General features: G+C 37.9%; 2 long non-coding RNA genes and 1 other non-coding gene across 3 annotated transcripts; all 3 read right to left on the minus strand.

The window, feature by feature from the left end:
• Window positions 1–5,389: 5,389 nt before the first annotated feature.
• LOC112750423 (uncharacterized) lies at window positions 5,390–8,842 on the minus strand. The gene is made up of 3 exons (XR_003175776.3): window positions 8,699–8,842; window positions 8,449–8,611; window positions 5,390–5,590 (listed from the first exon to the last, which is right to left on the minus strand). It is a non-coding gene; the product is annotated as an uncharacterized lncRNA (long non-coding RNA).
• A 7,253-nt stretch (window positions 8,843–16,095) lies between these two features.
• Window positions 16,096–30,417, minus strand: LOC112747083 (uncharacterized). Its single transcript, XR_003174762.3, has 3 exons — window positions 30,289–30,417; window positions 30,039–30,201; window positions 16,096–16,300 (listed from the first exon to the last, which is right to left on the minus strand). It is a non-coding gene; the product is annotated as an uncharacterized lncRNA (long non-coding RNA).
• A 31,051-nt stretch (window positions 30,418–61,468) lies between these two features.
• On the minus strand, window positions 61,469–61,575 carry LOC112752713 (small nucleolar RNA R71). The gene has a single exon (XR_003177136.1). It is a non-coding gene; the product is annotated as a small nucleolar RNA R71 (small nucleolar RNA).
• Window positions 61,576–72,089: the final 10,514 nt, after the last annotated feature.

A 72,089-nucleotide genomic window follows, 5' to 3' on the forward strand; every position in this document is an offset into this window, starting at 1 on the left:
AAGGAATTTCACCAAACGACGCGCACGCGTGACATGCGCTACCTGCAGAAATCGCAAAAAATGCTCGGGGCGAATTTGGGCTGAGCTTGGACCCAGTTTTCGGCCCAGAAATGCAGACTAAAGGCAGGGGACAAGCAGAGACTCAAAACACAACATTCATTCACATAATTTAGGTTTTAGACGTAGTTTTCTAGAGAGAGAGGCTCTCTTCTCTCTCTAGGTTTTAGGATTCCTCTTAATTTTAGGTTTATTTCTTCTCAATTCCAGGTTCAATGTTTCTTTAATTTAGTTTCTCTTCTACTTTATTTATTCTAGCATTCTAGTTTATTTATTTTCCCAGTTTGGTTTATGAACTCCATGTTAGATTTGATTTCTTTATTTAATGCAATTTGAGGTATTTCATATTTATGATTTTAAATTAACTTTTTATGATTCTTGGCTTTGGTTGAGTAATTAGAGACTCTTGAGTCATCAAACTCCTTTGTTGATTGATAATTGAAAGTTGCTGATTGATTCAAACTCTAAAGCTAGTCTTTCCTCAGGAATTGACTAGAATTTGAGGAATCAAATTGATTAGTCCACTTGACTTTCTTTTATTCGGTAAGGGTTAACCAAGTGGGAGCAACGAATAATTCTCATCACAATTGATAAGGATAACTAGGATAGGATGTCTAATTTTCATACCTTGCCAAGAGTTTTCTTAGTTATTAATTTAATTTCTTGCCATTTTATTTTCTTGTTCCTCATTCAAAAACCCCAAAAAGATAAAATCTCCTAACCAATAATAAAAACACACCTCCCTGTAATTCCTTGAGAGACGACCTGAGGTTTGAATACTTCGGTTATTAATTTTAGTGGGTTTGCTTAAGTGACAAACAAGTTTTTGTACGAAAGGATTATTTGTTGGTTTAGAAACTATACTAGAAACGAGAATTTATTTGTAAAATTCTTTACCGATGAAAATCCGTTCGTCAGAAACTTAAATTGCATGAAGATTAAATGGATTTGGGTATTGGGAATCAAAACAGAACTGGAAAATGTAAATTGTAGTGAATTAGAGAACTCTTAGATAAAGAAATGCAGAAAATAGATCAATCAGGTTTTTAGTACCAAAACAGAAATGAAGACTTTGTAGAAGAAGATAAAACAGAAAGAAAACTTAGATTAATTCTAAAATCCTAAAAGCACTACAAGAAAAAAAGGCCTATGGCCATGCTTTTAACTTGCCACGCTTTAAAAGCGTGGCAAAAAGTGGTCAATGGCCACGCTTCTACGAGGGTGGCGATTGATTAGAGATTTGGCTACTTTTTTTTGCCACGCTTCAAAAGCGTGGCGAAAGGGGTCTATGGCCACGCTTTTGTAAGGGTGGCAATTGAGCTGAGATATGGCCACATTTTTTTCTGCCATGCTTAAAAAACATGGCCATAGATAGAAACAGGGACATTTTAAAAGCGTGGCGACAGAGTTTCATTATAGTGACATTTTAAAAGCATGGCCGTTTCTTACAACTCTTTTGGCACGCTTTAAAAGCGTGGCCAAAAGGTCCTCGTACAAAATAAAACGCTCCATTTTACTTCCTCATTCAAAACGCTGCTTATCTCCTTCATCATTCCAAACCCCCTTTCTCTTCAAAGAACACAGAAGGCCAGAACCCTAAAAGCTTCGAAGAAACCCAGTCCTCACCCCAGCACTCCGCGAAGAATCCCAGCCCTCCAAAGAACATCGCCGGGGCTCGCAATGCCTCCGTCGTCACTCTCTCTTCCGGCACTCCCACCATCGCTGCTCCTTTGGTGGTGATTCTCTCTGGTGGTGACTCCCTCATCGCACCCCGTCCATCGCAAGCCCTCCGTCGCAAGTCTCTCTGGTGGTGTCTTCCTCCGAGTTCACTCGGTCGACTCGGAGCAGCCTCTTGACCCTGAATCCATCTTCTCTGAGAACGATGAAGATTCGAGCCTTAAATTCAGGGAGCAAAGCGGGGTTCTCCATTTGTTCCGGAGCTCATCTCAATCCTCGATCCCAAGCCCTAGCTTTCGCTCTTCTCTTGTCTTCATTCTCACCATTCCCAATCACCTCTCCTTTGATGACCTCATTCCCTGGTGCGGGCCCCACCTCCACCATCTCCACCGCCTCGTCTTCATCAGGTATCGTTTCTTCTCCGCAAACGTTTGTTGCTTTCTTTGCATATTTCTTTCATTGAAATCCCATAATCATGATTTAACATGTGTAATAATGATGGAATGGAATATCGCTACAGTGTGCTGATTTAACTTAGTTTTATCCAGCGTGCAGCTATTGAAATTTTACTTTGACATAGAGTGCATACTATGCTATAATATTAGAAGCAATGAAACTATTTTAGAAGCTAACAATATAAATGTTGTGAACTAAGTTGAAAAAATATGCTGTAATGAGATAGATAGATTTCCCAAAAGTTTCAATATTTCATTGTCTTTTCCTTTTCAGATTTTTCCCTAACACAAACACCATCCGAAAGCTGATTAAGACCAGAATTTTTCTTCATATTATTGAGAAGATTTTGTGGTGTGATTTTATTTGAATTTGTTCTCCAAATTTGGTTCTGATTTGTTCTTAATTTAATTAAAACATGTTCTGATTATTGTTGCTTTGTTCTCCTTGTTTGTTTTTTATTTATTCTAATTTTAATTGAAACATGTTCTGATTATTGCTGATTTGTTATCCTTATTTGGTTCTGATTTTAATTGTGCAAATTTTGATCTATCTTAGAGATTTATTTGTTCTTTATCAAATTATGGATTTGGACGGTTTTGATTTGGTGTAACATGATCAGCTTTACCGCTTCCTTTGAGGAGGACCGACAGCAATTTCAATGTCGTGATACTGAAGGGCAAGGTTTGTTTTTTCCTCTCTTATCTTTCTCAGTGGTAAGATAGGAATTCTTTCGAGTTTTGAGTACTTATACTCTCCACTGGCTCTCTTTGGTAAGAAGAAGGCAGCACCACCTCCTCCTTCAAAGAAAGCTGCTACTGTTGTCACTCCTGCCAATGATGAACTCGCCAAGTGGTATGGTAAGTGGTTGCCCCTATCTTCACATCCTTTCTTTTTTTGTTCTTTACCATATCCCAATAAGCACCCACTTCTCCATGCTTCTAAATTCCAATTACTTGAACTAAATGCATCATTGTTTGATTACTTAGATTTAATTTTCATGTTTTGCGTCCTTCTAAATCTGAATCTGATCTTGAATGGGAAACAAAAATAAAGGGCATGTATGCAGGGACAAGTAGAGGAATCAAGAATTCACAATGCAGTTTCTTAGGTGCAACTAAGGTAAATTTTCTGGGGCACTCCATGCTACCTGCCAGGGTGACAAGATCCTGGTAGCTAACAGAGGCGAAATCCCGGTTCGTGCTATTTGCACTGCTCATGAATTGGGAATACCCTGTGTGGCTGTGTACTCAACCATAGACAAGGATGCACTTCATTTCAAATTGGCTGATGAATCCATCTGCATTGGCCTCTGAGTATCTGGTAAATTCAAAGATGAAATTATACTAGTTTCTACCAAGGTAAGTTCTAACTTCCAATGTAAGTTTCATTGCAGATTTTGAAATGTTATAGTACTATTGTACTAAACTATTAATGGTTTTTTCTGTAGATTGTGGATCCAAAATCTGGAGAGGAGAAGCAAATTATAGTTTCGGCTGATGATGGTATCCGGCCTAACTCAACTTTGATGGATCTAGCAAAGCTAAAGCCTGCATTCCAGAAAGATGGTTCAACAATAGCATGTGCTGAAGAAATCTGTTAATGTTAAGTTTGTTATAGTTTAAATTTCTTTTCATATTTTTGTTCTCAGTTCTTATTTTTAATTTCAGGCAATGCTAGCCAAGTTAGTGATGGTGCCGCAGCAGTTCTCCTGATGAAGAGAAGAATAGCCGTGCAAAAGGGGCTTCCAATTATTGGAACCTTCAGGTACACAATAATCACGCAGAACAAGTAATTTTGTTATTAGTGGTATTACAAGTCAAATATGAGGATCTTGAATGGTGCATGAGCAAAGTCATTTACTTACAAGAGCAACTTTGGGTAGATAAATATGCACCAAAGTCATTTACTGAGCTTCTTAGTGATGAACAAACAAATCGTGAGGTACATCTCTAGTATGAAATTTAGCTCTGGAAAAAATTACTTACAAGAGTTATAGTTGGAAGATATAAACATTTTTTTCTACTTTTTTCTTTAATTTTTTTAACAATTCGCTTTTGTACCCATTAATTGATTTGTTTATTGTCTGAGACAGGTACTCTTATGGTTGAAACAATGGGACTCTACTGTTTTTGGCTCTGATATGGTGTTGTAATAAGTGAAGACATTTCTTAATACATCTTTCGTTTGTTTCTTGTTAGACTTCCATGATACATGGGCCATCCTGGATGTTCGAGTGAAAGATGCTTTTGATCTAAAGAAAACCATTTAAGAGGTAATTCTGATTCTGTCCATCGAGTTTTGAAACCTTCTCGTATTAACATGACGAGTATACCTAATTTCTGCTTAAATTGTTTCCTGAAATTTGATCTCTACCTACTTGCATTGCATCCTACATTGCCAATTGGTTAGATTCCTTTCTCCCTTTTGCATGGTAATTTAATGGTTCCTTTTGCCTTTTTTTGTTTCTTTTTTGCAAAAGGAAAAAAAGCACTGAGCTTGCTTGCCAATGGGGTTATTCCTTGTTTCTTTATTGTTATGTCTTTGGTCGGTGATTGTCAGCATTTTCATTATTATGTTCTGTGAAAAGGAAATGAAATCATTTTGTTGATGTTGGTGTTATTTTTTTCAGCTCCACCAAACATTGCTGGGAATCATTCTGAGAGGGGGATATTGAGCTCGGTTATGTACTTGTTGGGCACAAGGTTGTAAGAAAAATATAAAATACAGAAAATGAGGGACCCTGAGGTGATCTTGAGACCCCAGACCTGCTATTAATTTTCCATTGCTTTTGTAATTATACATGCGTTTTGCTTAGTTAGTGAATTTCGACTAGATAGGAGGTTGAAGGGTTTTTTGTTACTGAAAAAACCTGGAAAGTTTTGTATAAGGATTAATGTATAAAACAATTATACCAAAAATTGTCACTAATTACTGTTTAATTTATCTTGTAATAAAAATTGCATACTATATTTATGGGTTTGGTAATAAAAAAGGATTGAAAACGTAACATCCCTTCCAGCAAAATACCTTGCTTAAGTCAGGGTATTTCTACTAGAAAGAACGTTACATGACCTTTTCTAATATTAACTACTTAGTTACTGAGCCTTTGTATCGATTTCGCGTTTCAGTTTTAAGAAAATACCGGAAAAATTTTTGTTTTTATTTATTAAAGACATGTATCAAGGATAAACATGGCAAGTAATAATAACAATCACATAAGTATTGTTAATAGTAATTCTTATACATAAGAAGTCATATAAACCCAAATACAACACCTACCCCTCTGTTAAAATAGAACCTCAAAGGACAAGAGCGAGGGGACTCTATGAAAGCAATTAAAACCGTAAAGAAAACCTACTAATCGCTCGCAGCTTCAAATTGCATCTTCAAACCTATGTCACTGAAAGGGTGGAACATTTGGGGGTGAGAACCAAACCACATGTTCTCAGTAGAGGTCGAGAATGCCATAAAAGTATAGAATAAAGCGCAAATAGTTAATTTCATTCAGAGACATCTAAAAGAAAATTAACCTTCTTTAAAAGCATTAGTTAATTATTCAAAATCCTAGAACCATATTTTCTTTATAAAACTCTTAAAAATTTACTAGACCATAACATAAAAGAAGTTACCTACGCGGTATAAATGATCATCCTACTCCAAACATAGGTTCATTAAGTCTATGCTGAACCAGTCAGATACTTTATACAGAACTAGACCTCAAACGTACCAGTCACGGCCTCAGGTCCAAACAACTCAATCAACATCCAATCACCACAATCCAAACAATCAGTTACAAACACAGGTAATGAGGTTCAAACACAACCAAGAGCAATTACATCAGGTATAGCAATTAGCAATTAAACAGAATTATTCACTTAGGCAAACCAATTACAATATACACACCCAAACAATGTCACATAGATGCATATGATGAATGTCTAGTCCTAGTGCAAGCCATGAACTCATGTGTCGGTTAGCACCTGTCTTCCTGACATTTATCCGGTCACGAGTTCACGATTTCCCAGATACGATTTTCCGTTCAAATAAATGCGCATATAATTATTAGCAGCTCTATTGAGACAGCCTCTGCTTTCTACTCGCAGGAAACATATACTCTTGGGAACGGAAAATTACTCTTGAGTTGCCTCAGGGCAACAAACAAATAAACAAACATCTCTTGGGTTGCATTAAGCAACAAACAAATAAATAATATCTCTTGGGTCGCATTAAGCAACAAATATATATATATAATATCTCTTGGGTTGCATTAAGCAACAAATATATATATAATATCTCATGGGTTGCCGCAAGCAACAAACAAACATCTCTTGGGTTGCTTCAAGCAACAAACAAATAAACAAATATCTCTTGGGTTGCCTCAAGCTACAGATAATCATACAATAAGTACTTTACTCTTTCCTTTTTTTTTCTTAATTGCAAGTACGCAAGCGGGACAAGACCCATGCCCTTGCCAACAATCTCGTATACCAAATAATATTTTCTTAAAAGAATTATTGAAGTTATTATCATTAAATAAGCCTTAAATATTGATTTTGATTAAGTCCTTGTACTTTTATAAAAATTTGGACATAATCTCCTTTAAAAATAGGACTTAGCCACCCTTACGGGTTCCTTCTTTCTCAACATTTCATCAGCCTCTTTCAGCAGTTGCCACAGCAATATATATTCTCAAAAACATTTGATAATAGTATAGAAAAGCTATTTCTTAAATTCCATATCCAAAATAATTGCCAACACAACTTGGCAGCCTGATTTCCATTTTGTTTTTTAAAATATTAAATGAATTCAGAATCACGTAAACTTTATATCCATGCAACCGTCTTGGATTAAGCTTTCTATTAAATCAAAAATCATAATTTTTTGCAAACTCTAGCTTCGGGAATATAAGGAAAATCGTGACTGCTCTGCAGTGTTTTAAAACCAGAAGACAGCAGCAGCATATAACATTCGAAATTTCATATAAAATCCAAATTAAATCCAAATACCTTCAAAATTAATATGGTTAAACATAACTTATCCAAATTTCTTTCTCAATTGATTCCAGGGTCATACCATTTTTAATGAAGGAGTTACGTAGCTAGGAAGTTAGATAATTCTCTGCAGAATTCTGTTTTACAAATCATTGAACACAACCTCTTCCTAGTCCCATAACTCACTTATTAAAACATGGAAAACCCTGAAATTTAAATCACATATGCTAAACATACTTAATTTTCACCTCCAATTGGTTGCATCTCAATATCTATCAAGGATCAAAAGTTATAAACTCCTAAGGTTACTAATTTAAGCAGAATCTGGCTTTTTCTGCATAATGCATCATCCTTCAAAAATTCATATCTTTAAAACTACAAGTCTAATTGTTCTGAAATTTTATGGCATTAAAATAATAGGAATAAAATTTTATTTAAAATTGGTTCCATTTCAAAATTCAAGCTGCAGAATTTCCAATAGAGGAATCAAGTTGCTGCTGTGTTAAACATTATGCAGAAAACCAGATTTGACATCCCCAATTCAAAAATTCACCATAAATCATAAACTTAATGAAAAAGTCTCAAACTTACCAGTTTAGTTTCTTATATCCCCAGGTTTAACCCAGGCTTGGTCTCATGCAATTCCGATCATCACTTAAGTAGTTATAGCTTTTCAAAGTTTCTAACTTCGTTTAAAATTATTCAGAAAATCAGATTTCAGAGTTCAACTTTGAAAAATCATAACTAATTCTCTAGTTGATACGAAACCTTAAAAATTAAATTTTCACAATTACACTTAATATAATTTACTTAACATTTAAATTCTTATAATTTCAGTCACTATAGAGTTACTAAATCACTTTCAAAGTTGCCGTTTTATTTCAAGAGAACCTGATTTTCAGCAAACCATTTACTATTCAAAATCCAACCCTTCAATACCCTTCAAAACCAATTCCAAATCAACCACCAACCAAGTTCATTAACATTACAATATAACAAATAACAGCTCAACGGCAACAAATCCAACATAACCCATTAAAATTCAGAAATTCTCAACAATTAGTCATCAAACAATTCCCAATCCACATAATCAATCAATATCACTAATCAACAATTCCAAATCACAATCTCAACCATTCCAATCACAATTTCAGCCACAATTCAATATTCACATAATCAATCAATTACTCACACCTATTAAATCTATTTGCAGTTATTCAATAAACCTTGTAGGCATTCTTAAATTGAAATCGTTTAAACCCCCTACCTCGATTAGCTAAACCGGAAGGAATTAACCACGATAAACCTGCTCTTTTTGAATTCATAGCAGCAGCAACAATTCCAACATAATTGGGATGCGGCAGCAGCATCAACCGTGATCACACACTTAACAACAACAATTTTGACAACTCCAGCAGAACACAGCAACACTAAAACAAAGGTATCGGCTACCGTAATTAAAATAAGAATATAGCAGAGAAACAAAATGTTAAATAGAACAAGAGTGGAGACATTACAGGGTTATGAATGGAGGTTCAGAGTCAAAATGAAGAAGATGGCGCAACAGTTTGTCTTCTCTAGCGATGAGCTCCAATTGTGGCGATTCCAACGAATATAGTATAATTAGGAATATTAGAGGCCGAGACAGGATCATTTCAAAGTGAGAAGGGTTCAGAAATGGTAATTCTAATAGCTAGGATAGAATTGACTCACCCGCAATGATAGCGGCGACCAAGAATTCCAAAGACAAACCCTAGTAGCAATGGCAGCGGCGCTGCCTCCTCCTAGTCGTCGTGTTCTCCTTCTTCCTGTACGCGTTCTACTTCACTCATCACCTCGCTTCACGCAGTGGCGTTCTCCTCCTATAGTGAATTGAACGGCGGCGGCAATCCCAAACAGAGACAGCGACGTCATCTCCCCTTCTCTCCACGCGCAGCAACTCTGATCGATGATGGTAGCAGCGACGGATGCACGAGGATGACGAAGTCAAAGCCTTCTTGATCATCCCAGCGTCTTCCTCCTATTCCCTTACTCCCTGACTCCCGACTTCTCCATCTCCCCCTCTCGATCTCTCTTCTTCCCCCTTCGAGCTCCCCTTTCTCTCTTCACTATTTCTTTCCTTTTCTCTGAACGTATGTAGTGTGCGTTTTGTGAAATTAGGGTATCAATTAGGAAATTTGTGATCTTAAATTAAATTAGATTTTGATTTGATAAATTAGGGAAAAATATATACAAGTAATATAACAATTTTACAAAATATTTATGATAAGATAACAATTTAAAATTCAAATATAATGCTATAAAGATTACTTTTAAAACGCATAAGATTTTACCTATCAATCTATTAACGAGCTCAAATAATTATTTCTAATTTAAATCATAAAGTAAATATAATAATCACATTTTTATAAAATATGGTTTAAAATCCGAAAATATCAATTATTTAGATTATACGATATAATTTTTCATTACTTTCCTATTACCAAAACTTTAATTCCAAACTAATTATAGTAAAGATTGTACATAAACCTTAATTAACTTAAACCCAAAGTATTTATAAAAATCAATTTAATCATTTTCTAGTAAATTAATCTCTAAGAGCTCAAAGTAATAAAATAAATCATAATTTATTCATGATAGAAATTTCTTAAATTTAATTATATAACGCTTCCAGTACTGAATTCTAATTTGAAATTAGATAAAATAACCAATTATAAAAATTTACACAAAAATATTAATTAACTTAACTCTGAATATTAATAAAACTAATTTAACTACTCTCAATTGATTAATTTATAAAATAAGACATCAAATCAATAAAATAAATCGTAACCTTTCAAAATAAAAGTTACTTAAATTAAATTATATAATTCTTTCTTATTTTTCAATTACTAAAATTATACAAAATATTCTGTTATAATAAGGTTACTTAAAAATATTAATTGATTCAAAATAAAACTATCTCCGAATCTATTTAATTATTCCTAACAAAATAATTTCTAAAATTACAAAATTTAAAATTAACAAGATAAAATCACAATTTATTTATATTTAGATTTTTAAAAATGCGGGATGTTACATTCTATCCAACTTACAAAAATTTTTGCCCTCGAAAATTGATATAAGATGAAGAAAAGATTTATATGCACATCCCCTTTTGAATATTTTAAAGATACCAAGAAAACCATATCACAAACATAGAAGAAAATATATTAGGTGATGCAAAAGTTGATAAAAATAATTTAATACAAACCAAATTTCAAAATCCAAAATCAAATAGGCACAATATTCGTTCAGAACACTTAACAAAGCATGATCACTTCCTCTCGTCACCTCAAAACTTCATGACTCCTTATAACTTCGTACACTTACCAGACTCACTTTTTCCGCACAAAAATCGCGTCCCTAAGAACTAGCGTATCTATAACAATATATAATGACAATACATGGGTTTAGTGTCCAAAATTTTTTTTCCAGTATTACCCTTTCTAATCAACTTCTCCATTTAATGTTAGTTATCTCTGAAAAACTCCCATCACTCCACTTGGCCACTTGACGTAATTTTCACCTGTCACTTCTTACTCATTTTTCTCTTCTCATCTCATCTCTTATTAATATTATTGAATACATCGATAGATTTTAAAAATACATTAGACTCATGCTAATAATAGATTTGCTTTTAAATATTCAGATATTCATAATAATAATAAAATTGGTCCAAGTTTAAGTAATAGATAGAACGGTAATAATATTAGTGGGTATAAATTATTATTTTTTAAAAGTTTTAATTCATACTTAGTAAACTTTTAATTATTTCTAATATACTATGTTACATATATTTATAATACAGTATATTATGATTGTTAATTGTTCACTTCAAAAATTTACACTATTAATTTAATATTTGAATTTTTTTTTATTATGGTACTATTTTAATGTATTCTAAATTTTTATTATGTATTTATAATTTTGATAAAAATAATTCTTAAGAGAAATATTAATCTTTTTTTTAATTTTTTTTGTCCAGATAATATTAAATCATTTATATTAAAATATTTACGAAATTCAAAAAATATTATTTATATGTTAAAAATCTATTTTTAGATATTCAAGTATTAGAATTGGTCCAAATAATATTCTGAATGATGATAACATTGATTAGTTGTGTATATATATTCCATTAGTTTGTTAATTTTATCTTTTGAATTATTTTTATTATGGTACTATTTTAATGTACTCTAATTTTTTATTGTGTATTTATAATTTTAAAAATAATCATTAGAAGAAATATTAATTTTATCTCTTACATTTTTTAGCTTTGACAATATTAAATAATTTATATTAAAATATTTAGATAATTCCAAAACTATTATTTATACTATAACAAAATAACAATATACAAAAAAAATATGGGAGTTTGATGTTTAATTTTTTTTATTCAGTGAGTTATGCTTGACAGTTGTTATATAAAATATTTATTTAAAAATATGGGTAATTTTTTGTTTAATTTATACTGTAAATAATAATATTTTATGTAATTTTATTTTATTTAATATAAAATAAATTTAATTTAAATTTTCTTTTATTCTTTTCGAATTGAAATAGTCCCATTGCATGATTGACAACTTTGATTTTTATTATAATAATTATTTTTTCTATTATTTTTTATTTATTATTTTTTTTATTTTTGTCATAATAACTATTTTTTTATCTATACCAATATATAATGGGATAGAAAAGTTTGGTATCCAATTTCTTCTCCCTATTTTACCCCTATTTCTTTTTTATTTTTGTTACACACTAAATTCAATATAACAAACTGTTACCACGTCCTCAATTTTTTATTTTTTTATAAAAAAAGAATTTATCTCACGACAGAGTATTAAACTGATTCATTTTCAACCCACGACATATTTTAAAACTGATTTACTTCCAATAAAAAACTGCTCCCACTACGCACTCAATTTAAAAACTGAAACCCCAACCGAATTAAATACTTTTTCACTTTCAAGTTTGGTCTCGCAAACCTTTTTCTTCTCTGCATCTTGCTATCTTTCTGACAAATAGAAATGAAAACTTCACATCAATGTCGATCCACTTGAACAGAATATGCTAGGCGAATAAGACAACATGATCGAAGAACAAAGATAGAAACTTATCGGGAGATGATTCGACAAGGAAAATAAGTTTCTATATCAACTGACTCCAATTCCAACTCCAATGCCAAACGCAGGTAGAGGTACTCAATTAACTACAAACATAGGAGTAGCCCGATTGACTACAATTAGACAAATGAGCAGAGCTACCACCCATCATCAATTTGATACCGGTAATACGATAACTAATTTTCTTTGTTATGAATTCAATTAGTTTTTAATAATTATATTTTACTTTTGAAACATATAGGAATGGAAGCGCATGACAATGGAACAGGAACAAGTAACAGAAATCTATAACAATATATAATGTGGATACGGAGTTTTCGTATCCAAATTTACTTTCTAATGTTGTCCTTAATGATAGAGATTCTTCGTACATGCGTCACTTACTTTAGATAAAAGAACTTTCACCGTTAACAGCAACACGTGTTCTTCTATCTTATTTTCATTCTATATTTCACTAATAGTTCCATTTAATTAATTTTATCCGTTTTCAATTTTTCTTACTTCTCTTTCCAAGTCTGAATGTGCTTCTCTATATGTAACAATTATTTGGATGAATTTTTGTAATTTTCTGAACTAGATAATGACTATGCCAAATGTTGATTTTCGACGCCATGTATGAAAGGAGGAAAAAAATAATTAGGAGTGATAAATAATTTTTTATGGATCTTATCGTTTTATTTTTGGTATATTCTTTATGTGAGTACTTTATACCAAGTTTGATCTCATTATTCAATTTTTATTGCTTCTCCTCTCACCATTAGGTGCATTCTTCTATATTATTACTGTTGTCATCATTCTCCTTCCTTGAATATCGTGATTGTATCGTCTCCATCTTTTCCTCGCTTTCATTTACTACAATTGCAAATTTTATACCATTTTACTGCGTATATTAATTTCACGCATAACTTTCACCTTCATTTTCCTTTCTCTTCAGTTTACTTACCAAACTGTATTCATTCTTATATATTTTTAATCTGTCTTTCACATTCAAAGTTTTCTCTCATCAATTTAATTTAAAAAAATGATTATTTTTTTATCTGATATTTATTTTTTAATTTTTTTTGACATGTATATACCTATCAATAATAAACTGAAGAACTCTCATAAATTATTTTGTTAACTTATTCTTATATATTTTTAATTTGTCTTTCACATACAAAGTGATGAACAAAATGAGAGCTGCCATAATGGTATTATGGTAATTGATTGTGGTTGTGGTTAATAGAAGAAGAAAACAAGAAAAAAATAAAACAAGACAACATAATAGTGACAGTGAGACGATAATACTAATAGTTATCCATGTAAAAAGAATGATAAGAAAAAATGATAATGTATAATATGATGAGATGATATAATCAAAATAAAAATTAATAATTTTAAAATAATAATAAAATTAAAAATAATTAAAGATGTTTAATATAAGATTAAAAAAATATTTTTTATCTATTCGAATAATACATAAAAATAAAGAGTATTTTGAATATAAATTTTTAAATTTGCTTCAAATTAAATAAGATTGAGAAAATAAATAAATTTAATATATAAAATAACTAATTTGTAAACCATGTTAGTAAATCTTTATCTTAATTTTAGTATACATAATAATAATATAACTTTTTACCTTTTTAATTTAAATTTAATTATTTTATATTTTTTACATATCTTAAATAATTTAAAATATTTTATTTTTTTTAATTCAAAAAATAATGATAATAACATTATTCTGATTCAAAAAGAGTATATATAAACCAAAATACATGTTAGTTATTTACAAAAGATAATTTTTACTTAAATGTCAGATAAAAGTACTATTAGTTTAATATTAAATTAAAAAATATATTTTTTATCTATTAGAATTATAGATGGAGATAAAAAATATTTTGGATATAAATTTTTAAATTTGTTTCTAGTTAAATAGGATTAAAAAAATAAATAAATTTAATAATATTTATAAATAACTAATCTTTAAATAATATCAATAAATTTTTATATTAATTTTATTACACATAATAACAAATTAATATTTTTTAATCTTACTTTTTAATTTAAATTTATTTTTTTAATATTTTACATGTTAAATAATTTAAGATATTTTATTTTTTTATAATTTCTTTTTTAATTATTATTAAATTTATAATTTTAAAATAAAAATATAAAATTAATTTCTTAAACTCAATAGAAAAGCGGCTCAACAGGCACAATAGTGCTTGGTGAGCCGCTAGTATAAGGAATACGAAATATGAGAAGAGAAAGACAAACGGCACGAAAGGTTTATGCGAGAAATTGGAAGAATACTCAAGTTTGCAATTGCACAAGATGGTATTTCGCAAGGTTTTGAAGGAATACATGAGATCGTCAACAAACAAGGATATATATAAGCAATGAAATGGAGCATAAAGGGAATTAATTCAAGGCTTAGGAAGAATTATGAACCGAACAGTTTCAATATGAATGTTATTAGGGAAAATAGTACAACAATTTTGAACAACTTCAATTTGAAATAGAGGAAATTAGTTTATCTTTTTCAAAAGAATATATATAAATCTAACATTTTTCAAAGTACTAAACTTAGTATAAATAATATGTTATATCGATTTAATTTTTAAATCAAAACAAATCATGCATGGTTTGTAAATTAAAGCTTGTTTGATGTTAAGGGCAAAATATTTTCTTTAAAAATCATGGAGGATACTTAAGTACATAATTAGGTAAGAATAGCTATAAAATTATAATAAAGTTGGAAGAAAATCCGCTTCTATTCAAAGAATAAATTCTAAAATGAAATTTTCTATAAATCAATAAAAGATAAGTGGTATATCACAATTAAACAAAATTAAACTATATAAAGAAGTTTCAGAGTTTATGTAAGAAAGTCTAGGCTGAATTAAAAACAATCCCATCAAAATTTAAGCAAGGGTTGTGGGTACAATCAAGTAAAAAAAGATTTAAATTGAAATTTTTCTCGAAGAGAATCTGAAACAAGTACTCAAGAAGGAAATTTCAAGAAATGGTATGTTACACTGAAATGAATCCAAGTTCAGGGCAAGGAGCATAGAGTTTGTAAGGTGAGGATAAATGTTTCAAAAGATTCAAGCAACAACCAGATACAGAGTCAAGCAAGGACATGCACGAATGATAATACAAGATTAGCAAGAAAGAGATCAGAAACTAGAAATTCCAATACAATTAGTAGAGAAAGAGATAACGCTAAGCATGAATAAAGAGCATACGTCGAAACGGAAATAATCTCTACAATTTAGTTTCTGACGTCCCCAAAATCTCGTGATTAGCATTAACCTATCACTTCTATTTCGTCTATGATAACCCATTAGTATTTCCATATACATAAATCATTAGTATTAAGTTGGCCAAACTTGATACCATGAGGTATGCAATGGTAAACTAATAGCGTTAATCATCAGACAGTCATGCATGTAAAACACAAACTCTTGTCATCAGAACAAGTCACAAAGCATGATAGACACACAGAGTATGCAATGAAGCATAGTCAGTCCACTCCCAAGGCTCCACAGGAAGGACTGCTCTGATACCATATTGTAACATCCCTTCCAGCAAAATACCTTGCTTAAGTCAGGGTATTTCTACTAGAAAGAACGTTACGTGACATTTTCTAATATTAACTACTTAGTTACTGAGCCTTTGTATCGATTTCGTGTTTCAGTTTTAAGAAAATACCGGAAAAATTTTTGTTTTTATTTATTAAAGACATGTATCAAGGATAAACATGGCAAGTAATAATAACAATCACATAAGTATTGTTAATAGTAATTCTTATACATAAGAAGTCATATAAACCCAAATACAACACCTACCCCTCTGTTAAAATAGAACCTCAAAGGACAAGAGCGAGGGGACTATATGAAAGCAATTAAAACCGTAAAGAAAACCTACTAATCGCTCGTAGCTTCAAATTGCGTCTTCAAACCTGTGTCACTGAAAGGGTGAAAAATTTGGGGGTGAGAACCAAACCACATGTTCTCAGTAGAGGTCGAGAATGCCGTAAAAGTATAGAATAAAGCATAAATAGTTAATTTCATTCAGAGACATCTAAAAGAAAATTAACCTTCTTTAAAAGCATTAGTTAATTATTCAAAATCCTAGAACCATATTTTCTTTATAAAACTCTTAAAAATTTACTAGACCATATCATAAAAGAAGTTACCTATGCGGTATAAATGATCATCCTGCTCCAAACATAGGTTCATTAAGTCTATGCTGAACCAGTCAGATACTTTATATAGAACTAGACCTCAAACGTACCAGTCACGGCCTCAGGCCCAAACAACTCAATCAACATCCAATCACCACAATCCAAACAATCAGTTACAAACACAGGTAATGAGGTTCAAACACAACCAAGAGCGATTACATCAAGTATAACAATTAGCAATTAAACAGAATTATTCACTTAGGCAAACCAATTACAATATACACACCCAAACAATGTCACATAGATGCATATGATGAATGTCTAGTCCTAGTGCAGGCCATGAGCTCATGTGTCGGTTAGCACTTGCCTTCCCGACATTTATCCGGTCACGAGTTCACGATTTCGCGGATACGATTTTCCGTTCAAATAAATGCGCATATAATTATAAGCAGCTCTATTGAGACAGCCTCTGCTTTCTACTCGCAGGAAACATATACTCTTGGGAACGGAAAATTACTCTTGGGTTGCCTCAGGGCAACAAACAAATAAACAAACATCTCTTGGGTTGCATTAAGCAACAAACAAATAATTAATATCTCTTTGTATTCCGAGGGTTACCTGAAACTGTAGGTCGATCTCGGACGAGACCTTCTGTGCTGGTCGAAACCGATGTGTCCAGCTGGTGAATGGTAACCGGAACTGGTATGTCCGACTTGTTTGGACTTGAACGTGCTGCTGATCCTCTGTCACCGAAGGGTGGGGGGTACCTGCAAGGGACTCCGATGCTTAAGTTAGCATGGGTATTAAACAGATGTTATGTAGAATCAGAGTATGAGTTATATACCTGGGTGCTCCAGTGTATTTATAGTAATGTGGGCTGACCTTTCGGGTAAGATAAGTTAGTTACTTTATCTTATCTTATCTTATTTTGAGTGAAGTCAGCTTATCTTCAAGGGAACTGCCTTTATCTCCATAGGCTTGAAGTGCCTTTGGATTTGGGTCATGTTCCTCCATTTGGGCCATTTACTGGGCTCTTTTGTTGACACGGCCAAGTTCTTTAAGAAGAAGTCAGTCCGCTCGACCTGAAGAGGTCGGTCGCTTTATCATTGATCATTCCAGGTCGAATAGCTCGACCCATGATATGAACAGTGCCCCTGCTTGAGCTCGGTCTTCTTTGTCGAGGTCGAGTCCTTGACTTCAGTCCTTCTTGAAGCCGAACTCAAGCATTTTTGTCGATTCCTTCGTAGTAGCTTTTGAATGTAGAACGTTTTTCCTCAAAAAGCGTGCGCTTTTGTATTAGCGCTTTGTTCTGGGGAACGTGCAAGGGTTTAATACCCTAATTAATTGGCATTTAATTGCCCCGTTTCCCTTAAACTTCTTTATTTTTGAATTTCATACTCAGGAAATGGTTTCCCTTCTTCGCTCTTTTCGTAACTTCTTTGCAATTTCTTCCTTTGTTCTCTTACTCTCCGCTTTTTGCCCATATTTTTGTTTTCCTTGCGTTGGGGCGTTGCTTGGTGTTTTTCTGGGTAGCTTTCATTTCTGCGTCTCTTCCTTCCCTTGAAGCTTCTTTCTTCTCCAGGTTAGTTTCACTCGCATTTTTCTTCTTCTTTTGTCGCTTTGGTTTTATGATGGAGTTTTGATTTTGCTTTTAAGGAAAGTTTGTATCTTTCTGTTTTTTGTCGCTCCTATTTGAAATGTGTGTTCCGGGAGTTTCTTTCCTCTTCTGCATGATCCTTTTTGCTTTTCCTGTTGCTTGATGCTTTTTGGGGCTTTTCATGTTTGTGAGTTGCGTCTTTGATGATTCGTGTTTGGTATGTTCGATGTTGATGGTTGTTCTCTGCTGATTTTTTGCTTTATTTCGAGAAAGTTTGCGCCTTTTGCTATTTTTCTGCCTTGGCCTTTTTTTGGAATTTCTGATAAACTGTAGGAGGGTGGACCTTTTGCGTTTTTGCTTCTTTTGTTTATCTTTCTGGATTTTCTTTTGCGTTTTTGCTTCCTTTGTTTATCTTTCTATATTTTATTTTGATGAGTGCCGGGATGTAGGCTATAGAAGTAACTTGAAAGTCCTTGTTTGTTTACTGCCTCCAAGGGATGCCCCAAGGGCTTTGGTTTGAGTCTTGGGATTTTCCTTTCCTGTTTGTTTGTCTGTCGAGTTGCTTTGCCCCTCATCCGAGATGTTTTGTTAGTAATCCACTCTTCTTTTCTTTTGTAGGATTTAGTTGACCTCATGTCTTCCCGAAATAACGTTGTAGAGATGCCTTCCCAGGTTCCCACGGGTATGGCCGACTGGGTGGACTCTATGGTTCTCATGTGTGTCTCGTTGGTTGATTCTGATTTTTGTGCTCAGCTTAGGCAGTTTCATAGTGTCTGTAGTAATTCTGGAGATGAGAAGAACTATGAACTTGTCCCCCCCTCTTCTGACGAGAGAGTCTGCTTTTCAACTCGGGTTGTTGATGGTCGCCCTTTCTATTATGCTTATGATTTTTTCTTTGGTCAGCTGGGTATCACCCTTCCTTTTACCAAATTTGAAGCCGACCTGTTATGGTCTTGTAATGTTGCCCCTTCTCAACTTCACCCCAATTCCTGGGGTTTTATTAAAATTTTCCAATTACTGTGCGATGGTTTTGGTATTCCTGCTTCCCAATCTCTCTTTTTCTATCTGTTTGTCGTGACTAAGCCCGGTGTGGTAAAAAAGAAGTCAGCTTGGGTCTCCTTTCGTTCTACCCAAGGAAAGAAGGTTTTTTCCATGTTTGACGAGTCGTTCCGTGATTTTAAAAACTACTTTTTCAAGGTCCGAGCTGTTAAGGAGCTCGGCCCTTTTTTCTGGATGAGAATGACCAACCTGCTTTTCCCTTGGAATGGCAAAAAGACGTGAGGGTCTCCTGGTATTCATGGGAAATGTTGGATAAGGCTGAGTAAGCCTTTGTGACTATCTTGGAAGAACGCTGGGGTCAACCTCCCCATCTTGACACAAAGAAATTTCTAACCAATCCTTCTCTTCTTCAAACTGAACTGGGTATCTTGTGTTTCTTTTATTATCTCATTTATGTTGCTTGTAGCTGTCTTTTCCGACTTATCCGACTTGTAGCTGAATTTTCTGTTTTGCTTGCAGAGGCAATGACGAATAATGAAGCTATGAAAGCTTTTAAGAGGGCACAGAGGGCGACTGCTGACAGAAATGTTGCTGCCAGGGAAGCTGGGGAGGGATCCTCCCAGGTGCGCGAGAAGCCATCAGTGCAGAGTTCCGCCGGGGTGAAGAAACTAATCCCTACACCCCGAGTTCGTTTGGTAGATCCTCACGTCGCCTCTGCTGCTCCTTCTGTTGCTCCTCCCAATAAAAAACAAAAGACTGTTGAGCCCTTCGACCTCGATGCTCCTGATTTTAATGCTATTAAATTCGTGGATCAACAAATTGGTCCCTACGGCGCTCTCTCCATGGACGATGTGTCCATCCTTCATCACTTGGAATTCATGGCCCGAAATCATGTGAAGATGGCGTATATGTCGGCTGCCATATATCGGACTGCTCAGAATCTCACTCTCCATGCCACTAAAGCGTTTATGGAGGAGGCGAAACAAGAGTTTAATCGGATGAAGGAGTTAAAGAAGGAGCTTGAGACGAAGGTGGCCAAGCTGGAAAAGGACTTGAAGAATGAGGAGGCGAGTTCTCAGTCACTGGCAGCTTCGTTGAGGTTGGCTGAGGACGCAGTCTTGATGCACAAGGATAGTTACGTTACCTCTTATCGAGAGGTGATGCGCCTGAGGGAGGAGCTCGACCATGCCCGGGAAGATTATTCTGAGCTTCAAGGTCATCTCGTTGGCAGCGTGACTGCTGCTTACGAGAACTTGAAGGAGCAAGTTCGGGCCATTGCTCCCGAGGCCGATCTCACCCTTTTTAGCCTGGATAATATTGTCAGAGATGGCAAGATTGTCCCTGATGATGAGGGTGATGATGATGAGGTTGTTCCTCCCCTGTGTCTTCTGCTAAAGTGCCGACTTCTTCTATTCCTCCGGTTGCACCTGATTCGGATTGCCAGATTCTGAACCGGGAGGATGGAACCGTAGACACCGTACCGATTCAAACTCGTCCTCCTTCTCCTTGTCTTGATGCTGCCAAGAAGGCTCTTGATGCTTGCTGATCTCTTTCCTAGGAATTTGTGTAGTTGGCCCGGCTTGTGGGCTTTTTAAAACTTTCTTATTTATTTATTGACGCTTTCCTAGTTGCTTTTCTAGCAACTTTTATTTTGACAAACAAAAAAGGTAGCTCGCCATCCTTAGATTTTGCTGGCCTTCGAGGCTTTTGCAACTTTGTAGATTTTACATAATGCCTTTTGATTTGCCATTTTTCTGTTTTCTGCTGGTGTGTGATATCTTGTGGCTCGACCTCCTTGGGTTATTTCGTTGTTTGCAGCTTGAATCCTTTGAGGTTACGATTTGTGAGGTCCAACTTGTTTTTCGGCTTTCCGTATTTGTGACTAGTTCCTTTGCGTTGGTCCCTTTTTAAGTTATTATTGTAATCCTCTCTTTCAGAGATTACTTTTTTATAACTTGTCTGTGGGAGATTGACTTCGTCAGGTCGATCTCTTTTTAGTTATTTTTGTAATCCTCTTTTTTGGACCTTTGTCAGGTCTCTTTCAGGGATTACTTTGATAACTTATCAGTAGTAGGAGTCCGACTTGGTTATGTCGGTCTCCCTTAAGTTATTTTTTGTAGTCCTCTTTCTTGGATCTTTGTCAGATCTCTTTCAGGGACTACTTTGATAACTTTTTGGTAGTAGGAGTCCGTCTTGGTTATGTCGGTCTCCCTTAAGTTATTTTTTGTAATCCTCTTTCCTGGATCTTTGTCAGATATCTTTCAGGGACTACTTTGATAACATTTTGGTAGTAGGAGTCTGACTTGGTTATGTCGGTCTCCCTTAAGTTATTTTTTTGTAGTCCTCTTTCTTGGATCTTTGTCAGATCTCTTTCAGGGACTACTTTGATAACATTTTGGTAGTAGGAGTCCGACTTGGTTATGTCGGTCTCCCTTAAGTTATTTTTTTTTGTAGTCCTCTTTCTTGGATCTTTGTCAGATCTCTTTCAGGGAATACTTTGATAAATTTTTGGTAGTAGGAGTCCGACTTGGTTATGTCGGTCTCCCTTAAGTTATTTTTTGTAGTCCTCTTTCTTGGATCTTTGTCAGATCTCTTTCAGGGACTACTTTAATAACTTTTTGTTTTGGGCTGACTTTGTTATGTCGGGCCCTTCTAAGTTAAAGTAATCCTCTTTAATAGGGTTGGCCAAACCTCTTTCCAGGGTTTACTTATAACTTGGTTTGACTTGGTTCGACTTCTTAATGTTCGACCAGTCTTTAAGTTATTATTTTAGCGATCCGTAAGACCTCGTCAGGTTCTTTTTTAGATCACTTTCGATAACTTCTTACATTATTCTGTGTTCATCTTTGCCGATTTCTAGAAAGTGGTTGTCATCTCTAGATCGTCCTTTGGGTGAATCGCATTTTCACCTTTATCGGACGGTTGTCTTTATCGTGATCGTGCAGTGAAATTCTTTTTCACTTTCTGCCGATCTGTTGCTTTATAATCGGACGATGAATGCTTCAGATTAATGCGTCTTGAAATCTTTGTAGAATATCTAAAATATATTTTATTTAAAGGAAAAGTGCAAATAGATACATATGGGATTGTCTGAGTCTCAACTTGGTGCCTCATTTGAAAACCTTTTCAGGAAAAAGAGTGCATCCAATGATGAGATCTTTTATCTTTTCTTAACTGTAGTACCTTCTTAGGTTGCAAGCGTGCCACGACCTGAGAAGCTCTCGTCCATCGAGTTCAGACAGTCTGTAGTAGCCCTTTCCAAGTACTTCTATAACTCGGTAGGGTCCTTTCCAGTTTGCTGCCAGCTTTCTTTCTCCTGGTCGAGTTGTTCCGATATCATTTCGAATTAGGATGAGATCATTCTCTACAAAACTTCTCGGCACTACCTTTTGATTATATCTGGAAGCCATTCGGCGCTTTAGAGCTTCTTCCCTGATCCGAGCTCTTTCCTGGAGTTCGGGTAACAAGTCGAGCTCTTCTCTCTGAAGTTGGGAGTTTGCTCCCTCATTGTAGTGAACTACTCTGGGCGACCCTTCCTCGATTTCTACTGGAATCATTGCCTCTATTCCGTATGCTAATCGGAAGGGGGATTCCTTCGTGGTGGAATGTGGCGTTGTTCGATATGCCCATAGGACCTGTGGAAGCTCTTCTGCCCAGGCTCCCTTTGCATCTTGTAATCTCCGTTTTAATCCGGCCAGTATGACTTTGTTAGCAGCTTCGGCCTGTCCGTTGGCTTGTGGATGTTCAACGGAGGTGTACTATTGCTTTATATTCAAGTCGGCTACTAGTTTTCTGAAGCCTGCATCTGTGAATTGGGTGTCATTGTCTGTGGTTATCGAATATGGAACCCCGAACCTCGTGACAATGTTTCTATATAAGAATTTCCGGCTTCTTTGAGTGGTGGCATTGGCCAGGGGCTCTGCCTCGATCCACTTTGTAAAGTAATCTACCCCTACTATGAGGAATTTAACTTGTCCTGATCCCTGTGGGAAGGGGCCGAGAAGATCGAGTCCCCATTTTGCAAACGGCCAAGGCGAGGTCACGCTGATGAGCTCTTCTGGCGGGGCGATGTGAAAGTTGGCATGTTTCTGACATGGTGGGCATGTCTTTACAAATTCTGTGGCTTCTTTCTGTAGAGTTTGCCAATAAAATCCCGCCCGGAGCACTTTTTTGGCGAGAGCTCGTGCTCCGAGATGATTGCCACAGATACCGCCGTGTATTTCTTCTAGCACTTCTCTTGTGTTGGAGGTTGGCATGCATTTTAGTAAAGGTGTTGAGATTCCTCTTTTGTACAGGATGTTGTTTATGATAGTGTATTACTGTGCCTCCCTTTTTAACCTTTTTGCCTCCTTTTCTTCTATGGGGAGCGTTCCTGTTTTGAGGTAGTTGGTTATAGGGGTCATCCATCCTTGGTCCTGACTTATTATAGTCAGGACTTTTTCCTCTTCCGAGATTGACGGGTTCTGCAACATTTCCTGGATGAGGCTTCTGTTGTTACCCCCTGGTTTGGTGCTGGCTAGTTTTGAGAGTGCATCAGCTCGGGCATTTTGTTCGCGGGGTATGTGGCAGATCTTATACTCCCCGATTTGTCCTAGTTGTTCCTTGGTTTTATCCATATACTTTTTCATGGTGGGATCTTTGGCTTGGTAGCTCCCTGTTATTTGTGATGTAACCACTTGTGAATCGCTGTAAATGTTGAGTTTTTGAGCTTCGACCTCTTTAGCCAGCTTCAAGCCAGCTAATAATGCTTCATATTCCGCCTGGTTGTTTGAGGCCGGGAACCCGAACTTGAGGGAGAGCTCAATTTGGGTTCCTTGGTTGCTTTCTATTATCATGCCTGCGCCACTTCCAGTTTTATTTGAAGAACCATCCACGTAAAGGTTCCATTCTGTGGGGGTTTCTAGGGCATCTGTGAATTCTGCGATAAAGTCGGCCAGATATTGTGATTTGATTGCCATCCGAGCTTCATATTGGAGATCAAACTCTGACAACTCGACTGCCCATTGTAAGATTCTGCCTGCTAGATCTGTTTTCTGCAATATTCCTTTTATGGGTTGGTTAGTTCGAACCTTGATGGTGTGAGCCTGGAAGTACGGGCAGAGTCGTCGAGATGTTAGGATAAGAGTATAGGCGAATTTTTCTATTTTCTGGTAGTTCAGCTCGGATCCCTGTAGTGCCTTGCTAATGAAGTAGACAGGTTGTTGTCCATTTTCGTCTTCTCTGACTAGTGCTGATGCTACTGCCTTGCTTCCCACTGCGAGGTATAATATGAGTGGTTCTCCAACTCGCGGTCGGGATAGGATAGGTGGCTGTCCTAAGAACTTCTTGAGGTCTTGGAAGGCTTGCTCGCACTCTATTGTCCATTCGAATTGTTTTCCCTTTCTTAAAGTATCATAGAAGGGAAGAGATCTTATCGTGGCTCCTGCTAAGAATCGGGATAGGACGGCCAGTCTCCCGTTGAGTTGCTGTACTTCTTTAACACAGGTTGGGCTCTTCATGTTGAGTATGGCCTGACATTTGTCTGGATTTGTTTTAATTCCTCTTTGAGTGAGCATGAAGCCTAAGAATTTGCCTGCTTCTACTGCAAAGGTGCATTTCGCGGGATTGAGTCGCATGTCATGCTTCCTTATGGTGTCGAATACTTGAGCCAGGTCGGACAATAGTGTCTCTTCGCTTTGTGTTTTTATTAGCATGTCGTCTACATAGACCTCCATGATCTTTCCGATGTGATCCGAAAAAACTCTATTCATTAGTCTTTGATAAGTAGCTCCTGCGTTCTTGAGACCGAAGGGCATCACGATGTAACAGTAGTTCGCCTTTGGTGTTAAAAACGAGGTCTTTTCTTGATCTGGTGGATACATGGGAATTTGGTTGTATCCTGAATATGCATCCATAAACGAGAGATATTTATATCCAGAGGAAGCATCTACCAGGGCGTCGATACTTGGGAGTGGGTATGGATCTTTTGGACAAGCTTTGTTGAGATTGATGTAATCGGTGCACATTCGCCACTTCCCATTCGATTTTTTCACCAAGACGACGTTGGCTAGCCATAGCGGGTATTTAACTTCTCTTATAAATCTGGCTTCCAGCAGTGCCTGTACTTGCTCTTCCACAGCCTGGGATCGCTCTGGCCCAAGCTTTCTTCGTCTTTGCTGTACCGGTCGAGATCCTGGGTAGACCGCCAACTTGTGGCACATTAGCTTAGGGTCTATGCCTGGCATGTCTGCGGCTTTCCATGCAAAAAGGTCAACATTATCTCGTAAGAATTGTATTAGCAATTCTTTTAAATCTCCTTTGAGGATTGTGCCGATATTAGTTGTTTTTTCGGAGGTGTCCCCAATCTGAATTTTTTCTATCTCGCCCTCTGGTTGGCGGCGAATATCTTCTCGTTGTTGAACTCCACCCAACTCGATTGTGTGGAACTTTTCTCCTTTGCCTCTGAGGTTTAGGCTTTCGTTATAACAGCGACGTGCCATCTTTTGGTCAGCTTTTATCGTGGCTATCCCTTTTGGAGTTGGAAACTTCATACATAGGTGTGGGGTCGAGACTATTGCGCTGAGTTGGTTGAGTGTTGTCCGACCTATGAGAGCATTGTAAGCTGAACTTACATCGACTACGATGTAGTCTATTTTGAGGGTCCTGGATTGGTCTCCTTTTCCGAAGGTTGTATGTAGTGATATATATCCTAGTGGTCGAACCGGGGTATCTCCTAACCTGAACAGGCTGTTTGGATATGCCTTTAGTTCTTTTTCTTCTAAGCCGAGTTTATCAAAGGCTGTCTTGAATAAGATGTCGGCAGAACTCCCTTGGTCTATTAAGGTGCGGTGTAGGTTGGCGTTTGCCAATATGATGGTGATGACCATGGGATCGTCGTGTCCTGTGATGATGCCGGACGCGTCCTCCTCAGTGAATGTTATCGCTGGGATGTTGAGTGCTTCCTCCTCTCCTTCGACATGATATACTTCTTTGAGATACCTTTTGCGGGAAGATTTGGAGATCCCTCCTGCTGTGAATCCGCCATGTATCATGTGGACATGTCTTTCTGGTGTCCGAGGTGATCGTTCTGTTCGTTCGGTATCTTCATCCCTTCGTCTTTTTCTTTGATCATCATCTCGGGTGGCCAGGAATCGATCTAATTTTCCTTCCCTCACCAATTTTTCTATGATATTTTTTAAGTCAAAACATTCGTTGGTGGTGTGTCCTCTGACCCGATGATATTCACAATATTCTTTCCGATTTCCTCCTCCCCTTTTTCCTTTGAGGGGCCGTGCTGGGGGAATTTTTTCTGTATGACAGACCTCTTTGTATATTTCGACTAGGGATGCTCTGAGGGGAGTATAATTATGGTATTTTTTAATTTTCTCCCCTTGTCGGTCTTCTTTTCTTTTAGATTCCTTGTCTCTGTCACGGTAGGAGGCCCCCGATTTTGAGGTCTCTCCTAACCGAACGTTTTCTTCCATGTTGATGTATTTTTCTGCCCGTTCCTGCACTTCGTCTAAGGAAGTCGGGTACTTTTTTGATATAGACTGGCTGAAAGGTCCCTCTCGTAGGCCGTTGATAAGTCCCATGATGGCGGCCTCTGTGGGTAAGCTTTGTATGTCTATGCATGTTTTGTTGAATCTTTCCATGTAGTTGCGGAGGCTCTCCCGATCTCCTTGCTTGATCCCTAGTAGACTGGGGGCGTGTTTAGCTTTATCTTTCTGGATGGAGAATCTGGCAAGGAACTTTCCGGCTAGGTCGTCGAAGTTTGAGATGGACTTGGGAGGTAAGATGTCGAACCATCTGATCACCGTCTTCGTGAGGGTTGTCGGAAAGGCTTTGCAGCGAACGGCATCTGAGGCATCGGTAAGGTACATTCTGCTTCTGAAATTGCTGAGATGATGGTTGGGATCGGTGGTGCCGTCGTACAAAATCATATCCGGGAGTTTGAAGTCTTTTAGAATTTTGGTTTTCATGATTTCCCTGGTGAACGGATCCTGTTCTTTGCGTGAGCTTTCCTCAGGAGTGACCTGAGGGGCTTTTAATTTGAGATCGGCTTCTAATTGCTGTAACTTGTCTTCCAATTCTCGACGTCGCCGTACTTCTTTTTGTAGATCTTTTCCGATTTTTCGTTGTCGTTGGGTTTCTTCTTCAAGTTGTTTCAAGCGATCTTGAAGGGCTTCTATTGCTCCCGGTTTAGCTGAATTTTTGTCTCCATTGGATTCCAGAGTGTCTTTTGGTGGGGTGTCCGCATTTTTGTGTGGTGTTCTATTTTCTAGATCTGAGTCGTGGTCGTTGTCATGGTTGTCCGCCATGGTGATGGGATGACTTCCAGGGTCCCCCGCAATGGCGTCAATGTTCTGAGGGTTACCTGAAACTGTAGGTCGATCTCGGACGAGATCTTCTGTGCTGGTCGGAACCGATGTGTCCGGCTGGTGAATGGTAACCGAAACTGGTACGTCCGACTTGTTTGGACTTGAACGTGCTGCTGATCCTCTGTCACCGAAGGGTGGGGGGTACCTGCAAGGGACTCCGATGCTTAAGTTAGCATGGGTATTAAACAGGTGTTATGTAGAATCAGAGTATGAGTTATACCTGGGTGCTCTAGTGTATTTATAGTAATGTGGGCTGACCTTTCGGGTAAGATAAGTTAGTTACTTTATCTTATCTTATCTTATTTTGAGTGAAGTCAGCTTATCTTCAAGGGAACCGCCTTTATCTCCATAGGCTTGGAGTGCCTTTGGATTTGGGTCGTGTTCCTCCATTTGGCCCTTTACTGGGCTCTTTTGTTGACACGGCCGAGTTCTTTAAGAAGAAGTCGGTCCGCTCGACCTGAAGAGCTCGGTCGCTTTATCATTGATCATTCCAGGTCGAATAGCTCGACCCAGGGTATGAACACTTGGGTTGCATTAAGCAACAAATATATATATAATATCTCTTGGGTTGCATTAAGCAACAAATATATATATAACATCTCTTGGGTCGCCGCAAGCAACAAACAAACATCTCTTGGGTTGCCGCAAGCAACAAACAAATAAACAAATATCTCTTGGGTTGCCTCAAGCAACAGATAATCATACAATAAGTACTTTACTCTTTCCTTTTTCTTTCTTAATTGCAACTACGCAAGAGGGACAAGACCCACGCCCTTGCCAAAAATCTCGTATACAAAATAATATTTTCTTAAAAGAATCATTGAAGTTATTATCATTAAATAAGCCTTAAATATTGATTTTGATTAAGTCCTTGTACTTTTATAAAAATTTGGACATAATCTCCTTTAAAAATAGGACTTAGCCACCCTTACGGGTTCCTTCTTTCTCAACATTTCATCAGCCTCTTTCAGCAGTTGCCACAGCAATATATATTCTCAAAAACATTTGATAATAGTATAGAAAAGCTATTTCTTAAATTCCATATCCAAAATAATTGCCAACACAACTTGGCAGCCTGATTTCCATTTTGTTTTTTAAAATATTAAATGAATTCAGAATCACGTAAACTTTATATCCATGCGACCGTCTCGGATTAAGCTTTCTATTAAACTAAAAATCATAATTTTTTGCTGACTCTAGCTTCGGGAATATAAGCAAAATCGTGACTGCTCTGCAGTGTTTTAAAACCAGAAGACAGCAGCAGCATACAACATTCGAAATTTCATATAAAATCCAAATTAAATCCAACTACCTTCAAAATTAATATGGTTAAACATAACTTATCCAAATTTCTTTCTCAATTCGTTCCAGGGTCATACCATTTTTAATGAAGGAGTTACGTAGCTAGGAAGTTAGATAATTCTCTGCAGAATTCTGTTTTACAAATCATTGAACACAACCTCTTCCTAGTCCCATAACTCACTTATTAAAACATGGAAAACCCTGAAATTTAAATCACATATGCTAAACATACTTAATTTTCACCTCCAATTGGTTGCATCGCAATATCTATCTAGGATCAAAAGTTATAAACTCCCAAGTTTACTAATTTAAGAAAACAGAATCTGGCTTTTTCTGCATAATGCTTCATCCTTCAAAAATTCATATCTTTAAAACTACAAGTCCAATTGTTCTGAAATTTTACGGAATTAAAATAATAGAAATAAAATTTTATTTAAAATTGGTTCCATTTCAAAATTCAAGCTGCAGAATTTCCAATAGAGGAATCAAGTTGCTGCTGTGTTAAACGTTCTGCAGAAAACCAGATTTGACATCCCCAATTAAAAAATTCACCATAAGTCATAAACTTAATGAAAAAGTCTCAAACTTACCAGTTTAGTTCCTTATATCCCCAAGTTTAACCCAGGCTTGGTCTCATGCAATTCCAATCATCACTTAAGTAGTTATAGCTTTTCAAAGTTTCTGACTTCGTTTAAAATTATTCAGAAAATCAGATTTCAGAGTTCAACTTTGAAAAATCATAACTAATTCTCTAGTTGATACGAAACCTTAAAAATTGAATTTTCACAATTACACTTAATATAATTTACTTAACATTTAAATTCTTATAATTTCAGTCACTATAGAGTTACTAAATCACTTTCAAAGCTGCCGTTTTATTTCAAGAGAACCTGATTTTCAGCAAACCATTTAGTATTCAAAATCCAACCCTTCAATACCCCTCAAAAACAATTCCAAATCAACCACCAACCAAGTTCATTAACATTACAATATAACAAATAACAGCTCAACGGCAACAAATCCAACATAACCCATTAAAATTCAGAAATTCTCAACAATTAGTCATCAAACAATTCCCAATCCACATAATCAATCAATATCACTAATCAACAATTTCAAATCACAATCTCAACCATTCCAATCACAATTTCAACCACAATTCAATATTCACATAATCAATCAATTACTCACAGCTATTAAATCTATGTGCAGTTATTCAATAAACGTTGTAGGCATTCTTAAATTGAAATCATTTAAACCCCCTACCTCGATTAGCTAAACCGGAAGGAATTAACCACGATAAACCTGCTCTTTTTGAATTCATAGCAGCAGCAACAATTCCAACATAATTGGGATGCGGCAGTAGCATCAACCATGATCACACTCGCAACAACAACAATTTTGATAGCTCCAGCAGAACACAGCAACACTAAAACAAAAGTATCGGCTACCGTAATTAAAATAAGAATATAGCAGAGAAACAAAATATTAAATAGAACAAGAGTGGAAATATTACAGGGTTATGAATGGAGGTTCAGAGTCAAAATGAAGAAGATGGCACAACAGTTTGTCTTCTCTAGCGATGAGCTCCAATTGTGGCGATTCCAACGAATATAGTATAATTAGGAATATTAGAGGCCGAGACAGGATCATTTCAAAGTGACAAGGGTTCAGAAATGGTAACTCTAATAGCTAGGACAGAATTGACTCACCCGCAACGATAGCGGCGACCAGGAATTCCAAAGACAAACCCTAGTAGCAACGGCAGCGGCGCTGCCTCCTCCTAGTCGTCGTGTTCTCCTTCTTCCTGTACGCGTTCTACTTCACTCATCACCTCGCTTCATGCAGTGGCGTTCTCCTCCTGTAGTGACTTGAACAGCGGCGGGGATCCCAAACAGAGACAGCGACGTCATCTCCCCTTCTCTCCACGCACAGCAGCTCTGATCGATGATGGTAGCAGCGACGAATGCAGGAGGATGACGAAGTCGAAGCCTTCTTGATCATCCCAGCGTCTTCCTCCTATTCCCTTACTCCCCGACTCCCGACTTCTCCGTCTTCCCCTCTCGATCTCTCTTCTTCCCCCTTCGAGCTCCCCTTTCTCTCTTCACTGTTTCTTTTCTTTTCTCTAAACGTATGTAGTGTGCGTTTTGTGAAATTAGGGTATCAATTAGGAAATTTGTGATCTTAAATTAAATTAGATTTCGATTTTATAAATTAGGGAAAAATATATACAAGTAATATAACAATTTTACAAAATATTTATGATAAGATAACAATTTAGAATTCAAATATAATGCTATAAAGATTACTTTTAAAACGCATAAGATTTTATCTATCAATCTATTAACGAGCTCAAATAATTATTTCTAATTTAAATCATAAAGTAAATATAATAATCACATTTTTATAAAATATGGTTTAAAATCCGAAAATATCAATTATTTAGATTATACGATATAATTTTTCATTACTTTCCTATTACCAAAACTTTAATTCCAAACTAATTATAGTAAAGATTGTACATAAACCTTAATTAACTTAAACCCAAAGTATTTATAAAAATCAATTTAATCATTTTCCAGTAAATTAATCTCTAAGAGCTCAAAGTAATAAAATAAATCATAATTTATTCATAATAGAAATTTCTTAAATTTAATTATATAACGCTTCCAGTATTGAATTCTAATTTGAAATTAGATAAAATAACCAATTATAAAAATTTACACAAAAATATTAATTAACTTAACTCCGAATATTAATAAAACTAATTTAATTACTCTCAATTGATTAATTTATAAAATAAGATATCAAATCAATAAAATAAATCGTAACCATTCAAAATAAAAGTTACTTAAATTAAATTATATAATTCTTTCTTATTTTTCAATTACTAAAATTATACAAAATATTCTGTTATAATAAGGTTACTTAAAAATATTAATTGATTCAAAATAAAACTATCTCCGAATCTATTTAATTATTCCTAACAAAATAATTTCTAAAATTACAAAATTTAAACTTAACAAGATAAAATCACAATTTATTTATATTTAGATTTTCAAAAATGCGGGATGTTACAGAAAATAAAATTTTTTTTTTTAAAAAATTTGACAAGGCTATCGCCACACTTTAAAAGCGTGGCTGTATCTCCCGCTATCGCCACGCTTTAAAATCGTGGCCGTATCTCCCGCTATCGCCACGCTTTAAAAGCGTGGCCGTATCTTCCGCTATCGCCACGCTTTAAAAGGGTGGCCGTATCTCCTGCTATCGCCAGGCTTTAAAAGCGTGGCCGTATTTCCCTATGGCCAAGCTTTAAAAGCGTGGCCGTATCTCCCTATGGCCACGCTTTAAAAGCGTGGCTGTATCTCTCGCATATCGCCACGTTTTTTAAGCGGAGCAATCTGCAAAAACGTGGCAAAAAATAAAGCGTGGCTGTAGGTCACCAAAAGCGTGGCGATAGAGCAACCGCCACCCTTTGATAGGCCACCCTTTCAAAAGCGTGGCGGTAGTTTAAAAAGCGTGGCGAAAAGCTATCGCCACGCTTTTTTTAGCTTTTCGCCATGCTTTAAAAGCGTGGCAATAGAGCTGCTTTCTTGTAGTGAAGAGGAATTGACAATTGTAGATGAATAACAAAACAGAAAAGAAATTAAGATCTCAATTGCTTTCTTAACAAAACAGGAAGAAGAAATTGCAGAGAAAGTAAAAACAGAAAGAAGACTAAGATCAGATCTCCAATTCTTAAAGCTAGAAATAGGAAAAATAAAAGAACACTCCAAGGTGAAGAGATTCAGAAGAATTCTTCAATCAGAGTTCCAAAACCAAAAGCAGAATACCAAAAATTGCAGCAGAAGAAAGAAAACAAAAACAAAAGGAAAAACTCAATCTGATCTCAATTCTAAAATTCTCTAATGAAAATTAAAAGAGAGGCCCCTGTGAAATCAAATTTTATCCTATTTATACAGTTTCCAATTTATTCTTCAAGTAATTGGAGTGGGCATTGTGGCCTTGTATGAAGTGGATCAGAGTGGAATTTGGTTGCTGCTTCCAAGGGAACGTTGTGTTCTCAAAGTGAGCGCAGCGTTCATTCATCCACACGTGCACGTCTTTGACGCATGCGCGTCCTTTTGCGCTTTTCGCTCACTGACGCGTGCGCGTCATGTACGCGTACTGATAAACCACTATTTTATGGTTTATCTTGTGTTTAATTGAGTGGTTTCATCAAGCCTTTACCCACTTATTTATATGATTTGCATGATTTTACACTCCCTTCCTAGTTTTATTTTATGATTGAAAACTTGCTTCCTAGATATCTTTAATTAGTATATTTTAATTCTCCTTTATACCATTCGATGCCGCGATCTGTGTGTTAAGTGTTTCAGGCTTTATAGGGCAGGAATGGCTTAGAAGAATGGAGAGGAAGCTTGCAAAAATGGAAGAAACACAAGAAACTAAGGAGATGACCAGCAGGCACCGACGCGCACGCATGCCTCACGCGAGCGCGCGAAATGGAGAAATTTACAACGAAGCGTGCGCGTGCCTGACGCGTACGCGTGGATTGGAGTCTGCACAAAAGACACGCACGCGTGGATGACACATACGCGTGATAAGGAAATTTGCCAAATGACGCGCACACATAACTGACGCGTACGCGTGACCTGCACGATCTGCAAAATTAACAGAAAACGCTGGGGGCGATTTCGGGCCGCATTTTGACCCAGTTTTTGGCCCAGAAACACAGAATAAAGCCAGGAAATATGCAGAGACTCAACACACACTCACATATTCTCATTAGGATAGTTTTTAAGTTTTTAGATCTGAATCTAGAGAGAAACTACTCTTCCTCTAGGTTCTGTTTACATTCACAGTTTCATAGTTTATTGCTTTTGCTTTTGGATATTGAAGAGTCATCACCTCCGTTGAAGATACTATTCTAGTTTGTTTCCTTACTTGCTCTTTTATTTGTTCCATATTCTTAATTCTTGTTTAGAGTGGTAATTAAATTATTTTCATGGATTGTTAATGCAAAGGATTACTTTTTCTTTTAATTAATTTAAATCTCTATTTTATTTAAATTGTTATGTCTCTTTTCTATTCCAAACTCCCAATAACGAAGATGGTATCCATGTCAATAGAGTAGATTCCCTACTTGACATGGGAGTTGATTAAGAGGAGACATTTGAGTTCGAATGCTCAAGTAATTAGTTAAATTGGAAGTTGTTGGCTAATTATGTATTTACTAACGCTAGACCTTCCCAAGGGAGAGGACTAGGATTTGCGAATAAGAGTTAGCTCAATCACTTGACTTTCCTTTATTTAGTAAGGGTTAACTAAGTGAAAATAACAACCTCTTTATACTACACTTGAGTGAATTCCAACCAGGACAGAACTTCCAATTAATCATTCTCCCAGTCAAGGCTTTTTATTCTGAATAATATAAATTCCTTTTTTTCATTGCACTAAATTACAATTGTTTATTTTCTATTAATCAATTCTCAAAACTCTCGAAAAACTCCTGATTAATAAATTAGCACCCTTTCTAGCAACTCGTTGGGAGACGACCTGGGACTCATACTCCCAGTTTTTTTATTCTAAACTTTTGTGACAACCTTTCTAAATTGATGCGGTGGATCTTAGCTGGTTAAGAGCTATACTCGCAACGCTGTTTTTATATTGATTTCTTAATTGGTCTAATTTTTGCCATGCACCAGTTTTTGGCGCCGTTGCCGGGGAGTTGCAATTTTGTGCTAAATTATTAATTAGTGTACATATTTTTATTTTATTTGCGTATTTTATTTTATTTTATTTTGTTACCATGAGCTATATGTTTCTCTCATTGAATGACGCGTTCGTTGCCTGATCCGAGCTTAGCCGCATTTGATCCTGAAATTGAAAGAATTATTTCACGTATTAGGCGAGCTCGACGCAGGTTAGCCTCAGAGGGTGGTGAAGTGATTGTTATCGATTCACCAGTCTCATCTGAGGGTGAATCTGAACCACCATCTGAGAGCGAAACAAGCTCCTTTACTATTGATTCAGTTGATTCACGTGCAGATAACATGGCAGCACCTAGGAGGATTACTCTCCAGGAAGCTGGAGCTCCAGATTTTACACTGCAGCCATATCAAGTGCATCATCCAACTCTGGCTGCAGATTTTGAGCTGAAGACTGCATTAATCAACTTGATGCCCAAGTTTCATGGCTTACCTGCTCAGGAGCCTATCAAGCACCTAAGGAATTTTCAGACAGCCTGTTCTACTGTTAGGCATCATGGTGCAAATGAAACTTCTATTCTGTTAACCGCCTTCCCGTTTTTTCTTGAGGGAAAGGCGAGGGAGTGGTACTACTCCCAACCTGAAGCAACTGTTACCAACTGGGATACGCTCAGGAGAGAATTCTTGGAAAAATACTTTCCAACTGAAGTTATAGACAGACTAAGGAAAGAGATATCCTGCATTGTTCAAGGAGAATCAGAGACTCTTTATGAGTACTGGGAGTGCTTCAAGAACCTTCTGGACGCATGCCCCCATCACATGATTGACAGGCTAGTGTTGATCAGCTACTTCACTCAAGGCATGAAGCCTCGGGATAAAACTACACTGGTTGGTGCTAGTAACGGTTCTCTAAAGAAGTACAAGACTGCAGATAAAGCATGGCAACTAATCAGCAACTTAGCTGAGCCTACCTGGAATCACAGGCACAGGAGCAGCCACTCAAAAGCTGTTGCAGAAGTTTCCTCTAGCACTGAGACTTCTGCTCTTACACAGAGTATATGTGAAATGACTAACCTACTGAAGCAAATGCAGTTGAACCAACAACAACAAGCTCAGCCTTTCCCACCACAACAAAGCCCACAGTTAGTTCCCCAAAGAGTATACGGAATCTGTGCTGATTATAGTCATTATACTGATGAATGTCCGCAGCTCCAACAAGAAGACAACACTGTGGAAGCTACTCATAACTTCTATAACCGCCCGAATCAAGAATACAATCAACAAGGCGACAACTACAACCAAGGTGGGAACTATAACCAAGGATGGCAGGACAACTCCGACCAAGGTTGGAGAGATAATTCCAACTATGGCTGGAGGGACAACTATAACAGAGGAGGCAGAGACAACAATAGAAATCAGAGGTGGAATAACAACAACAGACAGCAGAATCAGAACCAACCTTACAGAGCCCCTCACGTAAGACAGTCACAAGGACCCCAGCATAACCAACAACAAGTCCCACAGATCACTTATCCTACTTCCTCATCAAATGACGAGATGCTTCATTCTCTTGCACAAGGACAACAAGACATGCAGATTACACTGAACTCTACTCTAGGTCTGAATGCCACTTTACAAGCTCTCGCCGCCCGGATAGATTCATTACTTGCTTCCACCAACCAACCTTCAAGCTCCAGTGGAATTCCTTCTCAACCCTTACCTAATCCCAAAGGTGGCATCAATGCCAGCACTTTGAGGTCCGAAACCACATTGCAAGAGAGGAACCAAAAGGAGCCAAGTGCACTAGAACACGCCCCAGCTGAGGATATGGTAGAAGTAGAAGATGCGGAAGAGAAAGAAGAAATACAAGACAAAGTTGAAGAAGAAATAGCTCAGCAAGGGAATGGAGCACCAAAGGATGCAGAAGCTGCAAGTGGCGCTATTCCTATCCCATTTCCACACCTTGCAAGAAAGTCCAGAAAGCAGACGGAACTTGATCCCAAAATGGTAGAAATTTTCAAAAAGGTTGAGGTAACTATTCTCCTTTTTGATGTCATTCAGCAGGTACCTAAATATGCAAAGTTTATGAAAGATTTATGCATACATAAAGATAAAATTAATGAATTAGAAACTATTTTTTTAGGTAGTTCTATATCTGCTTTAATGGGAGGTATACCTGAAAAATGTAGTGATCCAGGTCCATGTATGGTAAACTGTACAATTGGAGGTGTAATATTTTCTGATTGCATGTGTAACTTAGGAGCGTGTGTTAGTATAATGCCATTGTCTATATATGATACCTTAAGGCTTCTTCCCTTAAAAAGGTCCGCAACTCATTTTGCGTTAGCAGATAAAAGCATTATTACAGTAGTTGGAATTGCTGAAGATGTATTAGTGAGCATTAATGGGCTCACATTTCTCATTGATTTCTATATCCTGGAAATGCCCCCTAATGACTCAGGAAGACCATCATCAATCCTTCTTGGAAGACCATTCCTGAAGACTTCGAAGTTCAAGATGGATGTATTCTCAAGAACTTACTCCTTTGAGATAGATGGCAGAACAGTGAGTTTCAATTTAAATGAAGCTATGAAGTACCTTCCGAAAGATCATTCTATCTTCCAGTGCGACATCATTGATAAAACTGTAGCTGAAGTTCACCAAGAAGAAGTAGAAGAGAAGCACATGGAGCAAGGTCCAAGTGTGGGGACACCCTCTAAACATAATAAGGACACTTTGCCATTATCACTAGCCCCGGATGATCCAGAGCCTAGCCATGAGCAGAAATTGGAATTGAAGCCCCTCCCTCCACACCTCAAGTATGCTTACCTTGAGGATAATCAGAAGTTCCCAGTTATAATTACAAGGGAGCTCACTTCACAACAGGAGGAGTGACTGCTCAGTGTGCTGAGAAAGTACAAGAAAGCAATTGGGTGGAGCTTGGCGGATATAGTAGGCATTAGCCCACATGTTTGTGAGCACAGAATATACTTAGAAGAGGAATCAAAATCCGTCTGTCAACCCCAAAGAGGATTGAATCCCACCATCTTAGAAGTTGTCAAGAAAGAAATGACCACGCTACTTGAAGCAGATATCATTTACCCCATCTCAGACAGTGAATTGGTCAGTCCAGTACAAGTGGTGCCCAAGAAGTCTGGAGTCACAACAGTAAAAAATGAGCATGGAGAGCTCCTGACAACTAGAGTGCAGAATTCATGGAGGGTTTGCATTGACTATAGGCGTCTCAACCAAGCTACTCGCAAGGATCACTACCCCTTGCCATTCATTGATCAGATGCTTGACCGCCTGTCAGGTAAACCCCATTACTGCTTTTTAGATGGTTATACAGGCTATTTTCAAATTCATATAGCTCCTGAAGATCAGGAGAAGACTACTTTTACATGTCCCTTTGGAACGTATGCATACAAAAGGATGCCTTTTGGCTTATATAATGCACCAGCTACTTTCCAAAGATGCATGATGAGTATCTTTTCAGATCTTATTGAGAACTGTATGGAAGTATTTATGGATGATTTTAGCATATATGGCGATTCGTTTAACCTTTGCTTGGATAGTTTAGCTAGAGTATTAGACAGGTGTGTTAGTTCAAACCTTGTATTGAATTTTGAAAAATGTCACTTTATGGTAAAACAAGGAATTGTTCTAGGACATGTTGTTTCTAATACTGGTATTTCTGTAGATCCAGCAAAGGTGGATGTCATTTCTAGTTTACCTTACCCCTCCTCTGTGAGGGAAGTCCTTGGCCATGCAGGTTTTTACAGGAGATTCATTAAAGACTTCAGTAAGGTAGCATTACCTTTATCCAGACTGTTGCAGAAAGATATTGAGTTCGAGTTCAGTGAGGATTGCATGCAAGCATTTGATAAGCTGAAGATTGCCCTAACTCAAGCTCTAATTGTAAGAGGACCAGACTGGAGCCAGCCATTTGAGATTATGTGTGATGCCTCCAACCATGCAGTAGGAGCGGTGCTGGCTCAGTGCGAAGGTAAGGATCCTTTCGTAATTGCTTATGCGTCTAAAACCTTAGACGCTGCTCAGTCTAATTACACTACTACTGAAAAAGAGCTTCTAGCCATTGTTTTTGCTCTGGATAAATTCTGAGCCTATTTACTTGGTACTAAGGTAGTAATGTACTCAGACCATGCAGCTCTAAAATATTTATTAGCTAAAAAAGAGTCCAAACCAAGGTTGATACGATGGATACTGTTGATACAAGAATTTGATTTAGAAATTAAGGATAGGAGTGGTAACCAGAATTTAGTGGCAGACCACTTGAGTCGCCTTGAACACATTAAGGATGACTCCACTCCTATCAATGATACTTTCCCATTTGATAGTTTGCAAGCAGTATCCGAAGTAGTTTCTTAGTATGCACCTGTAGCTAATTATCTAGTTAGCCATACTTTCCCTCCTAATTTTACTAAGCATCAAAGGGACAAGCTGAAAAGCGAGTCTAAATACTATATATGGGATGGCCCATATTTGTGGAGGTGTGGTGCTAACCAAGTAATCAAAAGGTGTGTGCCCCAATCAGAATTCCAGTCCTTTTTAGAGGCCTACCACTCTTCTGAGAGTGGAGGACATTTTGGCCCTCAAAGAACAGTTAGAAAAATTTTAGACTACGGATTCTGGTGGCCTACTCTCTTTAAAGATGTTGCTACTTTTTGTGAATCTTGTTTTCCATGCCAAAGATTTGGTAATATATCCAAGAGGGATGAGATGCCTCAACAGATTATGCTTTTTTGTGAAATGTTTTATGTTTGGGGCATTGACTTCATAGGTCCATTTCCAAACTCTAATGGTTACCTTTATATACTGTTAGCTGTAGATTATGTTTCTAAATGGGTGGAAGCAATTTCTACCCGTATTGATGATGCTAACACTGTTGTTTCTTTTGTTAGAAACCATATTATCTGTCGCTTTAGATCACCACAAGCAATCGTGAGTGATCAAGGCACTCACTTTTGTAACAGGAGACTGACAGGTACTGAAGAAGCATGGGATTGTTCATAAAGTAGCAACAGCTTATCATCCCCAAACCAATGGACAAGCAGAAGTGTCTAACAGGGAGATTAAGTGCATTCTGGAGAAGATAGTAAAGTCTCATAGAAAGTACTGGAGTGCCAGGCTACAAGATGCACTCTGGGCATATAGAACAGCATACAAGACACCCATTGGGATGAGCTCCTTCCGCTTAGTGTACGGAAAAGCTTGCCACCTTCCAGTAGAGGTGGAACACAAGGCTTTCTGGGCTGTGAGGGAGTGCAATATGAATTTTGAAGAAGCTGGTGCTGAAAGGAAGCTGCAACTAGCAGAATTGGAGAATCTTCGCCTAGAAGCATATGACAATTCCAGGCGATACAAGGAAAAGATGAAGGCTGTCCATGACAAGCACATAAAAAGGAGAAAATTCAGACCAGGGGAGTTAGTTCTTCTCTATAACTCCAGACTGAGACTCATGCCAGGTAAACTGAGATCAAGATGGGAAGGTCCTTACAGAGTAGAAAAGGCAGAGCAATACGGAGTTTTTCACCTGCGTCATCCTTCTACCTCCAAATTTATAAAGGTCAACGGACATCGCCTAAAGCTTTATCATGGAGAGAAGATGAAGGATCACAAAGAGCTAGAGGTTTTCCTCTTGGAAGACCCACCAACAGAAGCAGAATAAGCTTGAAGACCATCCAACTTAAGGACGCAAAAGCAAAGTGCTAGGTGGGAGACAACCCACCATGGTATGATCATTCTGTTTTAGTCTTAGTTTTGTTTTATTTTATTCTACTTTATTTTTCTTAGTGACTCTTCTCATAATAGCTGCATATAGTTTGCATTTGCATTTTCATACTGCATAATTTAAAAAAAAAAAAGCACGCGACGCGCAAGCGTTGCTGACGCGTCCGCGTCATATGTGCATTCGAAACAACGAAGAAAAGAAGCAGAGAGTCACATGGGAGCATGGCTGGAGGCGTGACTTAGGCACAAGCATGCCCACGTGAACGTTTGCCCTACGCGTCCGCGTCATTTGAAAAATCAGCGCCCCACGCGTGCGCATTGCCCATGCGCACGCATGACCTTGCAAAATTGACGTAAAGAGGTGTATGGCAGAAACTTATGATGGAGTGGCGCTGGAATGGTGCTGGAAGCACAAGCCCTATCATGCGAACGCGTGCCCCACGCGTCCACGTCATTTTTGAAAAAGAGGCCATTCACGCATGCGCGTCACCCATGCGCACGCGTCACCCTAAATTTTGGCATTATGCGAACGAAACAGAGAGTTGTGCGTACGCGAGGTTGCTCTAGCGCCAATGGCACAGTTCATTTCATGCGAACGTGTGACCCACACGTCCGCGTCACTTGAACATAGCGCTAATCACGCAAATGCATGCTCCACGCGTCTGCATCGCCTGCGCCGCACAGATTATCCAAATCAGTGCCAGAAATCTTATCTTTTCTTCCCCAAATCCTAATTTTTCTTTTCTCCCTTCTTATTTCTTTCTTCTTCCTTCTTTCTTCTTTCTTCTTTATCCCTTCTTACTTTTTACCTTTTTCTCCCCTCTTTTTCACAACCATTCTCAAGGTTCTTTTCTTTTCTTCTTCCCTTTTTACTTTTCCATTATTATTATTATTTTTATTTATGTTTTCTTCTTCCTTTTCTTTTTACTTTCATACTCTATGTTTCGTTTTTCTTTCTTTTTTCTTTTTACATTCTTTTCATTGGTGTTAGAAATTTATTTGGGTAATTATTTTCTTCTATATTTTTGCTTGTGAGTTATTAAGGAATTGTTTGACAATTATCAATAATTATTTTTGGGTTGTTTGCATGTTCACATTCAATACTTTCAATAACATATTTACCATGCATGCTAAGTGTTTGTGAAAAAGCCCGTATGGCATTGTGCATTATTTCTAAATTATTCTACTACTCTAATGCCTGTTTTTCACAAAACCCTTTTTATATATTATTAATTGAATATAATTGTCAATACAAACAGGTTGTTAGTTTGAAACACTTGATAATCAAATTGGGTAATTAATGCTTGATCTATGCTACTCATGCCTTTGCCAGCATGCTAATAAACATCTTGCATTTACTCGCCATAACATGCACTTGCTATATTTTCACGGATGAACTTCTCACATGTAGTCGCGACCATGTGTTAACGACATCCTTCTTTACCGTGCATTGATTATCACTTGTACCATTCTCCTCGTTGCTCGAACCCTTAGCTTTACATATTACTTTCCTTTTCCTTTTTCAGGATGGCCACCAAGAAAGGTAAAGAGAAAGCTACTCCCAAACCACCAGCAAGGAAAGGAACAAAAAGTGCACTAGCTGCAGATCCATCTTCAACATAGCAGTAAAGCCCTCAACAAAGCGAATCAAGAGGATCATTAAGGTCGATGAAAAAGAGAAAGCCTTTCCAGCAAAGGACACTGTGCGGTTCACTAACCGCTACTGTGAGCAGATGTTCCCTATCCTAGTAGAGAGGAACTATAATAATGAATACCTTCTCGTCCTCCCGACCAACATTGTTGAATTTGTTGAGCCCCGAATTGAATGAAGACAATGGGAATTCTTACGGAGACAGCCACAGCAGGTTAACCTTTCATGGGTAGTTGAATTCTACTCCAATTTTCACATGCCAACCATGCACTCTGTCTATGTCCGTCAGAGGCAAGTCTCCATAACTGAAGAGGCCATTCAACGAGCTTTAGATCTTTCCCCTGCTCCAGAAGGATTGGATGCATTCCAAGAAGCCTCATTCAAATGCCAGACATACCAATTTGACTGGGACGCAGTTCTCCGAGTTATAGCACAACCTGGCAGCAAATGGATCTATGGATACCATCGATCCCGACCTAAGAGCATATTGGCTTCAGCACTCACCCTGGAGGCTCGAGTATGGGCATAGATTATGTCCCATTATGTCTTTCCAAGCACTCACGAGTCCTCCTTCACTGCAGACATGACTTTTCTACTCTGGTGTATCCTTACAGACCAGCACCTCAATTTACCAAGACACATTCGGCATGCTATGGGACACGTACAGATTGCGGATAACCTACCTTTTCCTGCCTTGGTTTCAGATCTAGTCTCAGCAGCTGGAGTCTCCTACAGAGCTGGGGACACCAAGGCCATGCTTCCACGGGATGATCAGTACGTCCCTACCGGGAAGTATATCAGACCTCCAACAGCCACTATCAACAGATCACAAAACCAACAGAAGATATCCCTTCACCTACCACATCACAAGCACCTTCAACAAACTAATTGCTCAATCAGATACTTGAGAGATTGGATCGGCTTGACCGGCAAGAAAAGCAAAGAGAGCATCGTAACAAGCGCAGATTTACATACCTCAAGGAGCTACTTGTTGGTAACCACCCACCTGAAGAAGACCCAGACACCCCGGACTCCACTTCATTTACCAGCACAGGGAGCCATGATGGTCCCGATGGTGGAGATGCTGCTACCAGCCCCCCTTTGTTCCTGACTGATGGCACCGAGGACGGTGCCAAGCTTTAAGTGTGGGGAGGTCGGTTAGTACCTGACTTCCGGAGGTATCTGCTCTTTCTTAACACCAATAGGTTATTTTTTTTAGGATAGGATAAATTACATAGTAATAGGTTATTTGCATGCATGTTCTATTTGGTTGAAAAATAATAAGTTTCTTTTTAACACCCTATTTTTGAAAATTTCACTAATTTAAATCAAAACTTTTTGTGTTAAACTTGTTTGAAGATTGTATTTGGAACATAGTTTAAAGTTAAGAACACACAACCCAGTATTTAACCATAAAAATTTTATTCTTGTGTGTTTGCTTCTCTATGACTGTAATCTATATTTTGTTCCATCCTATATGTCCAATATTTAATATGTTATATGCATGAATATGATTGAGGCCATTATTTTATTAGCTCACTTATCCCAAATAGCCTACCCTTCCATTTACCTTTGTTAGCCACTTTGAGCCTTTTAATCCCATTTGTTCTATATTTTACCACATCACTAGCCTTAAGCGAAAAAACAAATTAACTACCCAAATTGAATCTTTGGTTAGCTTAAGATAGAGATTGTGTGTCAATAAAGTGTGGGAAAGCTGTGGGAACATGGGTTAACAAGGAAATGTGTTATGTTTTTACATTGATGAATTAATTGAGAATTTGGGTACCTACTCATGTGAGACCAGAAAATTAAAAATCTAGGTGCATTGATAATATTATGTATATTTTTATGCTTCAAAAAAAATCCAAAAATATTCAAGTAATTAAGTAATTAAATAAATGAATAAGGGGACAAAATTACCCCAATGTTAAGTTTAATGAAAAATCAATGCATATGTGATACAAGTTAAGAGAAAAGTTGATGCATGAGTATGTAATGTAAAAGTGAAAATTTTGGGTTGCTAGGCATGATTTAAGAAGAATATAGAGTATGTATAGGTAAGAGCTTAGGTTAATCAAAGATTCAATTTATAGCTCACTTAGCCATATATATACCCTCACCTTTACCTTGGCCTCATTACAACCATGAAAAGACCTCATGATGTTTGCATTAATACATTAAATACTTGTTGATTGGTTAGGTGAAGAACAAAATCTAGAAAGCATGACTGGGGGAGAGTAGAGTGATTACCCTATACACTAGAGTGACTAGAGTGCATATACACCGTCAGTAAGGGTTCAATGCTTAATTCTATGTTCCTGCTTTCATGAGCTGTCTCCTTACAAGTTTACTTGTTTCTACTGTATAGTTTGAATTAGTGGAATTTGAGTTATTTTTGTCTTGAAGAACTTATCTACTTTTAACCAAGTAGGCAAAATCATTTTAGCATATAGTGCATTCATAGGTTGCATTACATTGCATGAGTCTTACTTTCCCTTATTTAGTCTTTTAATCTCCTTGAGCTAAGCATGAGGACATGCTAATGTTTAAGTGTGGGGAGGTTGATAAACTACTATTTTATGGTTTATCTTATGTTTAATTGACTGGTTTCATCAAACCTTTACCCACTTATTCATATGATTTGCATGATTTTACAAACCCTTCCTAGTTTTATTTTATGATTAAAAACTTGCTTCCTAGAGATCTTTAATTAGTATATTTTAATTCTCCTTTATACCATTCGATGTTGCGATCCGTGTGTTAAGTGTTTCAGGCTTTATAGGGTAGGAATGGCTTAGAAGAATGGAGAGGAAGCTTGCAAAAATGGAAGGAACACAAGAAACTAAGGAGATGACCAGCGAGCACCGATACGCATCCATGGCTCACGCGAGCGCGCGGAATGGAGAAATTTACAGCGACGCGTGCGTGTGCCTGACGCGTACGCGTAGATTGGAGTCTGCACAAAAGACGCGCACGCGTGGACGACGCTTATGCGTGACAAGGAAATTCGCTAAATGATACGCACGCGTGACTAACGCGTACGCGTGACCTGCGCGATCTGCAAAATTAACAGAAAATGCCGGGGGCAATTTTGGGCCGCGTTTTGACCCAGTTTTCGGCCCAGAAACACATAATAAAGCCAGGGAACATACAGAGACTCAACACACACTCACATATTCTCATTAGGATAGTTTTTAGGTGTTTAGATCTGAATCTATAGAGAAACTACTCTTCCTCTAGGTTCTGTTTACATTCACTGTTTCATAGTTTATTGCTTTTGCTTTTGTATATTGAAGAGTCATCACCTCTGTTGAAGATACTATTCTAGTTTGTTTCCTTACTTCCTCTTTTATTTATTCCATATTCTTAATTCTTGTTTAGAGTGGTAATTGGATTATTTTCATGGATTGTTAATGCAAAGGATTACTTTTACTTTTAATTAATTTAAATCTCTATTTTATTTAAATTGTTATGTCTCTTTTCTATTCCAAACTCCCAATAACGAGGATGGTATCCATGTCAATAGAGTAGATTCCCTACTTGACATGGGGGTTGATTAAGAGGAGACACTTGAGTTCAAATGCTCAAGTAATTAGTTAAATTGGAAGTTATTGGCTAATTCTGTATTTACTAATGCTAGACCTTCCCAAGAGAGAGGACTAGGATTTGCGAATAAGAGTTAGCTCAATTACTTGACTTTCCTTTATTTAGTAAGGGTTAACTAAGTGAAAAAACAACCTCTTTATACTACACTTGAGAGAATAACATAAATTCCTTTTTTTCATTGCACTAAATTACAATTGTTTATTTTCTGTTAATCAATTCTCAAAATTCTTGGAAAACTCCTGATTAATAAATTAGCACCCTTTCTAGCAACTCGTTGGGAGACGACCTGGGACTCATACTCCCAGTATTTTTATTCTAAACTTTTGTGACAACCTTTCTAAATTGATGCAGCGGATCTTAGCTGGTTAAGAGCTATACTCGCAATGCCGTTTTTATATTGATTTCTTAGTTGGTCTAATTTCTGCCACACACCACGTACGCATCACTATCAATCTTCAGCTCCAAACATGCTCGCACGTCCCTTTCTCGCGTACGCGTCATTGATAGTGTTAACTTAGTGAGCGCTACGTTGGCTTGGTGAGCGCTGCCCACGTGTGCGCGTCCTCTGCGCGTGCACGTGGGTAGTAAAATCTTAATTCCAGGCTTCAGTGCCAGTCACGCGTGCGCGTGCTTCATCACAAGTGCTTTATCGATGCGTGCGCGTCATACAAGCGTGCGCGTCGATTTCAAAACTTTGCCTCCAAATTTGAACGTGCCCAAAAATGCTGAGTAAAGGAACGTAGCGCTCTTTTTGAAAACGAGCGCTAACCACTACCACGCGTACGCGTCATGCACGCGTACGCGTGGTTCTTCATAAATTCATGCCTGGCGAGTAAGCATCCGTTAGGCATGCGCGTCGCAAGTGAGCGTGGCGTTCATTATTTGAACGCAATGCTATGCTGCATGGCTTCTTCTTTTCTTCATTTTCTCACTTGAAATCAACCAAACAAGCAATCAAAGTTTCACCAAAATCACAAGAATTTGCATCAATCATAATAATCATTTAGTTCTTGCATAAATCTCATGATTTTGTATAAAATAAATGATGTTTGATTGAGTCACAATAATCATGAAATTCCACTCCAACCACTTACTTATTGTGCAAGAAAGTGCATAAAACTTAATGAAACAAATGAAAAATGCTTGTGAAACTAGCATAAGATGACTTGTCATCACAACACCAAACTTAAATCTTGCTTGTCCCCAAGCAAGCACTTAAACATGAGAAGAAATGTGAGAAAACAGAGAAGCATATATGTCCTTATTTAGCAGGTAATTGAATTTGGTTCATGGGGTTTTATGCAGACAGAATGCAGCTCAATTATTTTCAGCTTCCAATCAAGAAATGTCTCTTTGAGTGTTAACTAGAATTGCTGCTATAATGCCTTATTCTTTATTGATCCTTGTTAACTTTTTCTTTCTTTCTTTTGCTTTAGAAGCTTGTTTTTCAATTGTAGCTAAGTGTTGCAGAAGCTTTTTGGCTCAATTCAACACCTATTTACTACAGACACTTGGCTCACAATTCATCCTAAGACATTGATGCCCAACACCTTTTTGGGTCACTAAATGCTTTGTAATTAGGTTGCTCTTGATGGTGCATTTTCGGTTGGTAATCCCGGATTAGTTAATCCAAGTTACCAAGTTTTAAAATACTCCTCAAAACCTAATAATCCAAGCAGATCCTAATACAATAGCATCACAGGCATGTGTCCTAAGGTCCAAGCTATTGGTGTCTAGCCTTATTATTTGTTTCTTTCATTTTTGGTTGCCAATTCTTGGCTTTTCTTCCTTTCCTTTCTTGCTTTTTCTTTTTCCAAGGATGATTATTTATTGAAGGCTTTACAACAGCAACTAAGTTCACACTACAAGGAGACATCCTATCCTGCAGCTTTTATTTTTGAGCTTACTAACTAATCAAGCAATTACCACCATAGAACTTTATTATCATTCCTACCACATTGGCCATTCACTTCCTTTTTCAACATTTTCTCTTATTTATGCAAAGGGAAACAAGACACATATTCAAGTAAATTGAGTGAGACAGACACTCTGGCTAGATCACTCAATTAATGATGACAGTAAACTAGTAAAATGCAGATAGTGGTAAACTTATCAAAAAGGGTACAATCAAACTTCCAACTGAAACACAGCAAGATATAAACAGTTGAGTAACAATACAACCTTTTGGTATCTTCTTGTTTAATCCTTCATCCTTCTTCTTAGCTATTGTGCTTTTCTTGCTGATGTTGCATAATTCATCCAAAAAGTTGAATAGTTTTCTGCACTGGTAGTGAAAGTTGCTTGTCCTCCAAGCACTTGAAAAATAGTTAACATGCATGAATGTATGTAGGCTTTTGAACTTACTTTAGTGTGTGAACACCAAACTTAGTCCCTTACCGATACCTCTTATGCAATAAATCAACCATATACATGAAACCTTGTGTCTTTGCTAAAGGGAGCAAAAACTAAAAACTAGAAAATAGACAATGGTTGAGTAATTTTCCTGATTGTTTGGAGCTAATAACCATTTATGTAGAGGGTTGAAATGTGTTTTTTTTTAAATGAAATTTTTGGTGGAACACCAAACTTCGCACCCTTCATTCACCCTTAAATTATTTTGGTGTGCAAAACCAAACTTAGCCCCTTGCAATATAAATAAATCTACTTAACCCTTTTATTGAAATAGTTAGGAAAAGAAAACTACCTTTGGTTGGGTTGCCTCCCAACAAGCGCTTGTTTATCGTCATTAGCTTGACGTCTTCCATTCTTTGTTCATCCCAACTCCTGAACACTCTCTTCTTTGTTCCAAGATCCTCCCAGATAATGCTTAGCTCTTTGACCATTTGCTGTGATTATGTCCTTTGTTGCTTCATTCAAAAGTTCAAGGCTTCCATGTGAGAAAACTTTGGTTATCAGATAAGGGCCAGTCCATTTGGACTTGAGTTTGCCAGGAAAAATCTTGAGCCTAAAATTATATAGGAGCACGTGCTGTCCTGGTTTGAACTCTCTTTTCAAGATTTTCTTGTCATGCCACTTCTTAGCTCTCTCCTTGTATATCTTTGCATTTTCATAAGCTTATCATCTAAATTCTTCTGGCTCATTGAGTTGCAATAGCCTTTTCTCTCCTACTATTTGAGGGTCAAGATTGAGGAGCTTAGTGGCCCAGTAAGCTTTATGTTCTAACTCCACAGGAAAGTGACAAGATTTGCCATAGATTAGCTGAAATGGTGACTTCCCAATTGGAGTTTTGAATGCTGTTCTGTATGCCCACAGAGCATCATCTAATTTTCTTGCCAGTCTTTCCTTGTGATCCCCACTGTCTTCTCTAGGATTTTCTTCAGCTACCTATTTGCCAATTCAGCCTGGCCATTAGTCTGAGGGTGATATGGTGTGGCTTTGTCTCTCAATAAAAATGGGAAATAGCAAGAGTTTATAGATGTCAGGGTGGACTCCATTGGTTTTGACAGTGTCACAAATTCTCAAAAACACAGAGAGGTGTTGGTTTGGGTCTTCAGCAGCACTTCCTTCATGTTGACAATTATTCTAAACCAGGATAATCAATTGATGCTTGAGTTCGAAGTTATTAGCATGGACATTGGGGGTTAGGATGCTGCTCCCACAATTCCTTGGGTTGGGGATAGTGTAAGAGGCCAAAACTCTTCTCTGAGGCTGGCCATTGTTATTGGCCACATCCTCAGTGGATTTCGGATGTTACCCTCCATCTCTTTATCCTCTTCTTCTTATTCTTCTTCTCCAATAACTCCATTTCCTCTTGCTTCTCTTCTTCTTCTCAAGAGTGTTCTCTCTGGCTCAGAATCAAAGGAGGTGGATTCACCTCTTCTCCCTCCTAGTATACAACACAAGCAAAACCAGAAAAAACTAAAATAAAATACTCTACTGATAGAGCGTGGTTAAGGTTAGTTGAAACAAAATCTCAAACAGTTAAAATGCTCAACAAAAACAACGAAGAAGTGCTTAATGTAGAATATCACCTACTTAATCATTGTCAATCTAAATCAATCCCCGGTAACGGCGCCAAAAACTTGATGAGGGAAAGACGATTCCACACAAACTCACCGGCAAGTGTACCGGGTCGCATCAAGTAGTAATAACTCACAAGAGTGAGGTCGATCCCACAGGGATTGATAGATTGAGCAACTTTAGTATGGTGATGAATTTAGTTAAGCGAATATTTGATAATTTTGGTGAAATTCGATTTACAAGAACTAAATTGCAAGTAAACTAAAGTGCAGAATGAAAATTGGCAGAATCTTAAAGTGCAGAAGAGGTAAATTACAGAAACTTAAAGTGCAAGAAATTAAAAGAGCTGAAACTTAAATTGCAAGAAAGTAAATAACTAAAACTTAAAGTGCAAGAAATTTAAATTGCAGAATCTAAATTACTAGGGAACTTAAATTGCATGAAGATTAAAGGGATTTGGGTATTGGGAATCAAAAGAGAAATGGAAAATGTAAATTGCAGTGAATTAGAGAACTCTTAGATGAAGAAATGCAGAAAATAGATCAATAAGGTTTTTAGTACCAAAACAGAAATGAAGACTTTGTAGAAGAAGATAAAACAGAAAGAAAACTTAGATTAATTCTAAAATCCTAAAAGAGAAATTGACAATTACAGAAGAATAACAAAACAGAAAAGAAATTAAGATCTCAATTGCTCTCTTAACAAAACAGGAAGAAGAAATTGCAGAGAAAGTAAAAACAGAAAGAAGACTAAGATCAGATCTCCAATTCTTAAAGCTAGAAACAGGAAAAATAAAAGAACACTCCAAGGTAAAGAGATTCAGAAGAATTCTTCAATCAGAGTTCCAAAACCAAAAGCAGAATACCAAAAATTGCAGCAGAAGAAAGAAAACAAAAATAGAACGAAAAACTCAGATCAGATCTCAATTCTAAAATTCTAGAATGAAAATTAAAAGAGAGCCCCCTGTGAAATCAAATTTTATCCTATTTATACACTTTCTAATTTAGTCTTCAAGTAATTGGAGTGGGCTTTGTGGCCTTGTATGAAGTGGATCAAAGTGGCATTTTGTTGCTGCTTCCAGGGGAACGTTGCGTTCTCAAAGTGCACGCAGCGTTCATTCATCCACGCGTGCGCGTCTCTGACGCGTGCGTGTCCTTTTGCGCTTTTCGCTCACCGACGCGTACGTGTCATGTACGCGTACATGTCACTATCAATCTTCAGCTACAAACATGCTCGCGCGTCCCTTTCTCGGATACGTGTCGTTGATAGCGTTAACTTAGTGAGCACTACCCACGCGTGCGCGTGGGTAGTAAAATCTCAATTCTAGGCTTCAGCGCCAGTCACGCGTGCGCGTGCTTGATGACAAGTCATCCTAGCCTATTTTAACTAGTCTTTTTCTTTTGTTTTCATTAGAATTATGCACTTTCTTGAGCTACAAGCAAGCTAATTGAGTAGATTTTCATGTTTCCCTTGATTGAACCAACCATATATGAATTCATGCCATTTCATGAGGTTTTATGCTATATTTGTTGCATATTATGAAAGAATGAATATCTCATGATTTTGAGCATAGCTTTGATGAGTTTGGTTGATTAATGATAGGTGAAGAAAGCTTGGAGAAAGGTTGAAGCAAGAAGGAATGGCTAGGAGTGAAGAGAGGACAATGGAATAAGTGAAATTGAACCAGGAAGCAAGAAGCTGGACCTAAAGTTAACATCAAACTTTTGCACAAACTTTTGGTTGAAAAGTTAGCCCCAATGTTAGCCCCCTAACTTGGAGGCTAACGTTGGAACTTGAAAATTCTCCCCTGGGCTCCAAAAGTTTGCGCCAACGTTAGCCCCCTAACTTTGAGGCTAACGTTGGCACATGAATTTCTCCCCTGGGCACCAAAAGTTTGCGCCAACGTTAGCCCCCTAACTTTGAGGCTAACGTTAGCACATGAATTCCTCCCTGGCCATCCAACGTTTGCGCCAACGTTAGCCCCCTAACTTGGAGGCTAACGTTGGCACATGAATTACAATGGGGAAGGAGCAAAAGTTTGCGCCAACGTTAGCCCCCTAACTTGGTGGCTAACGTTGGCGCCACTAGCACACAAGGCATTGCCAACGTTAGGGTCAAAGTTAGACCCCTAACGTTGGCACCAACGTTCATACCAGCAAATTGTGCTGGCTGCTATGAAAAGTTGAAACTTTTGGTCCAACTTTTGCTAACCTCAAAACCGGTTCAATTGGTTCACTTCGGTTCTTCTCCAAACTTCAAGAGCAATCAACCAAGGCCTCTTTCAACCCAATTCCACCAAGAGCAAAGGCCCAACTCAAGGCTTGAAGATCATTGGAAGAAAGTGTATAAATAGGATAGAATTCAAGTTCTTCGGGGAGCTTTCCTTTTGGAATTTTCATAATAGTTTTCGGAGAGCTTTTGTTATTGAGTGAACTTTAATTTCTTTATCTTCATTGCTTTCAATTTCATTTACACTTGTCTTGGATCTTGGATTGGAGAATTGAAGAAATTATGTTTCAATCTCAATCTTGGATCTCTCTGTTTCTTTACTGTTAATTGAATTTCATTTCCGGTTAATTGCTCTTCATCTAGTTTCTTTGCAATTTACAATTTCCTTGCAATTGTTCTTGTTGGATCTAGGAAGGCATTGAGATCTAGACTTGGTTTTCTAGTCTCTGGGACCTGAGATCTGAATTTCTCATTTCACTTCTCTGTTTACTTCCTTCTACGTTCATTTACTTTTCTGCTTCATATCCGGTTCAATCCCAATTCCCTTTCCCTCTCCTGTTTGATGCAATTTAATTTTTCCTTGTTTAATTTCTGCAATTCCACATCCCAATCCCCTTTACATTTCAAGCAATTTACATTCCTTGCGCTTTAAGATTCCGCAATTTACATTTCTTGCACTCTAAGTTTCTGCTATTTAATTTCTTGTTCCTTAAGATTCAGCAATTTAATTTCCTGCACTCTTTACTTTCATGCAATTTACATTCTGCAAATCACAAATCACCCAACCAACACTCGATTCGCTTGACTAAATCCATCACTAAACTAAAATTGCTCAATCCCTCAATCCCTGTGGGATCGACCTCACTCCCGTGAGTTTTTATTACTTGATGCGACCCGGTACACTTGCTGGTTAGATTTGTGTGTTTTGGGAGAAATTTATTTTTCCTCCAAAATATCTCATCAGTGCTTCATCACAAGTGCTTTATCGATGCGTGCGCGTCTTGCACGCGTGCGCGTCTTGCACGCGTGCGCGTCTTGCACGCGTGCGCGTCTTGCACGCGTGCGCGTCTTGCACGCGTGCGCGTCTTGCACGCGTGCGCGTCATGCACGCGTGCGCGTCGATTTCAAAACTTTACCTCCAAATTTGAACGTGCCCGAAAACGCTGAGTAAAGGAACGTAGCGCTCTTTTTGAAAATGAGCACCAACCACTACCACGCGTATGCGTCATGCACGCGTACATGTGGATCTTCAAAAATCCATCACTGACCCATAAGCGTCCGTTACGCATGCACATCGCAAGTGAGCATGGCGTTCATCATTTGAACGGAACACTATACTGCATGGCTTCTTCTTTTCTTCATTTTCTCACCTGAAATCAACCAAACAAGCAATCAAAGTTTCACAAAAATCACAAGAATTTGCATCAATCATAATAATCACTTAGTTCTTGCATAAATCTCATGATTTTGTATAAAATAAATGATGTTTGATTGAACCACAATAATCATGAAATTCCACTCCAACCACTTACTTATTGTGTAAGAAAGTGCGTAGAACCTAAATGAAACAAATGAAAAATGCTTGTGAAACCAGCATAAGATGACTTGTCATCAGGCCCTCCGGAACCCATATTCTAGGCATCCAGTCACCTTCTTGTTGATCTCTATGCTCCAAGCCGGATGGAAAAGCTCTCACATTAACCTTGAAGTACCCCAACATTTCCCGAAAACCACTCAATTGTACTTCACATCCCACTTGAACTCCAAGTCTTGAATTGATTTTCTTGAAGAAACTTGGATTCACTTGGCAACCAACACTCCTTTCTCCACCATGTACCAACCCAAGAAGGACCTTGAGTTGGTAGTCCGTCTCCAAGATAGTATATTGATGGGGGCCAATAAAGCTCATAGGTGAAATTGTCACCCACTTAATATGTTCTTGGACCGAAATTGCTTCCTCACCAATTTCCTCTTGCCCATCACTCAAGTCATAACAAGGAGGTTATGAGAAGTCTACTTCCATGTCTCTCTCAAACTCAATGGGAAGAGGCTCATTAGGATCATTAAGGGGATTGACCAAGGAAGACAGAAAATCATCAATGATGGAATCCTCATCTTGATCAATCTCCCTCATTTCTCCCTTTCCCTCCTCCGGTTCATATACTTCCTTTTCTCCCTCTTGTTTCACTTCATGCTCTAACTCTTCTTCCTTCCCTCTTGGCTCCATGCTCTCCTCTTCTCTACGCCCTTCAATTGTTTCCTCACATCCTTTAAGAGGAGTGTCTTGATCGGATGAGCATAGAAGAACCAAGTGGTTCACCGCTTCGGCTACGGTAGCCATAAATTGCCCTTGGGTTCTTCGGAATCCTTCTTGCTCTTGGAGAAAATCTTGAAGGCATTGATCTTCTTGGGATAAGGGTTGGAGAACTCCACCATATGGTGAAAGAGGGGTTTCATTGTTTGGGAAAAAGGTTGTATGTGTGGGAGGTGACTCATGTTGGCAAGTGTTTAGAGGTGGTATGTAAGAAGGTGTATAGTGGTGGTGGTGTGGTGTTTGAAAATATGGTGATTGAAGGTTATGTTGGGGGTATGGATCATAGGTATATGGTGGTGCAGGTGTATAATCAAAGTGAAATACACCATATTCTTGGGTTGGGTATGTGCATTGGAAAGGGTATGGTTCATTGTAGTATAGAAGAGGTGGCTCCTTCCAAAATTTATGCTCCAATCCCATGATGCAATCCAAAATTGAAGTTATCAAGCCCTACAAAATGATAACAACCAAAATCTAAACCGAGAGGGTGATAACTCATAGAGGAAATAGAAAATAAAAACTAAAGACATCAAGTAACAAAAGAAACAAAATCCAGATTAATAGCAAAAACAAGCAAACAACCCAAAAAGTATCTATTCACACTATTCACATATTCACAACAACCAAAATATAGCACTCATGACGCTAGCTCCCCGGCAATGGCGCCAAAAACTTGATGGGTTGAGATTCACACCGGTTTGGATTTTCACATTCAAGATAATTCCCGTTGTAAGTATAGACCAAACCGGCAAATTAAATCCCAAACATCGAAGTTTAAAATTTCTAATAAACTGAGAGTAATGAAACCTCGGGTCGTCTTCCCTAGGAACTAATGCCTAAGAGCGCACAATTTTCGTTGCAATTGCATAGAAAGTAAAGGGACTGGGTAATTGGCATGAAATTAAAGAGAACAGGAATTAAAGTGCTGAATCTTAAAGAACAAGAAATTAAATGGCAGAAACTTAGAACGCAAGAAATGTAAATTGCAAAATCTTAAAGTGCAAGAAATATAAATGGCTTGAATTGTAAAGGGAATTGGGAGTTGGATTTGCAGAAATTAAACAAGGAAAAGTAAATTGCAACGAACAGAGAAGTAAAGGATGTCTTGAATCAAACCGGATCTTAAAACAGAAATGTAAATAAGCATGAAAACAGTAAACAGGGAATGAGAAATGGGAAATCCGGATCTCAGGACCCAAGAGACTAGAAAACCAAGTCTAGATCTCAATGCCTTCCTAGATCCAACAAGAACAATTGCAAAGGAAATTGTAGATTGCAAAGAAAGTAGATGAAGAAGCAAGTAACCGAAACTGAAATTCAATTAAGCAGAAAATTAAACAAGATCCCAAGGTGAGATTGAAACAGAATTTCTTCAACTCTCCACCCAAAATCCAAGACAAGAAAAATAAAGAGTGCTGGGCAAGAACAAGGAAGAAGAGAGATCAATTCTCCTCCCAGATTCTCTTGAATTAAAACAACAATGCTAAGAAAAATAAAAGTGAGCTCCAAGCAAAACCGAAAAGAAAGCTATTCTGCCAAACTAAAAAGGAAGCTCCCCTAAAACTTAAATTCTAATCTATTTATACACTTTCTTCAAATGGTCTTCAAGCCTTCAATTGGGCCTTTGCTCTTGGTGGAATTGGGTTGAGAGAGGCCTTGATTGATTGCTCTTGGAGTTTGGAGAAGAACCGAATTGAACCGGGTTGGAATCATGAAAGCTTGAGTAAAAGTTGGAGTAAAAGTTAGGGGTCTAACTTTTGCTCCAACTTTTCACATCAGCACCCTTGTTTTGCTGATACCAACGTTGGGGCAAAAGTTAGGGGTCTAACTTTTGCTCCAACGTTGGCCTCCCCTTGGTTATTCTTGGCGCCAACGTTAGCCAAAAAGTTAGGGGCTAACGTTGGCGCAAACTTTTGCTAGTCCAGGGAGTATTTTTCATGCGCCAACGTTAGCCAAAAAGTTAGGGGCCTAACTTTTGCTCCAGCTTTTGCCCAAAAGTTAGCCAAAAAGTTAGGGGTCTAACTTTTGCTCCAGCTTTTACTTCCTGGTTCATAATTAATCCAAAAGTTTGAGCTAAAGTTTGAGGCAAACTTTTGCTCAAACTTTTTTGTTCTCTCTTCCTCCTAGCCCTTCCTTCTTCCATCAACCTTTCTCCAAGCTTTCTTCACCTATCATTAATCAACCAAACACATCAAAGCTATGCTCAAAATCATGAGATATTCATTCTTTCATAATATGTGACAATTATAGTACAAAACCTCATGAAATAGCATGAATTCATACATGGTTGATTAAATCAAAGGAAACATGAAAATCTACCCAATTGGCTTGCTTTTGGCTCAAGTAAGTGCATAATTCTATTGAAAACAAAAGAAAAAGGCTAGTGAAACTAGGCTAAGATGACTTGTCATCAGTGTTGTCAACAATAAAGAAGCAAATAATAAAGAGATAAAAGAACAAGACAAATTGCAATTAATAAACTAATAAAGGAATAAAAGAACCATGTATGCAATATGGACAAGTAAACCTAAAAATTGATGGAAAAGTGGTTTAAAACATAAATGAAACCTTGACTTGGGATGAGTTATGGAATCCCTTCCTCGCCATAACCACAACTATGATAATTATGATGGATTAATCTCACTAAGTCAACCCTTAACATCGAAGGATAAGTCAAGTGAGCATAATTGTCATTAATCCACAAATCCTAGTTAACTTACCAAATTAATTGGTAAAAAGCTAGCGTTAGTGGAAACAATAATAACTAACAACCCAAGAATTATCACTAAATGTCGAACATTATGGCTCTAGTAATCCATAAACTCGTTTTTCTCAAGGCAAGGGGTGGAAATTACCCCATAATCACAATTGACATTTCATCAAACACATAGAGGGCATAATCATACAACTTGGGAAAATAATGAAAGCTATGAACCACAAATGATAACAAGCAACAAAGGCAACTCAACAAACATAAAATAAGCATCAAACATCAAATTCAACAACTAGAAATCCAAAATTGTAAACTATGCATATATTGACAAGAGAATTGAAAATAAATGAAAGTGTAGAAAAAGTAATGTAATTAAAAGAGAAATTAAAGAAATACTTACAATGCAATTGCTATAATCCAAAATCCAACTTGAAGTATAAAATGCTACAAACCCTAATTAAGAACCCTAAGAGAGAATTTCCTAATTTACACTACTCCTACTCCTACTATGTAAAACTATGGAAAATTATGTCTAAGTCCTAATGCCTTCATATATGTTGATATTCCCTTCATATAGCATCCAAATACAGCTTTCCAACCTTCAGAAATGGGCCAAAAGCCCTAAAAAATCGCAAGACACGTGTTTCATTAATGAAACCACGTGCAGAGACTTGTGCGTACGCACACATGCTGTTTTTCCTCCTGTGCGTACGCACAAAAGTTGTGCATGGGCACACTTGCTGATTTTTATTTTGTGCGTGGGCATAGGCTGAAATGCTTCTCTCCTTTTTTTTCTTCATGTTTTCTCCTTTTTTGCATGCTTTCTTCCACTTCTACCAAACCATTCTTGCCACTAGGACCTGAAATCACTCAACAAATATATCACGACATCGAATGGAATAAAAGTAGGATTAAATTGGTCAATTTAAGCACAAAAATGCATGTTTTCACATTTAGGTTCGATTTAGGGATCAAACACAAAAGTATGCTATTTTGGTGAATAAGTGTGAGTTTATGTGATGAAATCCATCCAATTATAGCCAAAATATATCATCAAATATGGATTCATAAATGAGCCAGGACCAAAGATATGATAAGGTTCTTGCAGACATTTGCCTTTCAGGAGCTTAGTGGAGGATGAGTGCAGATGGATAGCCGAACTAATTGGGGTGGCATGACTCCAAGTCGGTTATAAGAGGTTGGTAGAATTCATTCAATGATACCTTCTTTTGACTAGCAACCGCTCTGAGTGCACCGTGGATAGAGCCATCATTATCCATTGTATCACGTTCAGTTATGAGGTAGATGTGGGTGCAATCATTCCACAGCAGATATATAACACTGCCTCTGATTTCTCCACGCATGTGAAGCTAGTCTTCCCTCATCTCATTTACCGATTTTGTGAAGCCGTAAGGATTTGCTTGGATAATGATTTTCTTATTCTCATTGAGTGTCGATCTCATGGAAGACCATGTGATGCCAGGGCATTTAGGCCAGTTTCACTGACCTTTTCTTTACTGCTTTTAGGGTAGTTTCATGCATTTTCCTAGAAAATAAGCTAGTTTTGGGTAGATATTCACTTACATCTTGATTTAAGCATACATTGTGCACTTTACATGATTTCATGAGGGTTTTGCATGAATTATATGGTAAATTGGAAGATGCATGACTCATGACTTGGACTAGAACTTTGATGCACTTTGTTGCTTGATTTCAGGACAAAGGAAGCAAAGAAGAACCATGTTAGCAGTCACGTTAGTCCCACTAACGTGACTTCTAACGTGGAATGGGTGCTAACTTGCAAAGTTAATGAGAAAGGCAATCGCCAATAACGCCCTCGAAGCCATCATAAGCCTACGTTAAGAGTCACGTTAACTAAGTTAACGTGAACTCTAACGTTAACTAAGTTAACGTGAACTCTAACGTGGAAGAAGACAATAAGGCCAACGTTAGTGACACTCCCCTTTGTCACTAACGTTGGACCAAGCTCATAATTAGCCACGTTAGTTGCCACATTAACTTAGTTAACGTGGCTTCTAACGTTAAGAAGCAAAAGGGAACCCAACGTTAGTGACATTCACCTTTGTCACTAACGTTGGCCAAGCTTCCATAAGCCACGTTAACTCCCACGTTAACTTAGTTAACGTGGAGAGAGCAATTTGTCGCCAATGTTAGTGACACTTACCTTTGTCACTAACGTTGGGGTGAACCACCAAGAGCCACCATGAGCAACGTTAACTGCCACGTTAACTTAGTTAACATGGAAGCTAACGTGGATAAAGAGATGAGGAGCCAACGTTAGTGACACTCACCTTTGTCACTAACGTTGGAGATGGCTAGCATGACTACGTTAGAAGCCACGTTAACCTAGTTAACGTGGACTCTAACGTGAGAAATAGGGGCACATTGGAACGTTAGTGACAAAGGTAAGTGTCACTAACGTTCTCGAAGGATTGGCAAGCTTATGTTAAGAACCACGTTAACTAAGTTAACGTGGACTCTAACGTAGGGAAAGGGGAAGCTTATCAACGTTATTGGGAAAGGTAACTCCCAATAACGTGTGTGAAGGACCAAGAGGCAACGTTAGTGGTAACGTTTGTGCCACTAACGTTGAGGTTAACGTGGCTCATACTTGGGTGAGCAACGTTAGTGAAAAAGGTGATTGTCACTAACGTTCTCGAACCCACACTTTCACTTAACGTTAACACCACTAACGTCCTGAGCTAAAAGTCCCTGCCTACTTCACACTTTCTCTCTACAAGCAAAGCTAAGCCCAATGAAGAAGATAACTGTTTCAAACTCAGGATCCAAAGGCCCATACCCAAGACTTGAAGGGCCAACTAGAAGATCAGAAGATTAGTATATATAGGAGTAGCTTTGAATTAAAAAAAGGAGAGCTGGAAATTTTAGGGAGCCTTGGGCATAGAACTACTTTCTGTATTTTACTTTCTCTTCACTTCTAGTTTTACTTTTATGATGTATTCTCCATCTTTGTTTTCATTTTCCAGAGTTATGAACAACTAAACCCCTTTCATTGGGTTAGGGAGCTCTGTTGTAATTTGATGGATCAATTTTAGTTTTCATTCTCCTTCTTCTATCTTTTCTCTTGATTTTACTAGAAAGCTTTCGATCTTCATCCAATTGGGTAGTTATCATGGAAAAGAAGCTATTCATACTTGGATCTCTTCTGAACCTTGAAAGAGAAATGAAGGGATCATGCTAGAAATGCTTTCTCATGCTGGACCAAATTGGGTTTGGATGGATATGTGACTATAATCCTTCCAACACTTGATTTTGGAAATGCATATGGTATAATCAGTAACCATACTTCATCTCTTCTCATGAGCAATTGACCAAGGAATTGGCTATTGATCAAGATTTGAGAGATTGAATTACAAGAAATTGTAATTCGATCACTTAAGATTGCCAAGGAGATCAATGAATGCATTGATTGAGGAAGAGATGAAAATGAACTTGATCCGGAGAATGCAACATCTCCTGAGCCCAATGAACTCCCCATTTCTGATCTTACCCATTCTTTTTAATTTCTGCCATTTACTTTTATGAGCAATTACCCCATTCCCATTTAAGATTCTGCAAATTTACTTTCCGCCATTTACATTCAGCTCTTTATTTCTAGCATTTACTGTTTCCGCGATTTACTTTCCCGCCATTTAATTTTCTGTAATTCTCAACTCAAATTCTGGTTCGCTCAACTAGAACATTCCTTTAATTAAAGTTGCTTGATCAATCAATCTCTGTGGGATTCGACCTCACTCTATTGTGAGTTTTTACTTAACGACGAATTTGGTACACTTGCTGAAGGAAATTTGTTGCGAGATAAGTTTTTCGCGTATCAAGTTTATGGCACCGTTGCCGGGGATTGATTATGTATCAACAATGATTAAGTTGGAGGATAACTAGATTGAGCATTGTTATTTTGTTTGATTTAATTTTCTATTTGAGTAATTTACTTTCAGTTTTAGTTAATTTCTTCCCTTCTCCCAACTTTTTTGTTTAATTCCAGTTGTTTACACTCTGTTTCACTCACCCACTAACTGTTTGATATATTGCATCACTCACACTAACAGTAATTCTAACAGAAATACTTTCTGCATCTATTTTCCTTGCTTGTGCTTTGTTGGTTGTATGACAGGGAGAAGAAGCGGGGCTTCAACTTCCTTTGATTCTCAACCTGAGAGGACCTTCTTTAGATTAAGGAGGGAAGCAAGAGAAAAATGAGTAGTTGGTGCCGAGGAAGAGGAGGAATACTTTGAACCAAACATGGAAGAAAACATGGAAAACCATCATGAAGAAGAGGCTCACAACCATGGCAGAGAAGGTCGAGCAAATCATGCTGGGGAAGAGAGAAGAGTTTTAGGCTCTTACATCAACCCAAACACAAGAAACTGTGGAAGTAGCATTCAAAAGCCAACCATCCATGCCAACAATTTTGAACTAAAACCATAGCTCATCACCCTTGTTTCGAACATTTGTTCGTTTGAAGGAAGCGTCCAAGAAGACCCCAATCAACATCTAACCACCTTCCTGAGGATATGTGACACGGTGAAGTCTAATGGTGTTCATTCTGACTCCTATAGACTGCTCTTATTTCCATTCTCACTCAAGGATAAGGTAGCCAAGTGGCCGGAGTCTTTTCCGAAGGAGAGTTTGACAACTTGGGAAGATGTGGTGAACAAATTTTTAGCCAGATTCTATCATCCCCAAAGAATCAACAGGCTGAGAGATGAGGTCCAAACTTTCAGGCAACAAGATGGTGAGACTCTATATGAAGCATGGGAGAGGTTTAAGTACCTCACAAGGAGGTGTCCACCAGATATATTCAATGAATGGGTGCAGCTACACATTTTCTATGAAGGCCTTTCTTATGAATCAAAGAAAGCAGTAGACCACTCATCCGGGGGATCTCTGAACAAGAAGAAGACCATTGAGGAGGCCATAGATGTCATTGAAACTGTAGCAGAAAATGACTATTTCTATGCTTTAGAAGGAGGGAACACTAGAGGAGTGATGGAGCTAAACAATGTAGATGCTCTGCTGGCCCAAAATAAGCTCATTACCAAGCAGCTGGCTGACCTCACCAAGAAGATGGAAAGGAACCAAGTAGCAGCAATCACCACTTCATCAGCAACCCAAGAAGGAGTGAATGAAGAGGCAGAGAGTGAGTAGGAGTAAGTCAACTACATTGGGAATTCACCTAGACAAAATTATGACCCATACTCCAAGACCTACAACCCTGGTTGGAGGAATCACCCAAACTTTGGGTGGGGGATTCAATAAGATCAAGGCCAAGATCAGAGATGTATCAACCCCAACAACAATGCAGCTCACCAACAATTCACACAGAGAACATATCAACACCACCATAACAACACCTCTCCACATCCATATCAAAACCAAAATAACACTCCTCATCCCTCCACCTCTAATCCCAATCCACCATCATTTGATGACAGACTCTCAAGGATTGAGAATCTACTTGAAGGCATAGGCAAAGAGATCCAAGATAGTAAAGCATTCCGAGAGGAAGTGCAATCCAATATGCAGAATCAAGATGCTGCCATCAAGAAACTTGAGACACAAATTGGCTACCTATTCAAGCAGATTTCCAGCCACAACCCTCGCAGTGATACTGACTCAAACAAAAGGGAGGAGTGTCAAGCTATCACCCTTAGGAGTGGGAAGGAACTGAAGGAATTCTCCCAGAAACCACAAGAAGATGGCTCAAATGACAAGGAAGAAAAGCAAGATGGAGCTCAAGCTTCCACTCCAAGTTTGCAAAAAGAAAAAGGAATGACGAAACTGGATGCCCCAAGAGTTCCATACCCTCAGCAATTGAAGAAAAATGGGGATGATAACCAGTTTTTGAGATTTTTGAAAATCTTCAAGAAACTACAAATCAACATACATTTTGCTGAAGCAATAGAACAAATGCCACTCTACGGCAAGTTCTTAAAAGAGCTCATGACTAAGAAGAGAAGCTGGAAGAACAACGAAACTGATACTAACCGAAGAATGTAGTGCTATCATCCAGCACAAACTGCCCCAGAAATTGAAGGATCCCGGGAGTTTTCAGATCCCTTGTATCATAGGGGAAATCATAGTGGAGAAGGCTCTTTGTGACTTAGGAGCCAGCATCAATTTGATGTCAGTAGCTATGATGAAGAAGATGAAGATCGAGGAGGCTAAACCAACAAAAATGGCCTTACAGTTGGCAGACCGATCATTCAAGTTCCCTCATGGCATAGTAGAGGATTTGCTGGTGAAAGTGGGAGACTTCATATTCCCGGCAGATTTTGTAGTGCTGGACATGCAGGAGGAAGCGAATACCTCTATTATCCTGGGAAGGCCGTTCTTGGCCACTGCTGAAGCTGTCATTGATGTCCAAAAGGGTGATCTCACCCTGAGATTACAAAATGAAAAGATGACATTCAATGTGTTCAAGGCCATGAGTTACCCACAAGAACAATTGGGGAAATGTATGAGGTTGGACTCACTTGAAGAGGAAGTGCAGGAGAGTTTTGAAGAAGAAGAGCCTGAAGAGCCTGAAAGATTAATAGAGGAGGAGTCTACATCAAGTGAAGAGGTTACAACTACAGAGATTGGCATACCAGGTGCACCAAAGGAAGAGAATGAAAAGATAGAGGCACCCAAACTTGAGCTCAAAGCATTGCCACCCACGCTCAAATATGCATACTTAGGAAAGAATGAGAGTTACCCTGTAATTATAAACTCATCCCTCAGTCAAGATCAAGAGGATGAACTACTCCAAGTATTACGGAAGCATAAGGACGCCATTGGATGGACCCTTGCTGACTTGAAGGGAATCAGTTCAGCCATATGCATGCATAAGATACTGTTGGAAGATGATGCCAAACCATCCATTCAATCCCAAAGAAGGCTGAACCCAATCATGAAGGAAGTGGTACAGAAAGAGGTTATGAAGCTATGGCAGGGAGGAGTAATCTACCCAATCTCGGACAACCCCTGGGTCAGCCCCGTGCATGTCGTGCCTAAAAAGGGAGGAATCACTGTAGTCCCCAATGAGAAGAACGAACTAATTCCTACAAGGACCGTCACAGGATGGCGAATATGCATAGACTATCGGAAACTCAATGAGGCTACACGAAAGGATCATTTCCCCCTCCCATTCATGGATCAGATGTCGGAAAGACTCGCAGGACACGCATATTACTGTTTTCTTGACGGTTATTCAGGATATAACCAAATAGTGGTTGATCCCAGAGACCAAGAGAAAACTTCATTTACTTGTCCATATGTAGTGTTTGCCTACAGGCGCATGCCATTTGGGCTGTGTAATGCACCTGCGACTTTCCAACGCTGCATGCTTTCCATCTTTTCAGATATGATAGAGCAATTCATTGAAGTTTTTATGGATGATTTCTCGGTATTCGGAGATTCCTTTAATAGCTGCTTGAATTACCTTGCCTTGGTATTGAAAAGGTGCCAAGAGACCAATCTGGTCTTGAACTGGGAGAAATGTCACTTTATGGTGACAGGAGGAATAGTCCTTGGCCATAAGGTTTCTAACCAAGGCATTGAAGTGGACAGGGCTAAAGTGGAACTTATTGAAAAACTTCCTTCACCCAGTGATGTCAAGGCAATTAGAAGTTTTTTAGGGCATGCTGCCTTTTACAGAAGGTTTATTAAAGATTTTTCAAAAATAGCTAAGCCCTTGAGCAATCTCCTTATATCAGAAACACCATTTATCTTCGATGAAACATGCATGTTGGCATTCGAGCATTTAAAAGAAAGATTGTCCTCTGCCCCTATTATTTTCCCACCTGATTGGAACCTACCCTTTGAATTGATGTGTGATGCATCTGATTTTGCAGTTGGGGCAGTGTTAGGGCAGAGGAAAGATAACTTAGTCCATGTGATATACTATGCTAGCAATGTCCTCAATGATGCTCAAAGAAATTATACCACTACTGAAAAGGAGTTGCTAGTAATAGTTTTTGCACTTGACAAGTTCAGATTATACCTCATTGGTGCTAAAGTGATTGTTTTCACAGATCACACAGCACTTAAATATTTGTTTTCCAAACAAGAATCAAAACCAAGATTGATAAGATGGATCTTATTGTTGCAGGAATTCAATATTGAAATCAGAGACAAGAAATGAGTGGAGAACAAGGTAGCGGATCACCTATCTAGAATCCCTCATGAGGAAGGTGGAACACATGATGCAAGTGTGAATGAGCTTTTCCCTGATGAGCAGTTGATGACAGTTCAAAAAGCACCATGGTTTGTGGACATTGCCAACTTCAAGGCAACTGGGGCTCTACCTCTAGGGATCAATAAACATCAAAAAAGAAAGCTCATAAATGATGCAAAGTACTTTGTCTGGGATGAGCCATATCTCTTCAAAAAGTGTTCAGATGGAATCCTTAGAAGATGTGTTTCGGAAGAGGAAGGACGAGAGGTCCTCTGGAATTGCCATGGCTCTTACTATGGAGGACATTTTGGAGGGGACAGAACTGCAGCAAAGGTGTTACAAAGTGGATTCTTTTGGCCCACCCTTTTCAAGGATGCCAAAGAACTAGTGAAGAGCTGCAACGAATGCCAAAGATCTGGAAACTTGCCCAAAAGGAATGAGATGCCACAAAATTTCATCTTGGAACTGGAACTGTTTGATGTATGGGGAATAGATTTCATGGGACCATTCCCAACCTCATATTCAAACAAGTACATCTTGGTAGCAGTGGATTATGTTTTCAAGTGGGTAGAGGCTATTGCAACTCCAAAAAATGACAACAGGGTAGTCATGAACTTTCTCAGGAAGAATATCTTTAGCCGTTTCGGAGTCCCACGAGCACTCATCAGTGATGGAGGAAGCCATTTCTGTAACAGACCACTAGAAACTCTCTTCCTATAATACAGGGTAAAGCACAAGGTTGCCACATCTTACCATCCCCAAACAAGTGGGCAAACCGAGATATCAAATAGAGAGTTAAAAAGGATTTTGGAAAAGACTGTAGGTGCATCCAGAAAAGATTGGTCGAAGAAGCTGGATGATGCTCTTTGGGCATACAGAACAGCATTCAAAACACCACTCGAAATGTCCCCATATCAACTGGTGTATGGAAAAGCTTGTCATCTACCACTAGAGCTGGAACACAAAGCTCTCTGGGCTATCAAGATACTAAATTTTGACAGCATTGCTGCTGGTGCAAAGAGAATCTTGCAACTGCAAGAAATGGAGGAATTCAAGTCACAAGCCTATGAAAATACCAAGATTTATAAAGAGAAGGCAAAGAGAAGACATGACCTGCATCTTGCACCCAGGAGTTTTGAAAAGGGGCAACAAGTACTCTTCTACAATTCCAAATTGAGATTGTTCCCAGGAAAACTCAAATCAAGGTGGTCCAGACCTTTTCTTGTCACAAAAGTCTTCCTGTATGGACACATCGAAATCATGGATGAAGGTTCAGAGAGGACGTTCACTGTGAACGGACAACGACTCAAACATTATATGGGCAACATGGGTGAAAACCCCAGAGTAAAGTATCATCTCAAGTAATTGAGAAATCGTCGAGCTACCGACGATAAAAGAGCGCTCTGTTGGGAGGCAACCCAACCTCAGGTAGTTTCCTTTTCATCTTTATTTCAATAAAGGTCACAAGTTGTTTCCCCTGTATTGCGAGGAGCTAAGTTTGGTGTTCCACACCAAAACAATCCAAGAGTGAAAGTTTAATTCTAAGTTTGGTGTTCCACCAAAGGATATTAGTTAGAATCACACTCCACTCCCAAAGCACATTGCTAACTCCAACTAATCAAGGGAAACCACTTAGATGTAGTTAGACTTTAGTTAATAATTGTTTTGTTAATAACAAGATATGAGATTCTCTACATATATGCAAGGTTTTGTACTGGGCAAGGAACTATGTTTGGTGTTCACACACCAAATTAAGTTCAGAAGTCACAAGCATACATGCAAGCTAACTATTTCTCAAGTGCTTTGGAAACAAGCAACTTCCAATAACTTTGCAGGAATCTTATGAGGAAATGGTTCACCTTCACCCAAGGAAGTGAGGTAGCAAAGACTAGGATGATGACAAAAAGAGGGCAACTAGAAACCATCACCAGAAGGTTGTATTGTTACTTAATTCCATGTACTTAGAATCTTGAAAATTGGAAGTCCGAATGCACTTTTGATTAATAGTTACTCGTTAGTTGGAAGCTTTTTCAATTCTATCTGTTAAACTTTTTTGTTGAATAGGTCTATGCTTGCTAGTCTTTATGTCACTGCATCCTTACCTTGCTTACTTGTATGCTTGTCCTTTTGAATCAAATGAAAAGAGAATGAGTGTTTATTAAAAGACTAGAGTGGAGTTCATACTATGGAGTAAGTTCCTGAGTTTGTGGTGTGGTCATAAGTTAGCTAAGTTGGTTCAACCACAAGGTGGGAAGACAACTATCTGTCATAAATACTATGCTTTGAACATACCCATGAGACTAGCTAAATAATAAGATCATAATAAGAAAAAGGGAAAGAACAATCAAAGTTGAAGAATAAAAGAAAAAAAATAGCAAGAAAAGAGGCTAGGCACCAAGGGTTTGAGCCTTGAGGGATGTGTCTGTGGTGTTCCTGTACCAAGGATCTGCTTGGATTACTAAGCTCTCAGGGGTGCTTTATCACCTAGTAACTTGGGTTAACTAACCCAGGATTATCAGCTGAAAGTCCACCATCAAGAGCAATCTTTGCTACAGAACATTTAATCGCCCAAAGAGGTGCTGGACACCAAGACCTCAAGGAAAGAAAATAAACAAACCATGTGCCTGTGGTGTGTATGTATGGGGGAGAGACTTGAGGAAGTAAGTCCTTAGGGGTGCTTTAACACCTAGCACCTTGAACCAACTGGTTCGGGAGTGTTGGCTGAAAGCTTATTTTAAAGAGTTGCCCCCTTACAGAGCACTTAGCCCAAGAACAAAAATAAGCCCTGAAATGACAACAAAAAGATCAATGAATAAAAGTCTCATGGGATGCAATCACAGTGAGTATTCTAGGACATGATAAAGGTTTGAAAGCCAGTGAAGGAATGAACCTAAGTTGCTATGCATGAAACCACCATAAAACCAGAAACATGACTTCCACAAGAATGACTCATTTCTCTTGGCATTCCATTCATCATTCTCTTGTTCCAGTACTTGCTTAGGGACAAGCAAGCTTTAAGTTTGGTGTTGTGATGCCAGGGCATTTAGGCCAGTTTCACTGACCTTTTCTATACTGTTTTTAGGATAGTTTCATGCATTTTCCTAGAAAATAAGCTAGTTTTGGGTAGATATTCACTTACATCTTGATTCAACCATACATTGTGCACTTTGCATGATTTCATGAGGATTTTGCATGAATTATATGGTAAATTGGAAGATGCATGACTCATGACTTGGACTAGAACTTTGATGCACTTTGTTGCTTGATTTCAGGACAAAGGAAGCAAAGAAGAACCATGTTAGCAGTCACGTTAGTCCCACTAACGTGACCTCTAACGTGGAATGGGTGCTAACTTGCAAAGTTAATGAGAAAGGCAATCGCCAATAACGCCCTCGAAGCCATCATAAGCCCACGTTAAAAGTCATGTTAACTAAGTTAACGTGAACTCTAACGTGGAAGAAGACAAAAAGGCCAATGTTAGTGACACTCCCCTTTGTTACTAACATTGGACCAAGCTCATAATTGGCCATGTTAGTTGCCACGTTAACTTAGTTAACGTGGCTTCTAACGTTAAGAAGCAAAAGGGAAGCCAACGTTAGTGACATTCACCTTTGTCACTAACGTTGGCCAAGCTTCCATAAGCCACGTTAACTCCCACGTTAACTTAGTTAACGTGGAAGCTAACGTGGAGATAGCAATTTGTCGCCAACGTTAGTGACACTTACCTTTGTCACTAACGTTGGGGTAAACCACCAAGAGCCACCATGAGCAACTTTAACTCCCACGTTAACTAAGTTAACGTGGAAGCTAACGTGGATAAAGAGATGAGGAGCCAACGTTAGTGACACTCACCTTTGTCACTAACGTTGGAGATGGCTAGCATGACTACGTTAGAAGCCACGTTAACCTAGTTAACGTGGACTCCAACGTGAGAAATAGGGGCACATTGGAACGTTAGTGACAAAGGTAAGTGTCACTAACGTTCTCGAAGGATTGGCAAGCTTACGTTAAGAACCACGTTAACTAAGTTAACGTGGACTCTAACGTAGGGAAAGGGGAAGCTTATCAACGTTATTGGGAAAGGTAAGTCCCAATAACGTGTGCGAAGGACCAAGAGGCAACGTTAGTGGTAATGTTTGTGCCACTAACGTTCAGGTTAACGTGGCTCATACATGGGTGAGCAACATTAGTGAAAAAGGTGATTGTCACTAACGTTCTCGAACCCACACTTTCACTTAACGTTAACACCACTAACGTCCTGAGCTAAAAGTCCCTGCCTACTTCACACTTTCTCTCTGTAAGCAAAGCTAAGCACAATGAAGAAGATAACTGCTTCAAACTCAGGATCCAAAGGCCCATACCCAAGACTTGAAGAGCCAACTAGAAGATCAGAAGATTAGTATATATAGGAGTAGCTTTGAATTAGAAAAAGGAGAGCTGGAAATTTTAGGGAGCCGTGGGCATAGAACTACTCTCTGTATTTTACTTTCTCTGCACTTCTAATTTTACTTTTATGATGTATTTTCCATCTTTGTTTTCATTTTCCAGAGCTATGAACAACTAAACCCATTTCATTGGGTTAGGGAGCTCTGTTGTAATTTGATGGATCAATTTTAGTTTTCATTCTCCTTCTTCTATCTTTTCTCTTGATTTTACTAGAAAGCTTTCGATCTTCATCCAATTGGGTAGTTATCTTGGAAAAAAAGCTATTCATACTTGGATCTCTTCTGAACCTTGAAAGAGGAATGAAGGGATCATGCTAGAAATGCTTTCTCATGCTGGACCAAATTGGGTTTGGATGGATATGTGACTATAATCCTTCCAACAGTTGATTTGGAAAATGCATGTGGTATAATCAGTGACCATACTTCAACTCTTCTCATGAGCAATTGACCAAGGAATTGGCTATTGATCAAGAGTTGAGAGATTGAATTACAAGGAATTGTAATTCGATCACTTAAGATTGCCAAGGAGATCAATGAATGCATTGATTGAGGAAGAGATGAAAATGAACTTGATCCGGAGAATGCAACATCTTCTGAGCCAAATGAACTCCCCATTTCTGATCTTACCCATTCTCTTTAATTTCTGCCATTTACTTTTATGAGCAATTACCCCATTCCCATTTAAGATTCTGCAAATTTACTTTCTGCCATTTACATTCAGCTCTTTATTTCTAGCATTTACTGTTTCCGCTATTTACCTTCCCGCCATTTAATTTTCTGCAATTCTCAACTCAAATTCTGATTCGCTCAACTAGAACATTCCTTTAATTAAAGTTGCTTGATCAATCAATCTCTGTGGGATTCGACCTCACTCTATTGTGAGTTTTTACTTGACAAGACAAGTTTTTTGCGTATCACCATGGAGCATGCAAGAGAATATGCAAGGCTTCCAAGAGGACAAGCAGAGGAAGAAGCACAACAAGCTCCTCTGCTACCTCCCATGCCTCAAGGGTACTACTTCCCACCTCAGGAGTACTGGAAGTAGCTAACATTCTCCCTTGAGCAGATGAGGGTGACTCAAGATAACCATGGCATCCTCCTCCATTAGATTATGGCAGAGCAAGAGAGTGAGTGCCACGAGCTTCGCCATGTGAGGCATGACATAGGGCATCTAAGAGGACCTTATGGAGCATAGCCTGAGGAGGGAGATGGCCACCAAGATGACTGAGGTGGTTGAATTCCTTTCATTCTATTTTCCTTTCTGTTATGCTTATGATATTTTCCTATCTTCTATTTTCTGGTATTTATTGTTTGGTGCATGGCTCTTAGTTTTTATTTCCTTTAGTTTTTAGTCAGTTTTTAGTCTTAAATTTTTAATTTCAAATAGTGTCTCATGTAGTGTCCTCAAGAAGTATTTAAAAAGAGAAAAGTGGTACTTAATGCAAAAAGTGGAGTTTATTTTACAATTGCCTTGTTACAACATGTGGTGGTATATTTATACTTGTGGTTGATATTGCACTAAGGGAATAATGTGTGACGTTCCTTGAACAAGAGAAATGTTGGCTCTTAAGTAACAAGAATTTAGAGAAGTGTTATGAAACCTCCACAAGTAAGCAAGAGGTTGATCCTTGAACCAAAAGAATTGAGAAGAAAAACAAGAAAAAGTGAGAAAAAGAAAAAGCAAGAAAGAAAAAGAAAAATTCTGATGAAAAGTTCAAAAAGAAAAGTAAGTTGCAAAGCTCTGAGCATCAATGGCTAAGACCTAATTATGTGCCTGTGGTTGCATGATTTAATCCGAGGGGTGCATCATCACCTGACAACTTGGACCAACTGGTCTGGGATTATCGATTGAAAACCTATTACACAAGCCACCTTGAGACAAGACATTTAGCAGTCAAAAGACGCTCTGGACATTGATGTTTGGGATCAAAATCTTGGCTATATGCTTGTGGTGTAATTGTGTCATAGAGAGGCTTGAGTAACTAGACTCGCGGGATGCTTTTTCACCCAGTAACTTGGACCTACTGATCTGAGATTACTGATCGAACGCTCACTATCATGAATTGCCTTAAAATGGAACATTTAGAGTTCTCAACAGAAAAATTCTCTCTAAATTCAAAGAAAATAAATTCAAGGATCAATTAGAACTTAATGGGAATGAGATTTGATGCACGGAAAACTTGTCTCATAACAAATTTCCTTCGGCAAGTGTACCGAATTTGTCGTCAAGTAAAAACTCACAATAGAGTGAAGTCGAATCCCACAAGGATTGATTGATCAAGCAACTTTAATTAGAGGAATGTTCTAGTTGAGCTAATCAGGAATTAAATTGAGAATTGTAGAAAATTAAATGGCGGAAAAGTAAATGGCAGAAAGTAAATTGCAGAATCTTAAATGGGAATGGGGGAATTACTCATAAATGTAAATGACAGAAATTAAAGAGAATGGGTAAGATCAGAAATGGGGAGTTCATTGGGCTTAGGAGATGTTGCATTCTCCGGATCAATCTCATTTACATCTCTTCCTCAATCAATGCACTCATTGATCTCCTTGGCAATCTTAAGTGATTGAATTACAATTTCTTGTAGTTCAATCTCTCAAATCTTGATCAATAGCCAATTCCTTGGTCAATTGCTCATGAGAAGAGATGAAGTATGGTCACTGATTATACCACATGCATTTCCCAAATCAAGCATTGAGAGGATTATAGTCA

The sequence above is a fragment of the Arachis hypogaea genome, chromosome 15, assembly GCF_003086295.3.
Source record: "Arachis hypogaea cultivar Tifrunner chromosome 15, arahy.Tifrunner.gnm2.J5K5, whole genome shotgun sequence".
Classification (NCBI taxonomy): domain Eukaryota; kingdom Viridiplantae; phylum Streptophyta; class Magnoliopsida; order Fabales; family Fabaceae; genus Arachis; species Arachis hypogaea.